General features: G+C 37.1%; 3 pseudogenes across 3 annotated transcripts; 1 reads left to right on the top strand and 2 right to left on the bottom strand.

The window, feature by feature from the left end:
• The first annotated feature begins 17,223 nt into the window (after positions 1 to 17,223).
• Positions 17,224 to 17,907, top strand: LOC308657961 (protein FAM3C-like; annotated as a pseudogene). Its single transcript has one exon. The product of its transcript is annotated as a protein FAM3C-like (transcript).
• Positions 17,908 to 31,764: 13,857 nt separating this feature from the next.
• LOC308659018 lies at positions 31,765 to 41,336 on the bottom strand (annotated as a pseudogene). Its single transcript has 4 exons — positions 41,149 to 41,336; positions 33,459 to 33,583; positions 32,641 to 32,970; positions 31,765 to 32,138 (listed from the first exon to the last, which is right to left on the bottom strand). The product of its transcript is annotated as an uncharacterized misc_RNA (transcript).
• Positions 41,337 to 67,820: 26,484 nt separating this feature from the next.
• LOC308659017 (S-adenosylmethionine decarboxylase proenzyme-like) lies at positions 67,821 to 68,803 on the bottom strand (annotated as a pseudogene). The gene has a single exon. The product of its transcript is annotated as an S-adenosylmethionine decarboxylase proenzyme-like (transcript).
• Between the last annotated feature and the right edge of the window lie 3,286 nt (positions 68,804 to 72,089).

The raw sequence follows: 72,089 nt of genomic DNA, 5'->3' as shown, positions 1-72,089 counted from the left end.
CCTATTTGGCCAAATTTAAAAATAAAAAATCAGAAAAAGGAGGATGTAATGAAAATCAAAGGACCATGTTTGGTTTCTGGCTGTCTCAGGAATCTAAATTTTAATGTGAGTGATTCATAATTTTTTAAGATTATCATTGTCAAATTAGTTAATTATTTGATTATTTTCTAATATTTAAAAATAATTAATATGATTGAAAAAATAAAAACATATACTATTTATACTGTTACTATACTTACTGTTTTTCCCAAATTAACTACTAATTCACAATATCCTTGTTTAATTAAGCCCTAGAAGTTCATATAATTTATAAAAAAATTTTTAAAGCTATCTTTTTTGTTTATGCTTATCAAACAACAAGTTTTATATTTAATATTTCAAGTAATATTATAAGAAGTTATACTTTATTGCAATGGACTATGACATAATCTGACAATAATTACAAATTTTATATTACTGTTAATTAATATAGATTTTGCTTTTCATAAAATTCTGAAACTTGTATGATACAATTTTTTTAATTTTTAATTTTTTTAAGATGTAAATGGATCTTTTACTTTATTTATTTATATGTGGTGCTGAGGATTCAACCTAGGGCCTCACACATGCCAGGCAAGTGCTCTACCACTGAGTCACAACTCCAGCCCTGATAAGATTTTTAATAAAATTTTATTTTATTACTTAAATTATTTAAAATATTAATAAAATTTTATTATACAAGTTTCAGAATTTTATGAAAAGCAAAAGCTATATAAAATTTTATTAAAAATTTTATCTGCTTGCAAATTTACTTCACAGATGATGACCAATATCCAGGAAATAATCTTGGAAACCAACTACTAACTATGCTAAATATAATTAATAAAATTAAATGACTGAGTACATTTATTTAAATCTTAAGATTCCTAAACAACAAAAAATAATGCATTATTTGAGAAGATATTACATGTGCAAAGCAGTGTTTTCCAAAATTTCATCAAGGACATTGTTGGTTGGTTGCTTTGTAATATCAAAAATGTCTAGTCAGAAATACTTCCTGACTTTTCTTCCCTAGAATCATGTAAATTCATTTTAGTAATATGGATTCTGATTAGTACCAGCACAAAAAATTAAGGAAAACATGCTTAATCAAATTAATGGTTACAAAATTTTAATTTGGAAAATAGTACAACAAGCACACAGAACTCTGTTTTAAGTTGGAAACCAAAGTCACAGAGTGATCAATGTATATAACTGTGGAAGCTGAAGCCACTTTGGCTTATTTTTACTGACAGCAAACAACAAAATGCTTTGTGTGCATTGTTCTATTTCTCACAATAAGATACAACAAGTCCTACTTTATTCTAATGTCTCCAAAACTTTCTCTAAGGTGTGTAAGACATTTCCTCTTTCTTCTAACTTTGAGCAAAACAATTTTAAAGCAGGCACTCTTGGTAAGCCCCCAGAATGAGGGACAGGAAGGGAGGACCTGGTTCTGTAGGCAGTGTTCCCCTGGATGACTATGGACAATGTTTTTGGCCATGAAGAAGAGGAGAGAGAAAATATAGTAGCACAGATGTAGAACTTAAGGGACGCTTAAAAAAAAAAAAAAAACTTAGTAATTAAGGTGATAGTTGAATGTGATATTTTTAAGAAATCAAAATTAATTCAGAGAACTCTATTATAAGCAAATATCCATGACTTAAGCACTACATAACTTGCCTTCTTGCTTTGCCCTGATTTTGTGTCTGTCTGAATGAGCTCACAGAAGTGTAGGTACTTTGAGAAGTAAGTCCTTAGCAAGTTCTGATTTTAAAGTCAAAGGAACCAAAAGAAAGGGAAATGTTGGAGGTGCCTCAAGGATGAATACTAAGTCTCTTTTTGGGAATGAGATTTAAGACACATACAGGGAATTAGCTTTATATAGGCATGGAAATGGCCCATTTGTCATAGTGGGAAAGAAGCAGGGAATTCTGGTGAGAATACAAAGACTTTGTAGGGCCGGAGTCTGGGAAATTAGAAAGTTCCTGTCAGTAGCTTCTACTTTTTCCATAACATAGGAGATAAGATGTTTTGCTGAGGTTTCTGAAGAGAGTGCAGAAGTTTGGACATAAGTTAATCAAAACTCTTTCATATTTCTCTTTCTCCAAATTCCTTAACACCACTCCCTATGCATGACCAGCCCTGCATGCCTCTCTTGCCAATCCATTCCTGCAACTAGCCCCCTCACTTCACTCCAGCTACACTCCCTCTTACTCCCAGCATGCCGATATCTCTCTCTGGGATGCTCTCTCTCTCTCTCTTAATTCCTCTTTTTTAATTCCTTCTGGTCCCCTAAGCCTCAGTTTAAATGATGCTATCCCCAAGTCCTTGCTCTAAAGTCATCCTCATGGTCTATTTTAGTTTGCCTATTGTCTCTCCGTTGGATTCCATCATATCACCACGTCTCTCCCTGTATGGCACTATTACAAGGAGCGTAGGATTTTCCCCAGGTTTGTTCTTTTATATTTGCCTGAGTATCTCTTATGAGGAAGGAAAGAATGTTGTTTTGTGTAAGAAGTGATATTCCAGGGAATCTCTATGGTTAAAGGTGGGGTGAGGAAAAGATGTAAGCAATTGAGATCACTTACAGAAGAGCTGAGCTAACTATGGAAGAGCTGAAAATCTAGTGCTTTTCATTTTGCAATTAAAGTGATTTTCATATCAAATTTAAGCAAATAACAAAACTAAGCTTATGTGTTTGAGTGGGAGAAGTGTGTGCCCATGTGCGTATTAGTTATATGTAATTTGTAAAGCTAATCTTATGCAGAAATTGTCTACAAGTGTTCCCCCCCCCCCCCGGCAAGTTTGTGCCCATGTTGCATAATCTTTTAATGGTAGAATAAAATAAGTGTTATTATAACTCATAAGGTTCAGAGTAAGTAATTAATTTAGGTGCAAGAATACTTTTGCATTTTAATGATATATCTCTCCTTTTAGATATTGTCTGTGGGTGATGAAAGAGTTATTGGAAATATTTCAAAACTTTGCCCTGGATTTGTGAAAGGATTGCTATCAGATGCTGATTCATTTAAAATCCAGTTTCCATATGATCTTGATGTTAAAATCAAAGCATTGCTGCTTGGAGCAAGTTTGTTCATTGTGAGTCTATTTTTATTACATTGGCTGAAAATTACATTTTCTTATATTACTGTAACCTTTGTTAATATTTCTCCTCAAATCATTTGAATCAATTGCAAATTGTGCCTCTTTGGTCTAGTCATCAGTCTCCAAATCACACCAGAGATTCAATATTCACACAGCAAAGAAGCAAAAACCAGTGCTCTATAACCACAATAATTAAAGTCCTTTGTATTTATAAAAATTCACACTAAGTTATTGATAATAGGAACAAATTGGTTCATTCAATACGTATTATTATACTTACTTGTATTTCAGACGTTTGAAATTTTGCTGGTAAAATTTTTGTTTTATTTAAAAAGAAATGTTTTGTTCATTAGGAAAATATACATATTGTCTTAATCCATCATGACACTATAACAAAATACTTGAGACTGGGTAACAGTATCAATCTCAAGATATAGAGATAAATGCTAAAAAGTTAGAGACTGGCAAAACTATCATCATAAGGAGAACTTTATATACACCTCCAAATTGTTACTAGATATGAGACATAATCTTAGTTATCTACAAGATAAACAAAATTAAAAAACTGATATTATGCACTTATGTAGACCTCTTTATCCAATAATTATATAGCACACATTGTTCTCAAACATTGTTTACAAACATTGATTTTATAGAGATCCCAGAATCAAGTCTCAACAAACCTTAGGGGATCAGTATCATCAAGGTCTTGGTTGTCTGAGAAAATGAGAGTAAATTAGAACTAATGTTAAATACTTTTAAATGTATATGCAAGAAAAAATGTAAATAACTAAAGAATAAAAAGACATAATGGAAAATTAGAGCATCAATACATAATAAATCAATGCATATGAAAATTATTTATTCCTTCCAGCATTTAAAAAAAGGTGCATGATTATGAATACTTATTAAAGAAAAGGGGAAAATTAATGAGCCCAATCTCCATTAGTTAAAACTGACAAACCAATAAAAGAACAGATGAAACCCAAAGGAAGCCTAATGAAGGATATGTTGAATAATGGAGCAAACAAAGATAAAAGAACAAACAACACTCATATTTCAGTCTCTAAATTGAAAAGGTACCAATCAATAAATGGGCTAAGGAACTGAACAGGAGAAGAAACACAATCAATCAACAAACATATGAAAAAATGTTCATCATCTCTAGCAATTAGAGAAATGCAAATCAAAACTACTTTAAAATTTCATTTCACTCTCCAGTCAGAATGGCAATTGTCATGAATACAAGCAATAATAAGTGTTGGTGAGGATGTGGGGGAGAAGGCACACTCATACATTGCTGTTGGGAATGCAAATTGGTGCAACCACTCACTCTGGAAAGCAGTATGGAGATTTCTCACAAAACTTGGAACAAAACCACCATTTGACCCAGTGATCCCACTCCTTGGTTTATACCCAAGGACTTAAAATCAGCATACTACAGGGTTACAGCCACAACAATATTTATAGCAGCTCAATTCAAAATAGCTAAACTATGGAACCAATCTAGATGCCTTTGAACAAATGAATGGCTAAAGAAACTGTGGTACATATACACAATGGAATATTACTCAGTTTTAAAGAAGAATGAAATTATGGCATTTGCAGGTAAAAGGATAGAACTAGAGAATATTATGCTAAGAGAAATAAGCCAATCCCCCAAAACCAAAGGCCAAAGGTTTTCTCTGAGAGAAAGAATGGAGGAACTTTGGGTTCGGCAGAGGGGAATGAGGGAAGGGGAGGAGGTTGTGGGGATGGGAAGGACTGTGGAATGAGATGGACCTTATTACCCTCTATACATGTATGATTGCACAGCTGGTGTGACTCTGCACCATGCACAGCCAGAGGAATAAGAAGTTGTGCTCCATTTGCGTACAATGTGTCAAAATGCAGTCTACTGTCATGTGTAACTAATTAGAACAAATTTAAAAAACTTTAAAAAATTTAACAGGTTTTTCAAATCAGGGAAACCACAAAGTTATACACTGCTAAATTCCACTATCTGTAACTTCCATAACTCAAAACAAATCATAATGTTAAATGTTTAAAGGCAAATGAAGGTACGTATGTACAAACAAAGATCTGTATGTACTACAAATATTAATCAGAAATAATATTCTCATTTTAACAAAAGTACATATAAATGAGAAAAAAAAAACATCAGATTCCCAATGGTAATGCACACAGGCTATGAAAACAATTCATACAACCATCAAAGATGGGATACAAATAATCAATAAACAGAAGAAAACTTTTCAAAAACACAAATAGAAAGCAAAAATAAGTAAATAAACAAATGACAGAATGCCCCTTTTCATTGATGACACGGAAATGTTTTTGTTTCTAATGAAGAACTTTCAATGTCAATGAAGGTTGTAGAAACCAGATGCTCATGAGCTACAGGTACAACTTTTAGGGAATAAATTGCAAAGATTTATTAACATTTCGTATTCATATTCTCTCAGATGAAGACAAATAATTGTGCAAAATCTTTATATTAAGTCACAATATATTATCTATCTAGCAAGCATCACTCAAATAGCTAAAAGTTAACCCTCCCCCAAATTTAAAAGCATGAGATACCTCTAAATTATTATGCTAAGCAGATGTTAAAACAAACTAACAGAAGACACAAAATAAATATTCTCAAAGAATTTTAATGACATGATCCCCTTAGGTTATTTCATGCACTGAAACAATGGGTAGCGACAGCAGAGTTCTCCTATAGTCCCAGCCACTTGGGAAGCAGAGTCAGAAGCATCACAAGTTAAGGCCAGCCTGGATAACTTGGCAAGATGCTGTCTCGGTATAAAAAATTAAATAGGCTGGGATGTAACTCAGGGGTATACCACCCCTGGGTCAACCCCCAGTATCAGAAAAAGAAAAAAACAGAAAAGCTGAGTAGGATGTCAGCATATTATAATATCAATTATATGTGTCTAGAAGGAACTTGAACAAAAGTATTAATGATAGATTCTTAGAAGAGAATTATAACTTTTCCCTTCTCTTTTCTAATTTTCTACAAATATACATGAATAAAAATGTATATATTCATATTTTAGGGATGCAAAAAATGTGCATGATCTTTATAGTAACTAGAAATACAATTTTTATAATTCATGTACATGTGTATATATGTCTATATACATATAAAGCAAAATAGAACTAGTCACTGTTCTCTAAGGGGCTTTATACTCAAATTTGTCAATTTGGTGTTTTTAAGGGCAGTCAATAATTCTTATATTCTTAGAATGTGGTACCTCAAAGGTCTGATCCTGAAAATTCTGTTGCATAATATATTTTATAATCATAGTATTATAACAGAAGACCTAAAAAACATTCTCAGATCTAGCACCTCTAGCTCTTTCTACTATTAAGCCAACCTAATTGCATTTATTTTTCATGTTTTTTTCTAGGATTACATGTATTTTGAACTCTGTCCCTAAGAGTCATCCTGAAAGACTATAGCAGAGATTGCTATCATTAAGTTTTGCCAGCCAGCCCTCAGCAAAATTAAACAACTTGCCCTGAAAATATCTAAATAAAATTTATTTTGCAAAAACCATTTGTATACTTTTTTTACCTATATTAAACCATAATAAACTTTAGTAAGTTAAAATAATTATTGTATTTAGCTCAGGACTCTGATGCTGGACAAATACAAATTCTCCTGGCCAGAACCTGCTCCCTCACGTGCATACAGTCAATTAACTGATTGCCCAGGGACTGACTCATCCCAGAAGAAAGACTTCATTTGCCTATCTGGATGTTAGCTGGAGCAACAGGGACAGTGGACACATATCTTTGATCATCTGGGAGACCAGCCAAAGCTTTTACACAGGAGGACTGTTACTAAGGAATCTAGGAAGCAAGTTCAAATGTGCAAACTCATGTGAAGCCAAAGCAGGTCCTTTAGCTTAGCTTAAGAGTCAAGATGTAGACAAAGGGACTCAAAGGGGTTATTGTAAAATATTGTGCCCTTTCTCACACCAATCTATCACCATCTACCTGTGATCACAATTACTTAATTCTCTCCATATGCAAAATAGCCTCAGTCCTCTTAGGAGATTCCCAAAAGTTTATTTCAATTACAGCATCCAGCACAGGACCAGTATCATGTAATCAGCATTTTTGTGAATGCCAATGAGGATATAAGGTTCATACATGACTAAAGAGACCCACTCAACATTCAATAGCCCAAATCAAAATAACCACAACCAAAAAATGGAATCCATACAGCAGTCACTGGTCCATAGAACTCTAGAATTATGTCAATCAGTGGATGTGTAACCAATGTGATTCTGTAATCTGTATACAGGGTAAAAATGGGAGTTCATAACCCACTTGAATCAAAGTGTGAAATACGATATGTCAAGAACTATGTAATGTTTTGAACAACCAACAATAAAAATTTAAAGGAAAAAAAAAGATGGGCACAAGCTTCCAGTTCTCCTTTCCCTGGGAATAGAGAAAGCCCTGCTCCCCAGAAGGGGACATCTAATCCATTGTCTACTCTGCTCTCTGTGATTTTGGTTGTGCCTTTTGTGATGTTTGGTTTTTTTCTCATGTTTTGGGCAGATTTTTGCAGCCCTCTGTCTGCCTATTAAAAATTGGGAACCTATGTTTCTTTTCATTTTGAACTGTAACAAGTCTTTTTTAGTCTATGCTTGCACAACTCTCTTAAAAACTAAAACTGTATGGGGTTTTTATATATCAGGTTTGGTCAACTCAAATGAATGGAAAAGTCATATGACAGGTGGGCCAAAAGCAGCAAAAGAACATTCCTTTATGCACAAGCACTTCTCAAGCTTCTGTTTGCCTCATGCTTGCTAATGTCCCACTGGCCAAATCAAGTCACTCAGCTGAATTCACAGTCAGGAGATGTTAAAAGAGACCTTGCTTTTGATGGAAGGAACGGTCAAATACTATGGACACTTCTTCACAATCTAGCATACTATTCAACTGGTGATTTTTCATTATTTATACTACCTATGAAATAATATTTAAAATATGATCCTATTCAATTATATCTTATCATTTAACTAATATAAATATTTAAGATGATTCTTAGATATGGTTACTCTTAACGTGATTGTATCCAATAAACTGGTAATCCTACATCAGGACCACACAGACATCAACCTAAGGGAAGAAAGAGAGATAAGTACTCAGTGAAATAAAATACATGACACCTGAATATTTCCAGATGAAGGAGAATACTTGCCTCTTATTAAAAAAAAGTCAGAATAAAGCAGTGCTTGTCATCCAAGCATTACCATCTCATTCCTGAGTAATTCTCCTGGTGGTAGTAATTTCAGTCTGCAGAATAAGACATTGGATTTTTTTGTTTGCAAAAACTCAAAAGGCAATGGCCTAGAGATCATTCTAGAAATACATGGAATTAAAGATTTGAAGGTATCAGTACAGACCACCAAAAGCAAGAGGGGGTCTACAAGGCACCTGTAGCCAGGTACAGAGATCTCTCATCCCCCTCCTTTCTCACTTTTGCTCACGGGCCGTGAGGTGAAGGATTTTTTGCTCTGCCACACATTCCCATCATGATGTGCTTCCTTTCCAGAGGCCCAAAGCCATGGTGTCAATTCAACATGGACTGAAACCACCAAAACTGTGAAGCCAAATAAACTTTTTTTATTTGTAAGTTGGTTTATCTTACGTATTTATTACAGTCTTGGAAAGACCAACTAACATGTTTACAAACAAGCCATTCTCTGGAATTTATTTCCCATTTTTGCCACTCATTTAAAGCTCATCCTGTGCCCATCCCTTAAATGTAGACATTCCTCAAATTTGCCTTTTAGTCTCTCATCTAGATTATCTACCTTGTTACATAGCAGGAAAATTGGGGGTCACGTGAACTTTTAGAAAAATAACTTTTATTTATTTAAGTACAGCATGTGAATTTTCTAAAATACTAAACACTACTAAAAGACCCTTACCAAATCAATAACCTCTGGCTACTACCCTCTACCCCTTTTCTACAAAAACAAACAAAAGCATTGCTGGTATTTCTGTTTGGAGTTCTAATATATGTATCACTACATTAATTTTTGCACATTGGTTTGCATATTGTGACAATGCTAAATTCACTTATTAATACTTGCAATTTTTTTGCAAGTACTTTGGAATTTTTGTACATATAATTGTCATTTACAAGCAAAATAATTACACTCTATACTCTTTCCAAGCTTTGTAGATTTTCTTTTTTTTTTTTAAATTACATTTGGGCAGGACCTCCAGTATAATGATGAATGAAAGTATTGTCATAGGTATATTTGCTTTGCTCCACACTTAAGAAGAAAAATTTTGATAATTCACCTGTATTTATTATGTTACCACTAGGCTTTTGGTAGACGCTCTTAATTAAATTGAGAAAATTTAATTATATTCCTAAAATTAAATTTAATTTTAGGAATTAAAAGAGATTTTTACCAAACTAAATTTAATTAAATGACAATTTAAATAAAAATTAAATTTAATTAAATGTATAAAATGATTTTTATACATCAAAGTGAAAGGCTGTAAGCCCTCTCTGTTTATTCTGATAATCAAGTAAACAAGATTTATTGGTTTTGGATTGCTTAACTGTGAAATTTTAAAATATCATATATATTTCTATATCCCACTTGATCATAACATTTTGTTTGTTTTTAATGACTCATAACATAGCATTTATATTCATTTTGTTCTATAATTCTATTTTAATATCTTCATTGACTTGTAAAATCAGGATTACTCTGACCCAATGGTAATGTATGCTGGGATATGTTTAATTACTGACTAATAAAAAGGGTAATAAAATGCCTTGGTCTGACATGGTTGGCAATTACCTTGATATACACATCACCATGACTGAGTTCAGCCCACCAGTGGATTGAGGTGTTCCCATCTCAGTCTGTGAACCTGGTTCTGGCACACCCCTGTTCTGACCTAAAAAACAAGTAGGGAATTTTTCTTTTGTGCTTCTTACTGTGAAAAAAAAAGGTGTAATATTAGTATTATTACTTACTCTTTAAATTTGTTACATTCACAGAAGTTTAATTAATGAGTTTGAATTTTAGTCCAGTCAGTCTTAAAATTGCATATAGTTAGTTGTAAATCTATATGGTTACATGAATAATAAAATACACTATATTTTTATAATTATATCATAAATATGTAATTATACTCTATAATTATATATTATAATAATTATACATATATTATTGTATTAATGTATCATCTATTAAATTATTTTCATATTATATACACATAATTTCTTGATATGGAAAATTATTCCTCTTTTATAGAGAGGATGGCCTCAATCACAGTGTCTTTCAAGAGATACTCTTATTTAATATGTAAGTGCCATATTCCAGGAAAAATAAACTTAAATGAAGAAAAGGGAAAGAAAATGCCATCCAGGACCCTACTGCCTCACACATTTGAGTTGGCTAATTATCAGTGGTTATTATCAAAGGCTGTTCAAAAGCCTATAAAAGAGAGTTTTATGCTGATAGTAGTTCACTTTACCTTGTGCTAGGATATTAATTTAATAAGTCAGGGGACTAGAGTGTAGCTCAGTGGGAGAACACTGGCCTAACATACACAAGACCTACGGTTTGATCCACAATACCACAAAAGAGAAAAAGAGAGACCTACTTCCTCCTTAGCTCAAACATTAACTGAATCTCAATGGGAAAATAAAGCTCAGAGGCAGAAACTAACGAGAAACATTGCTTCACGGTAATGAAGCACTGATGTATCTGTTTGGGGGCTTCATTAAGTTTTAGTTTGGGAAGGTTTTATGTAACTTATCTGAAGAACTTGTAATTGTGGTTGAAATTTATAGTTGCCAAAGTCACTCAACAAAGGGGAAACTTCGACGTTTTACTTAATTTCTTTTCAATAAATGTTCCATTCAAATTTTAGGTGACAAAGAAATAAAAGACAGTCGAGGCTGCATTCGAATACTTCAGGAGCCTCCTGGGGAGGAGGAACACAATTAAACCAACAGCAGCTCTCGCAGGGACAAGGACTGTTGAAGACATTTCTAGCCAGCTAAAGAGGCCCCAGTGGGCATCTTTTTTGAGAACTCCCCAAAGCAGCCTAGTGGGTGGAAAGTACCTCAGCACCAAGTGAACACATGAAGTACCAGTCCTCCCAGGAAAGAGAAATTGGAGTCTGAGAGGGGAAGGTGTTTTACCAAAAATGAAAATAAGTGGATCAGTCCACTTATTGTGTGGGAACAACCTTAAGGACAGGTTGTATCACCTTCATTACATACATAAAGATTATAGAAAGGGGGGTTGAAGTACTTTCTAGAAGCAGCAGAGGTTGCATATCTTTCTGGGATCAGTGCAAACTAAAAATGCAGTACTCCTGTTTAAATTTTATTAAAACCTCAGAATGGCAACAGCAGCACACTAATCCAAGCCCCAGGCCCTTATGACTAACCAGCTTGCAAGCCCATGAAGTCAACCCTGGCCAGAGGGCAGGATCAGGTTTTGACTTTTCTAGTACCTTGTAGTTTTATACGGAGGCAAAAGGAAATTTGGTGATATCCCAAAGTCACCGTACTGTTATGGAGTGGAGAAGTGGGGAGTTCAAACCAAGATGGTCTGAGTTCCAAGTCCATGCTCTTACTTTCACTACTACTGAAAATTCCATGCTGGCTCAAGAGCACTTTCAGCTGCCCACCCATAGTGACCCCTGGGCCACATCAGCATTGATGAAGAGGACAAGAAGAATCTCCTTATCAGTGGTCAAGTTGTGGTATAGTCCCAAAATGCCAATATTAACAGGAAGAGAGCCCCAAATTCAGACCTGTTTTGCCAAACAGTTAGCCAACTATGAACATAAGGGAAAAGTTCTTTTTTTTAATATTTATTGTTTTAGTTGTAGTTGGACACAATACCTTTATTTATTTATATGTGGTGATGAGGAACGAACCCAGGGCCTCACACAAAAGTTCTTGAAGGAAATAAAAAGCTTCACTGAGCCCATGAATGAAAAGAAATCAAAACAGCATTATTGCTGATATGGAGAGAGTTTTTGTGATCTGGAGAGAAGGTCAAACCAGCCACAATGTTTCTTTAAGCCAAAGCCTAATTCAGAGCAAGAGTGAAGACTCTCTCTTCAGCTTGATGATGGCTGAGAGAGGTGAGAAAGGCATGAGGGAATTCTGAAGATCGCAGAGTGTGGTGAATGAGGTTTATGGGGAGAAGACTTCTTCATAACACAAAAAGTCAAACTGAAGCAATCAGTTCTAACATAGAAGCTGCAGCTTATCATCCAAAAGATCTAGCTCAGTTAATTTATGGAGGTGCACACATTAAACAAAAATTTTCAATGTAGTGGAAAGAGTCTCATTAGAAGAAGATGTCACCATAGCTAGAGAGGACAAGTTCATGACTACTTTCAAAAATTTGAAGGATAAGCTAACTCTGTTGTAAGGCACTAGTGCAGCCAGTGACTTGAAGTTAAAGCTAATGCTCATTTATAACTCTAAATGTCCTAGGGTCCCTCGGAGTTACACAAAATCTACTCTGCCTGTATTCCATGGACAGAACAATAAAAAAATATCAGTTTGCAACATAGTTGACCAAATATTTAAGTTCAATGTTGATACCTACTGCTCATAAAAGAAGAAAGAAAGGACCCTTTTTTTACACAAAATATTACCAGTCAATAACAAAGTAACTGGTGACCCAAAATCTCTAATGAAGATTAAGCTGTAATGAGATTAGTATATTTTTCATACCTGCTTGCCCAACAACTATTGTGAAGTCCATGGATCAAGGAATAATTTGAGCTTTCAAGTCTACATGATTTGAGAAATATGTTTTAAAAGTTGTGTGTGGCATAGATCAGTGATTTCACCATTGGATGTGAGCAAAGTCAATTGAAAATCTTCTGGAAAGGATTCACCATTCTGGGCAGCACCAAGAACATCCATGATTTGTGGGAGGACATCCAAATGTTAATATTAACAAAGAATTGGAAGACACTGATCTCAACTCTCATGGATAACTTTGAGGGGTTCAAGACTTCAGTGGAGGAAGTAATTGTAGGTATAGTAGAAATAGCAAGAGAACTAGAATTAGAAGTGGAACCTGAAAATGTGCATGTGTTCTTGCAACTGCATGATAACATTTTAAAGGATGAAGAATTTTTTCTTATCATTGAGCAAAGAAATTGGTTTCTTGTAATGGAAGACAAAGATTCTCTGAAAATCATTAGAATGACAACAAAGAATTTAGGATGTTGCATAAATTTAATTGATAAAGCAACAGCAGGGGTTAAGAGAACTGACTCCAATTTTGAAAGAAACTTTACATAAAAGGCTATTAAGCAGCAGTGCATGCTATAGAGGAAGTTTTTGTGAATGCAAGAGTCAAAGGATACAGAGAGTCAAATAATGCAGCACACTTACGTCATTATCTTATTTTAACAAATTGCCCACAGCCACTCTACCTTTCAACAACCACCACCCTAATCAGTTTGCTGCTATCAATATCAATGCAAGATCCTCCACCAGCAAAAAATATGTCATTGAAGACTGATGATCATTAACATTTTTAGCCATACAGTATTTTTAGGTGAGGTATATACATTGTGTGTGTATGTATATCTGTGTATGTTTATTTTAGACATAATGCTATTGCATACTTACCAGACGGCAGTGTAGTGTAAACACAACATTTATGTACATCAGTAAACCAAAAAGTTTGTGTAACTCACTGTATTTTCCTTATCATGGCGTCTCAAGCCCAACTCAAGCCTAACGTCTCTAAGGTATGTTGTAGTTAATAATCATACAAATCTTTTAAAATTCTTTTTTAAGTACATCACTTTTAATTCTTTTTTTATCTTCATGCCCATTTACCTTTAATTCTTATGAAGATCAAGTTACAGAAGGAAAAAAATAATTAATTAAACTGTAAGAGATTCTTTTTTATGCTTTTGAATGAATACATGAATGTTGCTGCAAGAGATTCAATCTAGATTTTCTGATTTTAAGTAAGTCCAATGCTTTTTAAATTATATCTTATGACCTTCATTAAAAAGAAGCAAATTAAATAGCACACTGAAAATTTTCTTGCAAAATAAATTGACATATATATAAACAACCAACTAGCTCCATGATCAGTAAGAGCTAGGAATCTCACATGCCAAGGAAATTTGTATCAACATAATTGATATTAGTAGATCATCACACAGCACTGTGGAAACACGGTTGGAAGGCCATATTCCGTTCTTGGAGTCTCATTTCATATTCAGCTGTAGACGATGAGAATATCTTAAATAAGAGCCATCAGCATGAGAGAGTATCTGGGCAGGGCTTCATTTGAAAAAGAGCTAAAGTTTGGGATACTTAAGACAGAGAAGTGAAGATTTAGGAAAGATAATGGATGGCAATATTGTCTTGAATATTTGAAGAACCACCTCTTAAAAGTGTCTTTGCATCTGAGTGCATTGAGCTAAAAAGAAGAAGTAGAATTTTTAGAAGAGGATATCTGATTTTCACTTGACTTAAGATATTGATTTCTAATCATTTTGTCTTCAGGATTTTTGAAGAACTAACATAACATAGTTCACTGGACAAGTACATTATACAGAGAATTTCAGACCTGAAGAGTCCCTGCCCAGCACTCAGCTGGGTTTAACCTGAGAAGAGATCACAGATGTTCCCTTCTTAGTACAGGGATGGCACATAATACTTTAAGCACTGGGTGAGGCTATCTACCAACATTGGTGGTGATGGCAATGTGGACGATAGTAAATTGCTCCCAACATAGTGTTTCCATATGTGAGAGATGGAAACAGTACATTCATTCGGTTGCTTTCTATCTTGTGAGAAATTCAAATAAATATAATAAAATTCACCATTTGAAAGTACTCAAGAAATGGAATGAAAATCAGAGGCAGAGTAAAGTGTTTTCTGTAAAGAAGCTGTATATTTAAGGGAGAGCCTGCTTTGGAGCTAAAAATGTAAATCTTGGCTTGCAGAATTCTTCTGGCAGAAGATAGAATAGAGAATGGTTCCTGCACTGCTCTGTTGAAAGCTGCATGATATTCAGTGGGCTGCTCTTCTCACCTTTCTAAACAGGCCAAATGGAGCTGAGAATTTTGTAACATAGTTTTATAAGTTTTTGCAAATGCTCTGTATCCATGAGGTTTGGATATTTCTAACTTTCTCTGTGACTTTATAAACATCAAATGTTAGGTCCCCTTGATTTGGAGTCCAGCAATACCATCTGAATGTGTGTGCCCTGTATATATCCTTCCCTGAAATAATAAAATATCAGTAATTCCTACAGCAGTAGGGTGTTATGAAGACTGAGATAACCCATACATATTTAAAAATTAGCAAAAGCATATAGCTAATATAAAATGTTGAAAAGATATTATCTATTTTTTATTATTTTTATGTTATAGTTTTAAACGCCCATGCCAGCTCTGAAAATAAACTAGAGTGTCTCTGTGCACAGCCATACCTTACTATTGTAAAAGCTGCATGCACTAAACTTAAGTTTAACATCATTTTAAATGGAGAAAAATTGAAAGCATTCCCTCTAAAAACTGGAACAAGACAGGGATGCCCTCTTTCACTATTTCTATTGAGCACAGTCCTTAAAACCCTAGCCAAAGATATTAGATGAAAGAAAGAAATTAAAGGGATATAAATAGGAAAATAAGAACTCAAACTATCCTTACTTGCCAATAGCATGTTTCTATATTTACTTAGAAGACCCCCCCCAAAAAAACTACACCAGAAAACTTCTAGAACTCATAAATGAATTCAGCAAAGTAGCAAGATATAAAATCAATACCTATAAATCCATTGTATTCCTATACACCATTAATCAGCTCAAAGAGAAATTGGGAAAAATATTTCATTCACAATAAGCTAAAAAAAACCCTTGGGAATCAATCTAACAAGAGGTGAAAGACCTTTATGGTGAAAACTATAAAACACTATAGAAAGAAATTGAATAAGACCTCAGAAAATGGAAAGATCTCCCATGTTATTGGATAAGCAGAATTAATACAGTTGAAATGGCCATACTACGAAAAGAGCTACACAAATTTAATGCAATTCCTATTAAAGTTCCAATGATGTTTTTCCTAAAAAATTGGAAATGCAGTCATGAAATTCATTTGGAAACATAAGAGACCCAGAATAGCCAAAGCAAATGTAGCAAGAAAATTGATGCAGAAGGCATGAAAAATGGCATGGTATTGGCACGCACGCGCACACACACACACACACACACACACACACACACACACAATAAAATAAACATGAAGACCAATGGAATAGAAGACACAAAGACAAACCCATATAAATATAGTCATCTCAGTCTAGACCTGGCACCATAAACATACATTGGAGAAAAAATAGTCTCTTCAACAACTGGTGCTAGGAAAAATGGAAATCCATATGTAGTAGTATGTAATTGAACCCCTATCTCCCACTCCACACAAAACTCAACTCAAAGTGGATCAAGGACTTAGGCGTTTGATCAGGAACCCTGCACCTACTAAAACAAAAATTAGGCCCAACTCTTCATAATGTTGGTTACAAACCCAATTCTTCAATAAGACTTCTAAAGCATAAGAAGTAAAATCAAGAATAAATAAATAAGATTGTATCAAAAGCTTTTTCACAGTAAAAAAAAATCAAGAATGTGAACAAAGAGCCTACAGAATGAGAAAAAAATTTTATCACCTGCACCTTAGATAGAGCATTAATCTCCAGGATATCAAAAGAACTCAAAAAACTTAATAATAATAACAACAACAACAACAACCCAATCAATAATTGGGCAAATCAACTGAACAGGCACTTCACAGAAGAAGAAATCAAATGACCAAAAATATATGAAAAAATGTTCAACATCTCTAATAATTAGAGAAATGTAAATGAAAATTGCACTGAGATTTCAGTCAGAATCACAATTATCAGGAATACAAATGACAATAAATGGAGGCGGTTCCCGTCGGCCTCCAGCGGGACTGAGCGTAAAGAGGCCGGAAGGCGGGCGCCCGGCGGGAGCATATTTAATGAAAAGTTTCATAGACTGAAAACTAAACATGAGGGTAGCAGGTGCTGCAAAGTTGATAGTAGCCGTGGCAGTGTTTTTACTGACATTTTATGTTATATCTCAAGTATTTGAAATAAAAATGGATACAAGTTTAGGAAATCTCTTTGCAAGGTCAGCATTGGACACAGCTGCACGTTCTACGAAGCCTTCCAGATATAAATGTGGTATCTCAAAAGCTTGCCCTGAGAAACATTTTGCTTTTAAAATGGCAAGTGGAGCAGCCAATGTGGTGGGACCCAAAATCTGCCTGGAAGACAATGTTTTGATGAGTGGTGTGAACAATAATGTTGGAAGAGGGATCAATGTTGCCTTGGCAAATGGAAAAACAGGAGAAGTGTTAGACACTAAGTATTTTGACATGTGGGAAGGAGATGTGGCACCATTTATTGAGTTTCTGAAGGCCATACAAGATGGAACAATAGTCTTGATGGGAACATATGACGATTGAGCAACTAAACTCAATGATGAGGCACGGCGGCTTATTTCTGAGTTGGGAAGCACGTCTATTAATACTCTTGGTTTTAGAGACAACTGGGTCTTCTGTGGTGGGAAGGGCATTAAGACAAAAAGTCCTTTCGAACAGCACATAAAGAACAATAAGGATACAAATAAATACGAAGGATGGCCTGAAGTTGTAGAAATGGAAGGATGCATCCCCCAGAAACAAGACTGAAGAAAATATGGAAAAACAGAAGGAAGCGCACTTTCAATATTAATGGGAGACTCATAAAGAAGAAACTACGTGTAAATATTTTAAGAGCATGCATCCATCTTGGTGTGTGCATGAGCATTATCTCTTTTGATATCAGGATTATAAATAGCTATCTTTGTAAATAGTCCTAATGGGCAAATCACTGTACCATTTTTAAGCACATTTCCTTAAAAGTACAAATGTTTAGACTGCTATGGTAACGACATACATCAATTCTAAAAGCATACTCAGTGGATTACTGATCAGATTGTGAAAAACATTGATATATAAGGTTGTGCCGCAGTCTTGGCTGGGCACAGAATCACGAGCCACCACACAGCTTTGTAGATTCAAACAGCAATTCTTTATTCCCGAACTCACACCGACCTCCACACACGTTCTGGGGCAATCCCAGTTCTCCTGCCACCCAATTCACCTACCCACGAGGCTTTCTTTCCCAAAAATGCTCTCTGAGTCTCACGAGAGCTCAATGGGAGCTCAGGCAGCAGGAACGCCCTAATCCCAGCAGCAATAATCTTCAACCTCCAACTTCCCTAAAACCCTTGTCTTAAACCAGGAACGACCTAAACCCAAGGACCGGGATACTTCCTCAAACCTGGATCAGCTCTAAACCCGGATCCGCCTTGGTCTTTGAGCAAGGTCACCTTACATGCAATGTCAACAGTGAAATCATTAACATGGGGTACGCTAGCAAGGAAATTTTGATGCGTCATTTCTACTTGGTAATGGCCCTCAGCAAGGTTGCTGTGAAAATCAGTCATGTAATAATATGGCTTTTATGGAGGAGATTTTGTTTATAAATATATGTATAGATATATATCTGGCCTTGTGATGACATTATCTTTTAAAGTCAAAAGATATTTAGCTAGTCATATGTGTAATGTCACCTTATAATCCATTTCTCCTGATGTACCTCTTTTCTTTATTTTCCCTTCCAAAGAAACCAAGAAATAAAATGTTGGATACAAAAACTTATCTCAGATTTGTGAAAAGCACAACAAATTCTTTAATGCACACAGCAAAAAGTCAATATATAAATGTAGGTGTCCTTTAGGACTACAGCTTCTGAATTATGTGGTAGTGGTGTCAATAATTTGATCTTGTATAAGCTATTTAGAATGAAGCTGGAGGTGGAAACTCCACAGAGTTGGAGAACCAGGCCAAGTCCCCTCCCAGACCTAATCAGGTCATTTAGGACAACTAAAAACAGTATATTTAGAGCAATACAGGTATATATTTTCCTTATTTGTTATTGGCATTGACTAAGTGATTTGAAAAGAGCTATGCTTTAATATCATGACACTTGATTTATAAGCTGATAAATTAATTTTCTATTTACTTCATCTAACTTCTTAATGGCAATTATTGCCCCAAAGCTTTAGTGACATATTTAGAAAAGTCCAATTACTGAGTAGACTAATAACATTTTTTAAATAATTTTATTTGACCCAAAATGACTTCATTCCCAATTCTATATAGAAAATAAGAGATCTAACTTTTTCCTTAACTTAAGATGTTTACAAAATTACTTAGTTTTGTTTTATTTTGCTTTAGTTTTTCTAGGACATTAAATTCCTGTTATATATGAAGTATCTTAAGCTGGAACATAAACAAATTTAATAATCCAAACTGCCTTTCACAGTATAAGTCAGCCCTAAATTTTTGAACCTAAATGGCTTGTATAAAAATAACCTATAAACAGTATTTGTTATTTTGCTGTAAGTTGGATGCCTTTCAGATATTTCGTAAATATTAATAACCTTTGGGGTATAGTTTCTTCCCTTAAACTGAATGTAATTCATAAGTAAATGCACCTTATATGTTTAAACAATTTTTGTAAACTTTTTAGATTTTTGGTGCTTATATATTCAGTCACATGCAGCATGTATATTTTGACATTTAAAATACTTCCCTTGATTCTGTAAATTAAAAGAATAGCTATTTTACAGTTCCAGGGATTGTACAATAAATGTTACATTTTTTTAAATAATGAAAATAAATACATCTTGTTTTACACATGAATTTTTTATTATCTGAAAAAGTAATATACTATGAGACTTCAATTGAGATTTTTTAAGTATTTATTGTACTGTTTAACATGCAAATAAAACAGTGCTGTGGTTAAAAAGCAGAGGATATATCATAACATATATAGAATTTATATATCTAGATGCCAGGACACCCCTTTGATTTTAAAGATTGTAGAAGGATGGCGTTTGCATTGAGATGTCGAGAGATGGGGTTAGGATTAGTTATGTAACTAACTGCTTTGGTGCAGTATGTTTTTGTTTGAATTCTATCTTGTATAGATTGTGCCAACTTAACTTTGGAAGCAATAATTTTACTATACTTTATTTCCAGATCTCTTTAAAGTCAGCATTATAAGTGAAACAATACTCATTTAATATTAATAATTTTCTTTATTAAAGTAGAAATTTGATGTTGACATTCCAGTAGTTTACGTGGTATTTAAGGGCTTGTGGATGCATATTTTTTATTTGTAACCACAGATGCTTTCCTAGAACAAATGTATTATTATATGAATGTTAAAATAGAGTTAAAAAAGTAGAAAATAAGTAATATTTGGAAAATTAAAGAAAAATCGAGCTAGTAAAAAAAAATGACAATAAACGTTGGCGAGGATGTTGGGGAAGAGACACACTCATACATTGCTGGTAGGACTGCAAATTGGAAAGCAGTATGGAGATTCCTTTACAAACTTGGAATGGAACCACTATTTGACCCAGTTATCCTATTTCTCTGTTTATATTTAAACGACTTAAAATCTGCACACTGCAGTGACACAGTGACATCAATGTTTATAGCAGATCAATTCACAATAGCCAAGCTATGGAACCAACTTTGGTGCCTTTCAACAGATGGATTAATTAAAAAAAATGTGATATATACACATGATGAAATATTACTCAGCCATAAAGAAGAATGAAATTATGGTGTTTGCTGGTAAATGTATAGAACTGAAGAATATTATGCTAAGTGGAATAAGCCAGTCCTCAAAAAACAAAAGCTGAATATTCTCTCTGATATGTGGATGTTAACTCTCAACAAGGAAGTGTGGGGAGGGGAAGAGGAGAAGTCCACTGGATTAGACAAAGGGGAATGAAGGAAAGGTGGGGGCAGATAGGAAAGTCAGTAGAATGAATTGGATGTAACTTTGCTATGCTCATATATGAATACAAGAGCAGAGTAACTCCACATCATGTACACTCACAAGAATAGGATCCCAGTTAGAATGTTGTAGTCCATGTATGTCAAAATATTCTCTACTACCATGTATATCTAAAAAGAATTAAAAAGAGAAAGAAAGAAAAAGAAAAGAAAGTAAGAAAATCTTTTGAGATGAATTCTGAAAAATGCAAAACCATAAAATTTCACTAATAAATAATAATAGAAAACAACAAAAAATAAATAGCATAATTTGTTGCACAAAGTTCATTATGCTAAAATCCAATAACACCTGAAATACATGCTTTGTGTTGGAATTTGAAAGTAGTTTACATTTATTTGTGACTTTTACATTACCTCCTCTGAGATATGGAAAGGTGGAAATGAAAAAGAAATTTGCGGAAATGACAGAGATTGTGGAGTGGGTGGAAGGCTGTGAAAGACTGCAGGACCACTTCCTAACCCCCATACCAACTCCTGTGTGTCCTTCTCTCTCCTTCTGAGTCCCTGTGCACTCCGTCCTGAGATGCTGAGACCCACAGGTATCTGTGTGCATGTGAGGTAATATGTTCTTGTGGTCTTGCTGCCATTCATGCAGAGCCATGCACACTTGGGTTTGATGATTCCTGCAGTCTAGGTCTCTCAGTGCAGAGACAAGAACCTCACCTTCATGCTCCTCTATCTGGGAGATCCCTAATAAATTTGAGTTTTGAAAGTCTTCCTCCAGCTGCCTTCAAAAGAGTCAGGCAAGTTGATTGCCTTTACCCCACCAGTCCATTCAGTATATATATCAACATCTTCAAAATGCCTGCACAGTTTCTCCACACAGACTCTTTTCTCTCTTCTCTCTTCTCTCTTCTCTCTTCTCTCTCTCTCTCTCTCTCTCTCTCTCTCTCTCTCTCTCTTGCATTTTCTCTAAACATAGAGTTTTTTTTTGTTTTGTTTTATTGATGACTGAGCCCTGCTCACATCTCGGGATCTTTGTACCTGCTATGTGCTCTGACTGGAATACTTGCCCCAGAAAGACACAGGGTTTGTTCTCTGACCCCTTCAAATCATCCCATAAGTGTGAAGTTTTCCCTAATTATATTTAAAATTTAAGTCCCACTATATACTTTCTATCCCAGTTCCCTGATTTATCTACAAAATACCTATTTATAAAAAATATGTACATGTTATTTTATTGAATTCTTCTTGTTTGAAATTAATGTTTATTAAAATTATGTTTACCTTTACCAAGGAGTATAAGATTCAAAAATTCTATGAAAGTAGATATTTTGAAAAATATTTGAGCAATAGAGAAAGTTTGAGGATTTAGGAACAAATTTAAAAAGGAAATTGCTCATGTATAAGATGATAAAATTTTAGTGAATGTTGGGAATATAAGAAATTTTAACTAATAGTTTTGGATAGGATGATTAAAGATAAAAAGGACAATTCATTTTAAAGGAATGTATTTTGTGTATTAAATTATACCTCAAAATCTAAACATCTCAAAAAATTATCTATTATGTAAAAATATGGGAAAAAATGACCCAAAGCAGGCAAAAAAATATGAGAACTATAATTGAAATGATAGTTTGAGTTAAAAAATATTTTTCACAATAATGACTGCACCAGAAATTATTTTTCTAATTCATCTCCATGATATTAAAAGCATAACTTGCCAGTTTTCTATATTTACAAGTATATGGCATTTGAAAAAAGTTTTGAGAGTCTATTTTATAATAATCTGTTTTTAAACTTCAGCAGTGTCTATCTTTACCATATTTATACAGTGACATATTTCCAATTTCAGAAACAATACAAATTTTAATTTTAGAAATTGTTTATAGGCTCTTGAAATAAGGAATAAAAATTAACTGAATACTTTTAAAGATCTGTGATTATTCCCAGTGAAGTGTAAAATGATTCATTTCAGTTTTTAGACATTTTGTTTAGACTTAGCATATGTTACTGTGGGCTCAGTGCCTTCTCTGGGCTACTATTGCAAAGAAACTCTGTCTATATCCTGTTCATTTAACTTAGTCACAATTTCCTTCAGCTTTCCTAGCCCACTGATTCTAGTTCTGCTCATAATGTATATTAGGGCTCTCCAAACAAGCAGAAACAATAGGAAGGTGGATGGACGCATGGGTAGAGCGATAGGTGGTAGACCATCTATCTTGTCAGCTTCCACAATCATGTGAGCCAAATCCATAAATAAATCTGACATCATCTATCTATCTTCTTTCTTTCTTTCTTTCTTTCTTTCTTTCTTTCTTTCTTTCTTTCTTTCTTTCTTATCTATCATCTATCTCTCTATATAAATTTAAGGAATTGGCTCAGCTCACATAATAATGAATTATGCTAAGTCCAAAATCTTCAGGACAGGTGGGCAGGCTGGAAACCTGGAAGAGAGTTGGTGCTGCAGTGAGAATCAAAGTCTGTCAGCAGAATTCCCTCTTGAGAGAGGTGGGTCTTCTATGAAGGCCTTCTACTGATCATTCACTCAGTTGAATTAATATAATTTGGTTGTTTATTTGCAGCAACCTCTTCCCTAAGCAAGCTATCCTATTCTTCCCACTTGGATTCTTCATTCTATAAATTATTTAATTCTTGAGAAACACAGATACTATATTTGGCTTCATTCTAGCTTCCAAAACATGAAAGAACCAGCACACAATGTCTGGAACAAAATGCTTTATTTGATATACATTTTATATTCTGAAAATATGCTAAAACCAATTGCATTATACTCTTTAAATGGGTGAGTTATACCTCACTAAATTTGATAAAATACATAAGGACTAGAAAGAATTCCTCCATTCCTAGTAATATGAGGTTGATCATTTATTTTATTGTATGTTCTTATAAACTTATCAGATTAGAATAGTACATATTAAACTATCATACCTTATCTATCTAACTCCATTATTCTCTTTCTCTCTCAATTCTCCTCTAAATATACCTAAATTAACACAAGAGCTCTGGAGAAAAACTAATTTCCAAACTATAACAGGAGAAATGACTCAAATTATTCTGTAAGAAAACATACAAATGTTCTTTAATGAAAAACACTGTTATATATTGGTGTCAATCATTCTTTCTAAGTAGTAGGACATTACGATTTGGCATTAAAAATAAATCAGAAAGCATCCAAGGACAAAAACAATTCCAATGCTGAATAACCACCTAAGGGTTGTATTAGAAGTTAACATAATTGTGCTTAAGAACTTGAAGATAAATGTGGTTATAACAAACAAGCACACAGGGAATTTTGGCAGAGACTTAGAAGTGCAATAAAGAACCAAATAGGAATACTATGAGTGAAAAATATACTACTCAAAATGGAAAAATTATCAGACAGGCTTACCTCCAAATCAAAATAAAGGTCAGTAAATGAAAAAAGATTCATAGACATTATCCAATATCAAGAAAAGTATTAAATCATTAAAAAATAAATCCTCAGTGACCTATGGGACAATATGTACAGTTCTTTTAGTAAAAAGTAGTAACTGCAATTACAAAAGATGTAGCTAAAAAGCACAAAAGCAAATAAAATTAGATACAAAAAGAAAAAAGGAATACAGCTGTTATGATTTGAAATACTCAAGATTGGAACATCCTGACATCTTGACAGATGACTTATAGAAAGACGTTTGAACTGCTATATCTCTGTTAGTTTTTTCGTTGTTTTATACTTTAATAGCTATTTATCAACTTGAGAAAATCCTTTGAAATTTCTAATAAAAAATACATTATTTTTTAAATCAAAATTCTTGAGACCAAGAATCGTCTGTCAAACTACAATGCAACCAGAGTCCTCAGCTAGAGGCCTAATTCTACAGGGTCCTAATGAATCAGGTGTAGCTGTTTCCTCCAGAAACCAAATGGAAAAAGTGAAAAGCAGAAATTCATTCCCTATAGCTCTATCAGAAGGCAAAGCAGAATCAAGCATCCTCATCCCTGTCTTCAAGAATGCTGATGTGGGCTCCCAGATGATATAAGGAAGGAACAGGAGTATATGAAGTCAAATAGTCTTGGAAAAACTGGTTGATCATTATCTCAAGATCAGCCGTGTGGAGTCTTGTGGGCATCAATAAGAAAGTTACGGCTGCCTGGGCTGTCGTTTCCACTCATCACAAGAAGTTCACTGATTAAACCTGCTGTTCCTGAAATTGAATGGCTCTATGTTAACTGTAGGAAAGAATGATTCAGAAAGGACAAGGCAGAAATCAGTATGACATTATTAGTTCCTTCAGGTTCAGGGCAATGACCACAGACTTTTAGGCACTACTCGGTGGTCTGAAATAAGAGGTTGTAAAAGCTGGCGGTTGACCATCTGTTGCTTGTGAAGTCCCTGCCAATCCCCAAAATATCTTACTCTGATCTTGGTAACTTTTGCCTTGAAGGGGAAGAATAGCCAGCTTTATCCAAGACTTAGGGTAGCAAAGGAGAAAGATGCAAAAAGAGAGGATGTCAAACTTTCATCCAGCTTTTAGTTACCCATTGGACATCTGCAGGCTTAAGTGGAGAGTCAGTGCTTTTCCCAAAAGCAGCCTCTAGGACCCTGTTATAGTAACAGGTATTAGCCAGACATAAAGGATTAGTCCTGGGACAAGTTCCTCAGCCACCAAAAACAAAGCAAGGTAACACTTGGAAAAATATCCACCAGATCTAAAAATCCATAGAATTTTATAATGAAAATTTAGAAAAGCAAGTCACAAGCATTGAGCATACAGCAGCTATACGTAAAAGGGACAGGATGACAGGAAGCAAGAGAAGCACTTAAATAGATGGAATGTCTATCAGGAGAAGTTACTGTTGCTTGTGGGTTGGTTGAGCTGCAAGCCAGGATGCGTGGTACCCAGGGGTTCTGGATAGTATTTGAGCTAAGATTTTAATGTACATTTAAGAATGCAAAACAGTCTGTGGTTCTTTTAGGCCTGAGCAACCCCTCACCATTGCTTCTCCCTTCCATCCTCAGGCCCTTTGAAATTAAATTTAGGATATTTCAAAGCTTTTTCCTCTTATCGCTTAAAAAACTAATTTCATCCACAAACAGCATGCATTCAAAAGAAGATGGAAAATTCTAGAATTGCACTCCCACATGTCATCTCCAACCCACACTTCTCCCAAGATAGAGCAGTGGTAAATGCTCTTCTGAGCTTAATCAAATTTTCTTCTGTCCAGCTGTGATTCCTTATGAGCTCAGATGAAATCTGTGTTCTTCCCCTTCCTGACAGTGTGTTGTGGTCTCCCCATGAACCACCACAGACCTGAATCCTAATTAGTTGGAAAGAAGACTCTGTGTCTAATAACAGTAATTAACAAATGGCATTTGCTTCTCTCCTGTCAGGAAACACCAGCAATGCTGCTTGTATTCCCCCTCTTTGCTGGTGTCCCTCTCTTCCTCCCTCTCAGATCAAATTGGTTTCCTCCAATTCTGTGGAAAAGAAAACAGAACTCCCAGGGGCTCCATTGCTTCCAGCCAGCCCTGCATTCCCAAGGTCAAGGGTAGGAGTAAATGCAGTTGTAAGACACTCTTGCAAAAGAGAGCTTTTTCTTTTCCTCCATTAGCAAAACTCTTTCTCCCAGGCTGAGAACCTGCCTCTCCTTATCAGAGGCCATCATAGGGCTGGCACCTACATTCTTTTTCACCTTCTATGAGAGCCATGACTGATAGTGAACAGACAGATAGGAATAGTGGAAACATGAGGCCAAGGGAAGAGCCCACTGTGCTGACCTCTATATGCTTTCCTTCAAAAAAATAAAAAAGAGGAAGAAATTTATCTGCACCCTGCCTAGTGAACATCCATAGGCTATATGTCACATTCCTCAGCAGACAATCTGTTATTTGCAGGACAAATGCAGGTCAAAATGCTGATAAGGCTGGGTGCAGTGGCACATGTCTATAATCCCAGCTGCTCAGGACCCTGAGGCAGGAGAATCCAGAGTTTAAAACCAGCCTGAGCAAAATAGAGGCACTAAGCAACTCAGTGAGACCGTGTCTCTAAATAAAATATGAAATAGCCTGGGGAAGTGGCTCAGTGGTCAAGTGCCCTGAGTTCAATCCCTAGTGTAAATAAAATAAAATAAAATAAATGCTGATAAGAACACAAGTTACCCTGAAGGGGAGACATTCTGTGACTTTTTCATAGATCATATTCTAGGACTCAGGGAGATAAGGGTAATTGCTCCTAACCATGAAATCTATAAGAATAGGTTCCAATTAGAACCTGTCAACATGGGCTAAAGTGGACTAGAATTGTCATGCTCAATGGGAACTTGAAAGTCTAATGTCATTCTGTTGCAAGTAAAAAGAGGTGGACCTGGGTGGGACTTTCTGGAAACTTCCCTGGGACCCCCAATAAAACTGAATAGGGGGAGGAGGAGCGCATTATCCTTCTCCTGTGAGAGACCCACTCTCTCCCTTGAGAGTGTCCCCCCTTTCCCCTTTCCTATCCCTTCTGATAAACTCATGTCTGTTACTCTGCGTGACATCTCTAAAATTTTTTTGGCTTGATTACAAGAATCATGGTCAAGAATGAGCCCCCATGGCTGCCTCAGCTTCACAGCAAGCCTGTGACACATAGTGTTTCCCCAGGTCATCATGATTTACCATGATTATTTTTTGCTTACTTTTTCCATTCAGTCTTTCTGGGTCCTTTTTTTCTCCACCTCATAATCTTGTTGATTAGAGGAAAAAATCCTGAGGTAAACAATAGTTCTTCGGGTAAGCATATTCTAATAAGGACCAAAAAAGTCTCTTGATTGAAATTCAGTCATTAAGGAAAAGAATTGATGCTTTTATTGTTCATCTTTTAGGGAGATAAATCTTAACCACAGCAACTGAAAAACTGGTGAGGGCAACACCTTTGTAGAATCTGAAGGCCAGTGATCATGAGATTTTTTTGAACCTCAACACCTGCTAAAGAGACTTCTTTTATTTTTTTTTTCCTTTTACCCTTTCATCTTTATTTTTGAACCAAAAGAATATCACAGGCCTCACTCAATGCTCAAATCAGCGGTACCTGCTCCCCTCATCCCCCATCTCTTTGGATCAGGATGCTAATTCTAATGGCCTTTTTTTGCTCATGCTCTAAAAATCAGTTTTCTTTACTCCTTAGATGTCTGCCTGATATTTATCCCTCTGAGATTTGCATCTAGAATGTATGCTACATAAGCAACTGCACAAACTGGTTCAAGACCAGAGGGGGGAAAAATGTGTCTGTTACTTTTCAACTCAAGCTACTGTGTAACCTAAGTAGCTGTTTTGCTTTTCTTGTATGCAGGGATTCTGTTCTCTCAATAAGTTTCTCCCTAAATGCTAGAGAAAGGGGGTGACAGAGGGATAGATGATCTGTAAAGCCAAACTGCACCAGACCTCAAACATTTTGAGGATGCTCAAAAGATCTATATTCTGTTTTGGGAACAATTCAGGCATTACCCCAAACCACAAGGACTTGGCTCTGCAAGAAGGGAAGCTGACATTGCAAGCCCTGGAGTTTCAGGGGATTTCCTGCTTCCTACAAGATTTTCTCTTCTCTCCATATGTGAAACAATAGCACAGGGAAGGAAAACAAGTTTTGTTTTTCTTGAGAATCTTTTCCTGAGTTCCATCCTCTCCCTGGACCTTATGGGCTCCCACATTCTTTAAATATCTAGACTGGCTCTAATCTGAACCCAAAGTGCACTTGAGTCTCAAAAGATGTACATGGGTAATTATGGCTATGTCCAGAAAAAAAGAAAAGAGAGAAACTCCATCATTTTAAAAATTCACTTTTTAAAAATTTCAATTTGTTATATATGACAGTAGAATACATTACAGTTCATATTACACATATAGAGCACAATTTTTCAATATCTCTGGTTGTACACAAGGTAGAACACACAATTCATGTCTTCATGGGTGTACTTAGGGTAGTGATGTCCATCTAATTTTACCGTCTTTCCTACCCCCATACTCCCTCTGTTCCCCTCCCTCCTCTTTGCCCTATCTAGAGTTCATCTAATTCTCCCATGCCCCCCAACCAATTATGAATCAGCATTCTTAAATCAGAGAAAATATTCTGCATTTGTTTTTTGGGGATTAGCTAACTTCACTTAACATTATATTCTCCAACTCTATCCATTTACCTGCAAATGCCATGATTTTATTTTCTTATAATGCTGAGTAATATTCCATTGTGTGTGTGTGTGTGTGTGTGTGTGTGTGTGTGTGTATATATATATATTTTTTTTATTTTATTTATCTGTTCATCCACTGAAGGGCATCTAGGTTGGTTCCCACAATTTAGCTATTGAGAATTGTGTTACTGTAAACATTGATGTGGCTGTGTTCCTGTAGTATACTGTTTTTAAGTTCTTTGGGTATAGACCTAGGAGGGGATAGCTGGATTAAATGGTGGTTCCATTCCCAGTTTTCCAAGGATTCTCCATACTGCTTTCCATATTGGCTACATCAATTTGCAGTCCCACTAGCAATGTATGAGTGTGGGAAGCCATTCTCATACGTGATTGGGCACCTCCCTGACTGGGTGTGAGGCCATCCAGCCAAGCTGTGTCAGAACTTATCCCCACCCTTTATAGGTGTGAGAACCCATCCGTGTGGGGGTGTGACTGACCATTAATTCCTGAGACCAATCACTGACCCTGACCTTGGAATGCTGTCCCCCTCGACCTTCATTGGATGGAATTTTCCCCTGAATTTCTTTTTCCCCAATAAAAGGCCACTCTCTGGCGTGCCCTCTCTCTCTCCTGCTGGTCTCTTCTGTAAACCTCGCTACCCCACCAGGTGGCTCGAGGCAGGAGCCGGGGAGGGCTGTCTCTGACCTGGTCAAGAAAAAGGTAAATTGAGTTTATGTTTCTTTATTTTTGATCTCACTAGTTAACTTCTATGCTTAGGACCTCCAGGATAAAGCTAGCATGCTGGTCGCACAGCAGATATGAGTGTACCTTTTTCCCCACATCCTCACCAACACTTATTGTGATAGCTGCCATTCTGACTGGAGTGAGATGAAATCTTAGAGTAGTTTTGATTTGCATTATTTTAAAACCAAGTATTTATTAGAAATTGTTCCATAAAAAGAACTAATTTCAGTAGTTAGAAGTATAAAATACACTTCATGATATGTCATCATAGTTGTATTCTATTGCTAATGTCTTAAATTGTCATGCTACCATGAAGTTTTTCTCTGTTACACCTGGGGAAAGGCCAAGGAGATTAACTTAAACTGCTCTAGATCTTATAACCAATTAATGGCAGAACTAAGACCAAACGTCTGAGTTTTTAAGCCTTTTACTTAGCTTATAAAATGACAATAAGGAAGAAAATGACAATAGGCCACCTTTTCTCCCAGAATGAAAAATTCACCTGTGTTCTGTCAGCGTTCTTTCAGTGATATTTTGGTTTCTGAAGAAATAACATAGTAGGGATCACAGTATGGCAAAATAGATAATGTGGTCTCTACTTGGTGCTTTAACTCAAAGGCAGACTTAGAAGAAGTAGATATGTCCCTGAGAAGCCTGTTTCATTTTGGAACTGTTTCAACTTAGTTTCAGGGATCATCTAAAACTTATTACTAGAATTAGAAATGAACAAGGAAGATAAAGGGCTGGGAGTACAGCTCAGTGGTAGAGTGCTTGTCTAGCATGCACAAGACCTTGGGAATGATCCCCAGACTGGGGGTGGGGGGAGGAAGATGACATCTAGACATTTAGATGGTTATTGCTAACTTGAATCCCTTTCAGAACATTATTAGGATAACTAATTCCAAATTCTTCCCCATTTGGTAGATATTATGATAATTAAATAAATAATTTTGTTTTTTTTAAAAAGGGGGGGAGAGAATTTTTTAATGTTTATTTTTTAGTTTTCGGCGGACACAACATCTTTGTTTGTACATGGTGCTGAGGATTGAACCCTGGCTGCGCGCATGCCAGGCGAGCGCGCTACCGCTTGAGCCACATCCCCAGCCCAAAAGAAATAATTTTGAACACAAGTCTGTTCAGGCCATATATACATCAATGGAAAACCATTTACTATCCAGTTACCATGTGTTAGGGGTATACCAAGTAAGTCTAGCTATAGATCCTGTCCAGCAGGGATATTTGACTAAGAAAACTCTAGATTCTTTTTTAACAACAGTTGTCTTTGGATCTTAACATAAAACAGTTTGTTCTTCACCCCATTTTTTTCTTTAAATAAACCAGACCACATATGTGGGGTCACAAAACCCAAGGATCAAAGCACTAAGGCTGAAGACAAATCAGTTAGGATACCTACTATACAAACAGAATATAGTGTTTGCTTTGTCAAACCATTCTACTTAACATGGCTTTCCAATCAATCCCTCTGGATCTCAGTCGTCAATTTTCCCAACTTCAACATTCCAATGTACCCAGGACATTACTGGATTCAGCTTTCTGGGTTTTAAAATTTGCTATATATGTCTTCTATACTAAAAGTGATTAATTGAAAAAAAATGTTCTCTTCAAGAAACCTTCATAACAAAATACCAGATTCCCTATTAACAAGAAAAAGGAATCAAGTTTTTAACATTAAGGCCAAAACAGACGACAAGAGTCTGTCAAAACATATAGACGGCACAAGACAGCTCTGACCTCAGATGCCCTCTGCTGAAGGAGTCACTGGCAAAATTCCAAGGTGTAGTAGATTTGTCTTTCTTCACTCTCTTCAAGACTGCTGGATGCTGAAATCATCTGACTGGGAAGGGTCACTTTCTGCCCCTACAAATAAAGCAGATCTTTTTAAGAGACTTTTTTTCTAGATTTTTTGTTCTTCTGCTTATGTAGATGTATTCTTTTCCTGGTACTAGAAGCCCTGGATTATTTTGAGTACTCCCTTGAGGAATCTGCTATTGTATCTGTGGCTTCCTTCTTGCATTTCTTCTGATTTTGTGTGTGTGTGTGTGTATGTGTGTGTGTGTATGTGTGTGTGTGTGATCTTTTGTGAGATTTGCTTCTTTTTGTGAGATTTCTTTGACTTCTTTGCCGGGTTTCTGTTCTTGCGACTAAAAGGCTCAGGGGTCACTCCAGATAAACTGGGCTGACTCAGCTGCATGAAATAACCACACAAGAGACACAAATACCTTTTTCTTTGGGGTCGCTGTGACGGCTCCTCTGACCTTAAGGGTCTGCAGAAAGAGAGAGAGCGCGAGAGCACGCACTGACCCCTTTTATTGAGGAGAAGCTATTCAAATGAGGCAAGGGGTCAGGTTTCAGGGGGCTGAGTCTATCTTCATGGTGTCCACTGTCAGCAGGTTGACTGACACCTGGGTAGGCCACACCCAAGGGCACAGTAAGAGAAGGGGACACACACAGGCACTTCCATGGAAGATTCTATCCTAAACAGGGCAAGAGGTTATATTACAAAGGAACAGGTGAACATAGCTTTACCCATGGGGCTGTAGCAAGACACACCCATGCACGAGACATTTCTGTGACTGCGCCTCAGCACCCAGCTGGGGAGTGTGACCCAGTCACAAGGTTGGTCTCCCACACTTCTTATGTTTGCAGGGTTTGTAAGTAGATGATTTTACCTGGGGAGATGTTTCTTTTCCCAATGGTAATATCTTGCTGATCACTGTCGGTTTCAAACTCTTCAGGGTACAACTCTTTAGAACCACTGTGACCCCATCTGTCTGGCATGTTAGCTTCATAATACTATAGCTTCTTGTTCCAGGATTTAGCCTTCAGAAAATCATCTTCCGGTGTCCCAGCAATTTGATTCTTTGGCCTCCAGTAGTCTCTGACTTTCTTCATCAAAACCATCACGATACATCCAACTTGAACTTCTGGGTGACATTTTCCTTTTCGTCCCCTGGTAAGCTGCTGAGAGCCATAGCCAAGTAGGAATGACGCATGGCAATTTCCTTGTCAGCCTACCCAATCTTGCTTAGAGGGAGGACTCTCCATTGTGGAAATGGGCTTGCCTTGGACCCAGGTCATTTGCAGTGACATTGCATGAATGTTTGAGAGTTTTGGTTTGAAAGGTGACCTTACTCAGGGATTAGGGCGGCTCTGGGTTTAGGATGGATCCTGCTGGATTAGGGTGGCTCCAGGTTTAGGGTGGATCCTGCTGGGAATAGGGCGTATCCTGCTGCCTCAGGCACCCACTCCTTGAGATCCTGTGGAGTTCTCTCGGGGTTCTGAGAGTATTTGGTATGCAGAGCCCAGTGGAGGGAGTGTATTTTTCCCAGAATGTGCATGCGTGTAGAGTGCCGGTGAGAGTTCGGAAATAAAGAGTTGATATTGGAATCTACAAGGCTTTTGTGGTGGCTCGGTTATTTTGTGCCCAGCCAGACTGCAGCAGTAAGCATTCTCCATCTGTCTTTCTAGTTCTCTTATTTCCCACTTACCTGACTCCTCCTGAATCTTATTGTGAACATCTGTAGGCTAGATGACATTCCTCAGGAGGACTTCCCCCAGTGGAACCCAGGATATTCTTCACTCCCTCAATCCTGAGGAAATCAGGAATCTTGTTAGTGTGAGAAAAAGAATCACTCCATTACAAGATCTGCTCTGACCCAGGGAACCAAGGAGTCAGGGATCAAAGGCACCGATATAGTTTCACCAGAGTCAGTGCAGCCTTGTGTGGCAGGGATTGGGGGAGGAAGGTGAAACTCCATCTTTTTTGAGCTCACGAGTCTTCTGGTGAATTCATCTTTGGTTCTGTGCATTTAAATTAATATATTTTTGTTCTGGATTGTTTTGTCTAACTGAAGTTATTTTTTAGCTATCTTTTTGTTTTTGTCTTGCTGTCCTTCTATAGACACTGATTATTTTTGCATTAATGCTCAACACGCTGAAAACTAAAAGACATCTTCTCTTTTGGAGAGTCCTGAGGAGAAAAATAAATAGTGGTGATGGTGGAAGTAAATCTGCCCCCATGTAGAATGAATGACCAGCTGGACCTTTGCTTTCAGCATCCAACATGGCTGAACAGATGTTAAACTCCAAATACCTCCCAATGGCTCTTCCCATGTCTGAGTCATACTGCAAAAATATCTGATAGGTGCTATTTTAATTTTAAAGGGTTAATTATGACAGCGTATGTGATAAACATCTGTAACTCTTTTGTCTCCTACCCGTGGGGATCTATTATCTGGTAATAGGGTATAAAATATTTGTTTCCGGTCTGTATTTACATATACTTGCTCATGCTTGTGTATTCTATATTGTGTCTACATACATGTTCCTGTCTATATATCATGTACATGGTACCAAAACTGGCTTATAGGAAACTGAGCACTCATTTAAAAAAAAATGGATCCAAATTGTCTTTTAGTTCATATGATTTAAATTGGTGTAAAAAATGATAAGAGTAAAAATGTCTTTAAAATTACTATTCCATACCTATTTCTAGATGGTCAACTGAAAGAGTATCATCTTCAATAAAAATGTTAAAATATAATGTGAATTTCATATTCAAATTTTATATTTTTATAAAAATAGTTTTATATTTTCATAAAAATATTTTATATTTTTCTTCCACTGAAAAAAGATGGTTTAAAATGTTAACTAGGCTTCTCTGATATCTAGGTTTGTATGGGTAACCTAAAGTAAACTGTTACAAATGGGTAAATTATGTTTAACATAAATGGGATTAATCTTCATTTATATGGTTATTTGAGGAGACATTTGAATAATTTACAATATTAAAATACTAAAATATCAACTGCTAAATATAAATTCAAGTACTCTTGGCTTGAATTTGAGTTCTATAAGACATTAAGTGTGCTTTATGAATTGGTGATAAATGTAAGAATGTTTTAAGATTGTTTTGTTTCTGGATATCACTAAAAGCAAAGTTATTAAGAGTTAAAGTTCTAACAGATGTAATTCTATATGGAAAAAATACAAAGGACTGAATCTCTGGAATAGGAAAAATTATAAAAGTAAAGTATTTCATCAAAATAAAAAGAAATAATATATAAAAATTCATAATAGATTCATATATTATGATTCATATGTGTATATTTAATAATGATATATATTTAATAATGATACCCCATCTTGGAGATCAGGAACAGGTCCTTATTCCCCAGTGTTGAAGATTAAACACCCAAGTAATACTGAGGCAAGTGTAGAAAGCAAGTTTTATTTAAGAAAGTGATAGAGACTGATTTCTCCAAAGAGAAGGGGCCCCAGAGCTGGATATCCATAGGATAGGGTACATCTTGTTTTTTTATAGACCCAGAACCCTTCTTTTTAATCAATGTTTTCTCTTTCTTCTCCATTTATGTGCCTGGGAGCAGGGACCTGGAGGTAAATTGTTAGCAACACAGAGTGCCTAGGAGCATGATTGCAGAGACTAACAGCCCATTATCCTCTGGTAACCAGCCCTCATCCTCTGTTGACCCCCATCATTTATTACACTGACTGCCTCAGTGTGCTGAGGACTATGACATATCTTGACCACTTAGGCCAGGCGGCTCAGCAGGCAGATTACTTTCTGGCAAAAAAAGCATGTGAGGGGGGGGTCAGTACAGTGGGTCCATTTTATAGTATTATTTTCTTAACCTTTTGTTTCCACTACTCTCATCTGTCTGACCCCTTAAAATACACACACACACACACACACACACACACACACACACTTTCGCGATATGCAGGGGGAGAAATAAAGAATTCCATGCACCTCTGCCTTTGTGGATGCTTTATTCTCTCAAATAACTCAATAGAATTTCACTCTATAGATTCTTAATCAAGAAAATGACAATCCTTAATGCTAGGCACTGCAATAGAAATGATCAATTCACAGCAAACAATTCTAGATTAATTAATTCACAGCAAACAATTCTAGATTAATTCTAAGCATTACAAACACACTTAATCATGACAGGCTCATGACAGACATTCCTTCTGCATGCTAAGTCAAGTGTCAGATCAAAAGTCTCAAGCCTTAGGCTTTAATTCCCTAGATGCACACTTACTCAGACCACAGTGATCAGATCAGGAACCAAGGCAGGCTTCTCCTGGAGTGGAGCTGATGGATGGTTGAGGAGAGGGTCATAGGGAGAAGTTGTGGCTCTCACCTGGGTCAAGATGTGGCTGTAGAGTTTGAGAGCAGTGAGGAAGATGCAGAAGATCAGGCAAATGAGAAGAGCTGGGATGTCAGCCAAGGTCCTCATCAGGCTCTCCAGCATGAGGGCATCAGTGTCAGCTGGCTGAATATCTGTTAATTTGCCCCATCATTTATACTAAATTTGGGGGCTTTTGACCACCCTTTCAATACTTATCAGCTGCCATTGGGTCTCTCAGTGATGTAATTTACCCTGGGTTTAAAGAATCTGGTCTGGTGGTCCCCACCCTGGTTTTCTTGCCTTTCTCCCTTATTGGGGTGAGGACAACATGCCAGAGACTTCACTCTGAGCTTGTCGGGGTGGGGAGAAGTGACTTGTTTGTGTCTGAGGGACATATTGGAGGGCTCCATAGGTGTGCCCAGTGAGACTGCAGGTTTCAAACTGAAGTTTTAAAATGGAGTTGCTTAGGCTCAGCCTAAGGCCAGCCTTACACCTCTCTCTCTCTCTCTCTCTCTCTCTCTCTCTCTCTCTCTCTCTCACACACACACACACACACACACACACACACACACATAAAATCTATTATTTCTGAAATGGGGATTTTAAAGTATTTCTGGAAAGGGAAACCTAATTTATTTAAAGGTTGACAATGAGGAAGATAAAAACATTTTGCTACTTTTTCCACAAAAAGAAACTTAGGAGTACTCTTACCCTTTCTGTTTAATGCATGTTTCAAATGTAATGTTGAATAATGTTAACTGACATTCAGACAGACTCAGTGTTATGGCTTAGAAATTAGAGGTCACCCAAAAGCTCATGTATGAGACAATGCAAGAAAGTTTCTTAACCCAATAGGTGCATTAATCCCCATAGGCAGGTGGGGTGTGGGTGGAGGAGTTGGGTAGATAAGGACATGCCCTTGGGGTATATATTTTGTCCTTGAAGGAATCTGTCTCTCTGCTTCCTGGTACCATGTTCCCAGACGCTTTCCTCAGCCATACTCTTCTGTTATTATGTTCTACCACACCTTAAAACCTGAGGAATGGACCTGGCTGCCTATGGACTGAGACCTCTGAAACCAGCTTTTTTTTTTTTTTTAATGTGTCCCCATTTCTTCTTTTTGAAATGGAAATGATTACTATGTGTCTTTATATTCTTTTGATATTAGAGAGGCCCTTGCTAGATTTTGTCTTGAGTCTCAGAGGAAACTTTGGACATGAACTTTTAGGCAATCATGGAAGTGTTAAGATTATGAGAACTCTTGGAAATGGATTAAATGTATTTTGTATTATGAGATGAACACAAGCTTTTGAGGACCAAGGGGAAAAAAATGATACAGTTTAGAAATTAGATTCTCCCCAAAAGCTCATGTGAGACAATGCAAGAAAGTTTAGAGGTGAACTGATCAGATTATGAGAGCCTTAACCTAATCAGTGCATTAATCCCCACCCCCATAGGGTTTAACTGGGTGGTGACTGTAGGAATGTGGGGTGTGGCTGGATGAGGGGGTGTCTGCACAGGAAACCAGGGAGCTGAAACTACAAACCTGGCTCTCGTGTTCCAATAAAAGAAAATTTAAAGTCAAACACCAACAGCCATGCAAGATAACTTTATTATAAGTGACAGTAGAGTGGAAGTGAGGAAAAAATGAAGAGAATGCAAAGTGAGGCTCAAGCAGAGAGCACTCTCCAGACAGCTTGGGCCACCTCCAAGCAGAGAATGACAAAGATACAATGCTGTCACCAAGTTTATTCCTGTTTCATGATTGGCTTGAAAATGGGTGTCCTCCTTCAGCAACCTTCATCAGTCAGGTATTCAACTCCTCCTTTATGTTGGGTGGTGAAGGTATGGACCTTAGTTGGTCCTCTCCAGAACTGTCATGGTATCCATTATTGAGGCGGGGCTTCATCTACCAGTCAATCATTGTTCATGTGGGCATTGGGGTTAGTGGCCAGTCAGAGGCTACCTTACTGCACCTGCACCACTAAAGAATCCTCCCCCACTTCTGAGTTGGTAAGAGATACTGGGGCTCCGGAGATACTTTGGCTCAGGCCTAAGACCTGATCCCACCCTGTCCCAAGCAAGAACACTAAGCAGGACTCACACTGGGCTGATGCTCTGCCTCAGCACAGTCCTAAGGGCACCTGACCATGGAGCCAACCTCCTGTCCACAGGCTGCATCCATTCTGAGAAACACAGGGCAGAGAAGGACACCACAAATGGATATGTGCCCTACTTTGCACCTGGCACAATGAGACTTTGAGGCAATTGCCCTTGGTGGGAGATACTGAAGGAACTCAGATGCTGGAGGTATTCACAGTCCTCACTCATGCAGGTCCAACAGGTGTCCTCAATCTTAATTTCCTGTTTTATTTTGACCCCCTAAGTTCTTCTTTCTTGAGGTATTCCCCTCATTATCTCTTCTATTTTCAATTGTTTATCCTCAAGGTTTATGTACTAATGTTTTTCCATAGGTTAGCTGCTAAAATTATTTACTCATATTCTTTGGCAGTAACTTAAAAAAAATGTTAAGAGTAACTCCAAGTAAACCTGTGACCTTGCTATGCATTTTACAGTTCATCACTAACTGCTACCAAACAGGTAAGTCAATGGGAGCATGCTCTTGGGGGATATAGTTTGTTCCTGAGGAAAGCTTTCTCCTTCTCTGGTTTCTGGTGCCATGTCCCCAGCTGCTTTTCTCAGCCACACTCTTCCATCATGATGTCCAGTCTTACCTGGAGCTCCAAGGAATGGAGTCGGCTGTCTATGGACGGAAACCTCTGAAATTATGAGCCCGAAAATGAACTTTTCCTCTTCTAATTGTTCTTATCAGAACAATTTTTTTGGCTGTTTTTAATCACAGCCAGAAAAAAAAAAACTGTCAAAAACACTCAGGAAACAAAAGATGAAAAGTTTGTAGAATTATATATATATATATATATATATATATATATATATATATATATATATATATATATTTTAAAGGCAAAAGTCAGCTTAAGAAATAAAACACTATAACAATGGTGTGTTAAGAGGCAAGACTCACTTGAGATAAGGCTCCTCCTCTCATTCTACTTTATCTTAGGATGGCTTCAAAGTAGGGTAAAATTAAGGTCATTTCAACTTATGTTCAAAAGAAAGTTTATTGTGACCTCAAAATAAAAAGATAAAAACTTTATTTAGTTTTGGGTAAATAATCAAATATATTTAAAGGTTGCAATTTAAGAGTTGCAAAAGAGTAAAATATGTGATTGACTTGCTTAACTTATGGGACTTTTTAGAGGCAAAGTAGATATCAAAAACTCATAAGTGTTATAAGAGTTGTGTTTCTTGGTTCAAAGTTATTATATGAACCAAATGTTTTTGCTCTTGTTAATTTCATTTTGAATTTCCTTCCCTTGTAAAACTTTACTACTGTTGCCTGTGTTTGTTGAAAGTAACTACTTCTAACAGAACAATCTGAGGTAATTAGCCATTATCCCTAGGACAGACAGGATATGACTCCCAGTACTAATACTGACCCCCAATTAAATGGAAGGGTTGACATACACAGCAATATTATAAAAATTAAAATTAAAACCCATTAATACCACTTTATGGCTGATGAAACTAGCCTGCTAGATATTTAAAATCAAAACTTGGAGAACAAAGCCAAGAAAATAAAGATCTAAGAAAAAAGCAGCCAACATTTTAGCCCTTGCCCTCTGAGGTCAGCCAAGGCCCAGGGAATGATGTCAGGGCCCTTCTGAGGGGCATGGGACTCTAGTGAGTCACCCGACCTCCTGACCATGAGGATCATGAAGATCCTAGAGAACAGGAAGCCAACCAATGCACATTCTACAAAGAGGAGGGTCATTGGAGATGGCAATGTCCCTGCTGCCTCTAAGACAAGCCACATGTGGTTAGCAAGACCATGACTCATCCTGGCAGATGGCACAACTGGTAGAAGAAAGTTAAAGAAGCTAAGAGGCTGCTCACAAGTTCTCAAGAGAGACCCTGAGGAATCTCAGCTGACCTTAACAGTACATAGGAAATGGTTAATTTTTGACCAACTTGGTCTTACACACTTGGCAAGAAAGTATGCTCGAAGAACAGCCATACATGAACATAAGGAAAATGGCTGTTTTACTGTAAGTTGAGACGTTCATTTGTGTCAGCCCCGCCAAAAGGAAATTAAATAAAGCCAGGTGGCTATAAAGAAAGTGTTCTTATACAGAAATACTTATCACAGAGGACTTTGCTGGAGTCTCTGGTTTATCCTGAGTCAATGTGAGCCTGGACTCATAGACCTACAAACCTTCCTAACCTCCTACATTGGCGGACTTTAACTGTTTTTCACTTGTGGGATAATCTGGCCCCAATAATCATCTCTCAGATTGGTCTAAAAGACATAATGTGGTATTTGAAAGCCCTAACTAATATAACTGAGAAAGCCCGAAATTGTGCAGATAAGTGGATCCCTCTACTAAACACAGAAGAAATGCTAATGGGAAAAAAAAAGCCTATTTTATGAAAATCAAATGGCACTAGATATTTTAACTGTAGCCGAAGGGGGGGCACTTTTGCCATTATAACAATTAAATATTATATATTTCTAACAACTTCGCTAATGTTTCTAAAGCATTCGTTGGCCTACATTCACAAATTAATGCCATGTTGGACCCCCACCACAGGCAGGGACCTAGAAGAAGCTGTCCTGGTGTGTCCAAGCCTCCACTAGCTATAATTAATTACATCCTCTTAAGAAAAATTACCTTTTCTGGACCATGTCTTCATTATATCTTGCAACTATGTCTCCAGAACCCTCCCTTTTCACCAAAACTGTGTCACAACCCCTAGTCGCCCTGGTGGCCGAATATCAAGACCTCAGAAAGAAAACTTGATGGCCGTTCAAAGAACATGAGCAGGTTAAGAACACAGGGAATTGCAGCAAAACCCAGGAGGACTAATTTTCTCGAAAAATCTGACTCTGTGAGCACCGTACCCTCCGCTTCTCGGAAGTACTTGGAGTTGCCTCGCCGTGTCACCTCCCCTCTCTACTAAACTTTTGCCTGAAACTCTTGAGTCGCTGGATTTTTCCCCTGGGAATCGCAGGAAGCGACACCGCAGGGCTGCAGCGGGGCAGGTCCCCACCCTGAAGCAGGACAACTTGCTTCCTTCTTCATTTCCCATCCGCCTGGTACCCGAGTTGGAGCCCACTGCAGAGAACCCCTTCTCCGAGGGGAAGCACCCCGGGGCCGGCTCCTATCCTGGGCCGCGCACCTGAGCATCTCGGCGACCCTGGCGGCCCCTGGGTTCTTATTCGATTTTATTCCCAAATCATCCCCTTCAGCCTCCCTTCTCTGCCTCCTGGTCTTTCTTTCTCCTTGCAGGGCCGATCAGATGGCCCGCGACCTCGCGGTGCCTAGCGGTCTGCGAGCGGGCGGTGAGGGGGACAGGGACGCTGGAGCCAGAGCAGAGGTGACGCGGGGACAGAGTCAGGCTGCAGGGCTTTGCGGGGCGGGCGGCGCTGAGTCCCGGCTGCGGTTTGGCAGATGTTCAGCCACTGCACCGGCAGGTGGGTGCCAAGTGTGGTTTCTGTGGTGCAGACACCGCAGGCTGAATGACAGTGACATACAGCCCTGGGGCGGTGGTGCCCGAGCGCCCCCGGAGGTCCCCACGCCTGGATCTCCGCGTGGGGCAGCCGCCCTGGTGGAGGCTATCTGTTGAAGGGACTCACTCCACCCGAGGGACACGCGCTCTCCAGGGGTCGCGGCACTCCACCCGGCCTCTCTTTGGTGTGCGACAGGTCCCGCGTGCGGGGGTCTTCGGGTGGCTCTCAGAGGTGATGCCTGGCTGCAATCCCCCTACCTCCATCCCACTTGGGCCAGCCACTCGCTAGTAAAAGGGTTTAGAGTCACTTCTTGATGTGGCTGCCAGGAAGGAGGATAAGGGAAATACCCTGTCACACTGCCATTCAGACAAGGCTGGAAGATGTAATTTATTTGGAGTTGTGTTTCCATTCTTTCTACAAAATAAATAATTTATATTTCTGGACTTCCATTCTTGTGTAATCTGTACTCTGCCCCCACCACACATACTTTATTAAGATTCGGTATTGTTTGTGCTTTTCGGTGTTTTAATTATTTTTTATTGGTGCATTACCTTTATACATAATAGTGGGATTCCTTGGTATGTATTTATGCATACACATAGTACAATAATATGATTTGGTCAATTTCACTCCCCAGTACTTCCCCCTTCCCACTCTTCCTCCCCAGACCCACTTCCTGGACTCTATTGTTCAGCAATAGTTTTTAATTTTATATCGAATAATCAAAGTTGGAGCCACCAAAGCAGATTCAGGTGAAGAAAATACTGGGTATGGTTGATTTCCCACTCACTAAAAGGGACATAAAGTCAATATTTCAGATTGCATGTGTCTCTAGTAGACATAGGCAATCTTCTATCTACTTGACATCATGTTTAATAATGAATCATCAGCACCATTTCCATTAAATTTGAAAAAAAAATAGGAATGTTCATTTCACCATCAATGTGACATTATGCATTTCAGTGCCTAGGAAATCAGGTAGACCATCTACATTATTCTAAACAGAAAAAGAAGACAGAAAAGTGCCACTGTTACTCACATATGTGGTTGTATTCTTTGTGAATGTTGCTGATACACAGACAAAACCATTCTTATCAGACCCAGACAAAACTGAAATAGGAAAACAAGGAAGAGAGATGACTCCTGCCTTCTTCTCTAAGATAAGTACTTTTTCAAGGACCTTCTAAAAGGCTCACAAGAGATTATGTCTTCCAAAAATCTCCATGTTTTGCAAGGCGTCATTTACCTAGTGTTTTCTGTAACAAAGTTTAAATTTTACATTCTTTAAGACTGATCTAGTGCAGACAAGATGCTTTCCCCAGAACATTTGCCCAGCAAGGCTCATCCTTCTGTGAGCTGATGCCAACCTCAGCCTGGTCTTCAAAACCAAGGGACTGTGTCTATAAGTACCTTTTTAACACATTTCTCCCTTTTTGCCTTTGAGAACTTGCCTTTGTAATCTCCCTGAAGAGGTCCATAGTTGACTGTGGGATTCATATTCCCATGGCGATGCTCTGTTGTTCCCCAATAAACAGCATTATTCTTGGAGATTCTCTCTCTGATTACTATTTAGGTCGATCCTTACACATCAAAAGAAACAAAGCTATTTGGAAAAGTAAGAAATTTAGCAAGCTGACCAACAACATTTAATTTTAGCCTGTATTTCTTAAAAAATATTTATTTTCTAGGTGTAGATGGACACAAAACAATGCCTTTTTTATTTTTATTTTTTAATGTGGTGCTGAGGATCGAACCTGGGTCCCAACTGTGCTAGGTGAGCGCGCTACCTCTCTCTGAGCCATGATCCCAGCTCTAGCCTGTATTTTTAAAACCCTTGTCAGGTTATAAACAAATATTCAAATATGCAGGACCTATTTTTAAAAGATATGAAACTCTATCTACCAGGAAGGGGAATTCTTTTAACAGTATTATAAAAATTTGGAAAAAGTATGGATGAAAATATATTTATAACTCTTTGTGAAGATTTCATCTCTCTCTAAAACAATCTATAAATTTAATATAGTATTAACAGAATATATTTTTATGATTTCACTGTTTGATTCATATGGAAAATGAACACTTGAGAGTAAATAGGAAGATTTTTAAAAACAAATTAGGTGTAGGATTTTCCATATATTAGAAAATTTTATAAATCTCTAAAGACAATGGAGTAGACCTAAGGCCAGCTAGGTCAATGAAACTGAAGAGTCTGAGACCCAAGAATAAATGGAAATCTGACACTTAAAAGCCAAAGGTAAAGCTGGGGAAGAAATTCTTAATAGCTCATGCTTTGACAGAAAGGTATTTATCTTGAAAAAATATAATATAGTTCTGTTTTTTGTTGTCTTAACTTCCATAGAGAGTCTAGGTGATTTACTAATTTAAATATGTTGTGTGTAAATGTAAAAGTAACCAGCACCCTGACCAACTACATTTAATCTTAGTCTATAGAAAATGTTAAATTGACTCTAGATGCCTAGAAAAAAATTTAAAACCCCATTCAGGTTACAAATAAATAATAAAATATACAGGATTTGCAGGTCTCTGAAAATTTGTGCACAATGCAATTGAGAATGCATTTTAAATCATGATTTAAAAACCAAACTTCATTAAGTAATAAATATTTGAAACATTTGCATTCATTGCAAAGGGAGCACGTAATTAATAAAATATGCTAACATTTCTACAACTCTAACAAGTGATTTTCAAAATCAACAATTTAGTTTGAAGATAAAGGCTAAAAGCCAATTCCCATAAAGATAAATGCAAAACATTAAGCACAGTTAAATGCTCAGCCATGCTAATTAACAGGGAAAGGCAAATTTAAATAAAATATTTTATGAACTGTATTAATTTTAAAAGTACTACAATACTATGTGTTGCTAAATTTTGTGAAATTATATTCTGGGTTCCATGGTTTGAATATGTCTCCTACAGTTCATGGAAAATCTAGCTGCTCTGAGAATTCTGTTAATACTCAAGATAACTTGCAAGACATAATATTATATATAGCACAATAGCTTCCAATGTCCACCATGCAAAGAAAAGTCTGGGATGCCCATTGTCTGATTTGTACATTGACACACTATAGTTAAGGTGGTGATCAGGTGGCCACTTCCTGCAGTTACAGCTTGTTTACAAGAGAAAGCTCAAAATGGAGTTAGTGATGTTAAAGCATGTCACATTGATTTTAATTGAACACCCACTTATTTAGGTTTACAAGAAGCTTAACCTGGCAAACACATATCCAAATACCCTTACTTTGCAAATTGAACAGAAGTCACTACACAGTATCTGACAATGTTTTAGGTATTGACAACTTGGAAAGATAAACTCCAAACCACCCTGGGGGAATCTTGCCTATGGTCACAGGTATTAAATCTGTCTTACCTGGATTTATAGACCAGGAGGTGGTCACCTTTTCTCCACAATGGATGACTGTGGTCATCAGACAATACAGATTGCCAAGGTGTCACAAAGAAATAGGAAAGACTATTCTGGGGATGCAATGTAGAAGTCATATGGGTCATGGAGAATGACAGTGGCTTACAGAGAATTTAGTGGTGACTCCCATATCTGCTGCTGTGCAGAACATGACTTCTTTGCTTGAGAAATTAGCATCTTTCTGGGAACTACTATACAGTTCTGAATTTAGCTAACACCTTTGTTAGTATTTCCCCAGTCATGGACTCCAGAATCAAAATTCTCTCATGTGGAAAAGACAACAGTGGACCGTTCAGGTGTCTCCACAATGACATACATAAACATACAATCTGCCATGGAATGGGGTCCTAGAACATGACCCTCTTTTCTACCTATCAACTTGTAGTGATCTGCTATTTTCTTTGTTCTGTCTTACCCTTTGCATATAGAAGATAATTCTTGGCTCAGGCAGGGATATTTCCAATTAAAATTTGACCAAGAAAATATATCCTAACACATTCCAAGTGGAAACATGAATTAGTAAAACTGTTTTATGGAAACAGCTGGTAACATTTTATAGTGTTCATTTAGTTATTGGAATTTATCCTGCAACACATGGTCCCAACTGTTCAAATGAAAATCTGCTGTTGTTTACAGTATGATTGTTTGTAATCCAGGAAATTGGAAACAATTCTAAGTCTATTCATAAGGATTTAGTCATATAATCTATGGTATGTGATCATATAACAAGTTAAATTTTATATAATTAAGAGTATTAGGTTGCCCTAAATGTTCTGACATAGACACATGTCCATAGCACATTATAAACTAAAACAGAAAGAAAATAACAAGATGGAAATATACTTTTTACTTGAATTACACTTTAACTTGCTCTTCTGTTTCTGTTCTCTAATTTATAGTATATGCAGTTTCTGTATGGATACAGGACAGATAGTTTTTGTTTTAGCATATACATATGTGTGTATCTGTGCATGTATATGTATGTATGCATATAGTATGATGTGATTTTTGTAAATAAGTCCTAACAATATAGAAACAAACCACTATAGGAATATAGACCAAATTATAATTGTTCATGTTCTGTTACATAATTCTATATGCATACATGTTTCTAAAGAAAACGTGTTATCATTGCAAGAAAAAAAGGATTTTCTTTAACTATGTATACAGAATATTTCTGTTTTAATCCCTGTTCTCTTGCTAATGACATAGTACAAGCCACAAAGAAAAATAGTTTATTTTGGCTGCTTGGTTCTGTAGACACAAGTCAAGGGGTCACACCTGGCTTGGCCCCTTGCTGGCACCGTTCCCAGGATGGTGCTGTTGGGGGAAGTAGAACCTCTGGGAGGTGGGGGCCTAGTGGGAGGCCCATAGGTCATTGGAAGCCTGCCCTCAAAGGGGATCATGGGATCCTGGTCTCTTCCTTTTCCTCTTTTCTCCTGTCCATGAGATGAGTGTTTTTGGTCTTTTCTTCCTCCATCAAAACAATGGGGCCAACTGATCACTGACCAGAATTTCTAAAACTGGAAGACAATATAAGTCTTTTCTTGTTATAAAGTGATAAAAACAGGTATTTTGTTATAATAAAGGAAAGCTGACTAACAGATAATATCTATCCACATAAATTCTGCTTCTAGGAATATATCCCATAGATATAAATGCACAGTTGCACAATAAATACATTTTTTTCTTATTGTTTGTAATAGCAGAAATTTTGAAGAAATTTAAATTTTCATAAGTTGATTGTTAATTGTTAAATTGTTAAAAAAATATGGAGCAGCCATTCAAAAGATAAAGTTTATATGAACTTAAAGGCAATCAATCAGAAGATTTCTAACAAGGAAAAATGGATGCATGAATATACACATAGGTAATATTCTCATTTTATTATATATACACATATTATCTTGTGTATGCTTAGAATGTTTTCTGGAAGAAACAAATATCTGATATCAGTTGTTGTCTATGAAAGATAAGAAATGGGATTGGCATTGAAAGGATCCATCCAACTGAGAGAAATAATCAGTAGGTAACTGCTCCAACCTTCTTTAACAATTCCTTATAAACATTCTTTAAACACCTCAAAAGTATTCTAATCTTTTTATATCATAATATAATTTTTCTTTTTCTTCTTTGCAGTTAGCTTTATATTGATATTTAATGACAGTTATCTATTTGAGAATAGGTGAATAGTCTCAATATGCCTGCCATACCCATTATTTCTAGTTCTTTGGTTATTATAAAGAATTTAGAAGCTACTATTCTATATAGCAGGATCATGGAGTAAGTGCTGGTATATGTTTAAGAGAGTTAGAAGTTTAGCTTTATGATTTGACAGAGAAATATTATAAAGGAATGCAATAGTAGTATGTGTGTGTGTGTATATGTATGTATATATATATATATATATATATATATATATATATATATATAAAAAATTCAATGAAGTATCTCCCACCTGAATTAATAAACAATCTAAAAGCAATTAAGTAAAGGAGATTTTACAATATGCACATCCAGTTTTGGATGAAGATGAGACACACAACTTGCATAAATTCTGTTTTATTTTGATTCCAGATCTGCACAAAATTATTTTTAGAGGGAACATACATCCACCCCAGAGGCATAGAAGTATCATGAGGGTATTTGTGTCAGTTTCCTAAGGAATGTATTAAAGGGTTTTACATAATACATCACACCAACACTTCACTTAGTATGTATTGATTGATTACCAAGCATGTGTTGTTACTACTCCATGCAGTGAGAATGCAGGCATGGAAAAAAGCTAAAAGTCTCTTCCCCCAGGAGTTTACATTCTGGTGGGAATTTCTACCAAAATTTAATCCTCTTTAAAGCTCTTTCCTCCTTGAAAAATTCTACCTGCTAACTGCCGCTGCATTTCTCTCTCCTTTCTCCCCCATGAAGTTTCCTTACCAGAAGCCTGCATGCTCTACTTCCCCTTCCCTCCTCCAATGCTCTGGGACCACACGACATCACTTCCCCACTAGAGAGGGACACACGTGTTTCCTTTTCAGCCCATGGTTTTGTTGGGCAATAGTAGCTTGCACAGACCACAGCTCTCCTTTCTATAAACACGATGCTCATAAAAAAAAAAAGATCTTCAAGAGCTCTATTTATCTCATGAGACATCTAATGACAGAATATTTTGTGAAATGAATTCTTCCTCTATTCATTACACTCACTAAAATATCTAACTCCCTTGCAACTAATGTTTTTATTACCCATGGCAAGGTCACATATGAATCTCCATTCATAATCCACAAAACTTTGGATGAGCCAAAATATACAAATAAAACATATCCCCATCTCAAAACCCAGGGACTCAGTTTTGAAATAATTTTATGTTAAAAAAACATACTAAAATATCCATTTGTGCCTTTTGATTTTACCAAACCTACCACCATAACTACTTTTTTTCATAAACAAGAAAGCATTGTCTCATGAATTTTTTTTTTCTGTCCTCTTTCTCCACTCCCCTACCCTTCCTCACAGGTCAATATTGCAGAACTTTGATATGATCCAAAGGCAGGAAGCCACAGTGGTTAAAGCACAGAGGGAACTGTATGCTTGAGGAAACCAGTCTACTTGAGGTCAAGTTCCAGTGGCACATCTCACTAGTCATTGGAACCTAGCAATGGGCATATATTTATTTTCTCTGCACCTCAGTTTCTAATTCTGTTATAGTACCTGCCCTACGGATCTTTTTATGTAATTAAATGGATTTATCTCTCTCTCTAAGCTCTATGTTGTGGAAGTAACAATTTAAGGACAGGGATGGTGAGTAATGGAACGGTCAAGTTCTGATACAACATATCGGTCATAAAAATGATTTCTTTGGGTGTCTTGGCCTCTCAACTTTCTTCATGTTTCTGTGAAGACTTAAGAACTTTTTTAAAAAGTAAACAAAGGAATACTTAACAAGTCTACTGAAGTTCTGTCCCAAGAATCTAGTTGCACCCTGTTATGGTTTGGATGTAAGGTGTCCCCCAAAAGCTCATGTGTGAGACAACTGTGGGAAGGTTCAGAGGGGAAATGATGGGAGGTGAGAGCCATAACCCAGTGAATCAGTCCCCTGATGGGATTAACTCAGTGGTAGCTGAAGGCAGGAAGGGTGTGGGCGGGGGGGGGGGTCACTGAGGGTGCGTTTGAGGCGTATATGTTATATTTGGCAAGTGGAGTCTCTTCTGTTTCCTGATCATCATGTGGGCAGCTTCATCCACCACACTCTTCTACCATGATATTCTGCCTCACCTTAAGCTCTGAGGAATGGAGCCTACTGTTCATGGACTGAGACCTCTGAAACCCCGAGGCCCCAAATAAATTTTTCCTCCTCTAAAATTGCTCCTGTTGGGTCTTTCTGTCACAGCAATGAAAAAGCTGACTAGGAAACACCCTAAAACTATAAGATTAGGGAAGAAGTAAGGTCGATATTCCAGAGCAACCCTGCCAATTCTGATTTGAATTATTTTTTCACCGCAGCAACTTCACTGATCCTGCACTGAACATTTGTGTCAATATTGATTTCTTCTCTTACAGAGCTCTAGTGAGCCGGCTATGTTAATACTCCTTTGAGAGTCCTCAGGCAAGCTCAACGGAAACACACTGCATCGGTGACTTTTAAATTTTCAGTTTGGAGGAATGTTGGCCTAGTGATCTGTCATATTTCCAACTGTCTTTACTTTGCCTCATTGGAAGAAATGAATAAAAAGCAGCAAGTTTTTAAATTAGCAATAGATTACTTAAAGGGTCTTTTACAAAAGGAAGGATGTGATCCTTCTGAATGTGATGTAAAATTACATGCTCCTGCTATTCTGTAGTATTTTTTTTAAATTAGGAATTCTTTTAAGTTAATTTAAGTTCAATATTCAGTTTCAAGTAACACATAGTTACTTATACTTAGGGAATAACTATGTGTGTATTCAACGGTTTATACACAGGAACATTTTAGAATTCATGATTCACAAAAAAAGGTAAAATAATTATGATCTGGATATGAAATGTCCCCAAAAGCCACGTATTAAGGTTTTGGCTATGAGCCTGTGGCATTATTAGGAGGTGGTGTGACCTTTGGAGGAGGGTCCTAGGTGGAGCAGGTAGATCACTGGAGTCAGGCCTCTAGAGGTTGTATTTTGTCCCTAGCCCCTTCCTTTCACTCTCTGTGCCACAAGGTGAGCACCTTTGCTCTGCTCTTCCCACCCCACCTTGAGGTTCTGCCTCAGCACAAGTGCACAGTGATGGGGCCAAGTGATCATGGACTGAAACCTGTAAGATCACAAGCTCAAATAACCTTTCTTCTTTTAAGCTGTTCTTCTCATGTATTTTGCAACAGCAGCAGAAATCTGACTAAAGCTATAATAATAATAGTACAACAGTTTGAATAAGCGAAAGTATGTCTAGTCTTTGTAAGCTATAGCCATTTCTTTGTCAGCACTGAATTATGGCTTCAAAAATATTGATTATAACCAAAGTATTTTAATATCATGACAATATTATAGTACCTATAATAAAGACCCTAATTTTTTGTAATAACCCCCTCCCATGAATACACACAGAGACCTATATGCACACAAAAGCATTATTTCAACATATTAAGACTGGTTACTTTAGAAAAAACAAGGATATAATTTATTTCTTATCTATATTTGCTTGCATTTCTCATTTTTATATAGATAAAATTTTTTTGATAATAAAATATATTATTGTATATATGTTTATGTAATGATCTTCTAAATTTTTGACATTTTTATTTATTTGTAACAACTATAGTACACTAGCCAATATTTTCTGTGGATATAAAAAATAATAATATATTAGCCTTTTACTGCAAAGGCAAATCAATGTTTCATGTTTAGGTACAGCATATCTTCTTATTTAGAACCATTAGCATCATCAAACAAAAATAAAATCAGCTTGGTTAAGAACAAAGATAGTCACATTTATTTGAAACAAACTAGGTTTGCCACCTGGGAGACATAAATTCAAGTAGCCTTACATTGTGTTCCCAGGTTAAAAGAAAGTGGCAGCTGTTTTTAAAATCTGAAACTGCAAGAAGTAGTTACCACTTTTGTTGGAGATTATGATTGACACCAGCAAAAGTGAAGTGGAAGTTATCTTGTAAAAAAGGGATGGATACCCCTGAGTCTCTGTGCAGTTGGGAAAAGAGGTTCATCATACATAAGGCCAGTGAAGGTTAACAATGTTTCAGGAAACTGTGGTTTGGTCCAGTCCAAAAGTCACCTCACATGGTGAAGGACACATCTGTATTGCAGTTCAAAAGCAGTCTTCATAGGGATGCACCTGAAACGTGATCCAACCATGGCCTCCCAGCTCCATTTCAAGTGCAATCTATTTTTTGACAGAATATCAAATTGTATGCATTCAGCTGAATTCCCTATGGTGAAAAATAAGGTTTATGAGATCTGAAAATTATCAACATTTACAATTACCAATAGCTTCATCAAAGCATTTTCATAAGCAAATATGTTATCTTTTATATGATTAAATCCTAAAGTAATAGGAAGTAAAAAATATTTAATTTTTCACATTGCAATTATCAACCAAAAAAGAACCAGGCTATAATATAAACAAAGAAAGTGTTTATTCAGGAACAGTAATCATGATTCAGTTATCCAACTAAAAGGGATAAGGTGTGCTCAGACAAAGGACAGGGAAAGGGGAGCTTTTAAGGAATCCAGCAGAAAGATGCTCTGATCTTGATTGCAAGATTGAAATCTTTATGATTGGTTGGTAGGGACTGCAGGTAGAAGGTTTCATAGTAGGATTGTTGCAGGCAATGAGCAGACTGTCTTGTGAGCTGTCAGCTCTGGAGAAGGAGGGGGCTGCCTAGTCAATCACCCACAGCCAATTCATACTTCAAAGAGGCAGATTCAAGATGGAGTTTGTCTGGCTTTAAGCAAATTCCATAAAGGTTTATAAAACAAAAATCACCCTCAACAGTTGTATGTTAAAGAATATTACGCTATAAGCATGTATGACTACATGACCTGTGTGATTCCAAATCATGTACAACCAGAAGAATGAGAAGTTATTCTCCATTTATGTAGGATGTGTCAAAGTGCATTCTACTGTCATGTATAGCCAATTAGAACAAATTAAAAAAGAATATCATTAACTGTACATAGTAGGATTATAATGAATACTATTTTCCTAATTTTCTGAGAATGTTTTTAACCCTATTTTTTATTACCTGTTTTCTAAAAAGTCGAATACTAGAGTTGGATGTGGTGTCCTACACCTGTAGTCTCAACAACTCAGGAAGCTGAGGCAGGACGATGGCAAGTTTGAGGCCAGCCTGGGGACCTTAGTGAAGCCCTAAGAAACTTAATGAGACCCTGTCTCAAAATAAAAAATAAAAAGGGCTGGAGATACGGTCCAGGGGTCAAGCACCCCTGAGTTCAATCCCCAGTACCAAAGAGGGAAAAAAAAGAGTTTAATATTCGAAAAGTCCCTTCATCTGAATGATAGAACATGGTGTTCCGGTCCTAAGTAAAAGCAGATGAAGTATTCTAGCTCATTGCCTTTCATTTAGTTAGAAATAGAAAAGGCCATTCAGCAACGTCTCCATTTTCTTTCTTACAGTTCTTTCTCTCCATCTTAAATCTAGTAGGTACAGTGCTCATAAAATCTTTTTTGCCAGAACCGTAGAGTGGAGGTGAAAAGGAGGAAGTTAGTGGTGTCATAGTCTTACTCATGAATGTTCGGAAATACACGTTAAATGGCAGGTTTTAGGTCACTGGGGTCAGGTCTAGAGGCTGTGGCAGCTTTGTGGAGTGAGCCTGGTGTCCAGGACAATGACTCCTGCACTGTTCTAAAGCTTCCTCCACCTACTTCAGCTTAGTGACCTTCCACTTCCCTTGAACCACACAAACAACCGCAATCTAGACTGCAATAAACAGGGATAGAGTGGAAAGGACAGGGGTCACAGATGCAGAAGGATGTGATTTTAGTGTGCTTGACACTCACTTTCTCTGAGCTCATTTCCTCATCTATTAAAGAGGAATAACAGTAGGTATCTTAGAGTAAGGCTGTTATTAGAGATTATATGTAAGCTGACACTCGGTGTGCATTCTGGAAATGATAGTCTTAGTTGATATTGTTCTTATTACTTATCATCACCCAGAATTCAGAAATATGTAAATCATGAAATAATTTAGTTTCTCTGATAATAGCTTTTTTGAAAAATATTTTCTATTTGAATCCAAGGAATTCTAGCCCATCTCATCCCTTCTTCTAAATCTCATTTCAACTTCCCGTTCCCTTCTTTGAGTTATTCTTATAATATTTGCATACCTATTTTCAATTTAAGTGTTCAATTTGGCTGGTCACAGTGGTGCACACCTGTGATTCCAGTGGCTCAGGAGGCTAGAGGATCACAAGTGCCAGGCCAGCCTCAGCAACTTAGCAAGGTCCTAAGCAACTTAGTGAGGCCCTAAGCAACTTAGCAAGACTCTGTCTCAAAATTTCAAAAAAAGTAAATAAAAAGGGCTGGGGATGTGGCTCAGTAGCTAAGCATCCCTGGGTTCAATCCCTGGTACCAAAAATAAATAAAAAAACATTCAATTGGTCTTGCTTTGGCCCCTTCTTCTGTATAACATACCTCAGCCTGAACTGTTGAGTCCTGCTTTCCAGTCCTTCCATTTATCCCACCACCTTCCCTGTAGTTAAAGTCATCACCACCCACTGTTTCCATGGCCTGAAAACTGATACTCCTTTGTGCCCTCTCTTTTCCTTGATCTATCAGGGACTCCTGTGGGTTCTCTGTCCAACCCATGTCCTCCCTCTGTCTGTCCCTCCCCAGGGCCAGCCTGCACCGGCCACCTCAGCCAGCAGCAGCTCTCATCTGCACTGCAGTGGCCCCCTCCCTGCTTCTGCTCCCACTTCTCAGTATCCAGCCTAACCCAGATCTGCCCACCCCACAGGTTAAAATCCTCCAGTTGTCATGATTACCACTTCCAGACCCCTCACCACGGCCTTCAGGTGTGAGCCGACCTCTGTCTTCATCTCTCAACTGGGTTCTCTTCCTTCTCTGTGGCCCTGTCACCGACCTCTTTCTCTTTCTGTCCCTTGAGCACCCCAAGCTCACTGCCACCTCTGGGCCTCTGTGCGAACTCCCTGTCTTCCTGGAACTCTCCCCACAATTTTATTGTGCTGTTTCCTTCTCAGGGACCAGGAAGCTCAGAGGCCCCTCCTGAGAGAGGCTTTCCCTGACCTTCTGGAACCTCTGCTCCATGATCTTCTTCAATCTTCAGTTTTATTCATAGTGGTGCTTTGTAAGTTTAAATTTAAATACCTGTTATCATGTTTTTAAACCTTGAACCACTAAAATGCAAGCACCAGCAGGGTGGACAAGTTCACTGTCTGATTGTTACTGTATTTTCACCCTCTGGAGCCTGGTTTGGTAAATATTTGTTGGGTTAGTGAAGGAATGCAGGAAAGGGAAGTACAGATGGAAGTGTGGGAGGATGGAAAGTCTCATGTCCAAATTCTGGTGATTCTTTAAAATTTTCACCATCCTTGTGACAAGCTAAGTTATCTTTGCTTCTCTCAGGGTTGGAGAGGGACCTTGTCCCCTTAACCAGAGGTTTTTTTCCCACTGGAACAGGAAGAAGAGGATGAGACAAAAATGGTATCACTACTACTTTTAAGAGAAATTTGATTAAAAAAAATCTGAAGTCAGATATTATTGATGCCCTATACTAATTCATGACTGAGTGCTTCTCTTTTTAAACTGTGGTGTGTTTTTAAAGAAGACTGCTTTCTCTGACTGGGATCTTATTTACTTCGACAAAGTTAACATTTAACTGATCCCCAGTTGGAGGTAAGGACAGTGGGAGAGCCAGACGATGAGGGTACCAACTAGTGACTGAGGTCAGAGCCAACAGGGCAGAGTCATATTTACCACATTGAAGTTAAAACCTGACTTCAAATCCCCATATTTTACCTTTTATCTACATGAACTTGAACAGCAACAATAGAGAACACAAGTCTGCATCATCCTGGTTTTAAGCCAGTTTAAGCCCTGGGTCTGCTGTGTAAGCACTTTATGAGACAGGCAGGGATCCACAATTACTTCATCTTGTCTCTTCGTTTTTGTACTCGTGAAAAGGGCATACATACTTCATAAAGCATAAAAGGATTAAATGAATCAATAATCTAGAAATCTCCCCACTATGATTTTCGAGCATGGCATGTCTTGTTCTGTGAAAATGCAGCCTCATTACTTTTAAGAAGCTGTCATGTGGCCATGTCACTTCCAAGTGAGAAGACCATGCCAACTTCCAGTATATTGAAGTGCTCATGATGTAAGATGCCTGCATTTGTTTTTGAACCCAGGACCCTCTGGACCAGCTGTCCGTCCACCTGCAGATTACCCAGGAGGCTTGCCTATGGGATAGTACAGTCCACAGCTGCCCAGCACCTTCTTCTTGTTCCAGCCAACTTGGTAGTACCCATCCTGTCCAGTATCAGTTTGCATGTATCCTCTGTTGAATCAGCTCACTCCCATTCCGTGGGTGCCACGACCATCTCCCATGCATGGAAGACTTAGCTCAGTTACTCCACACAAATATGAATTATTTTCACATGAAGAGTGACCACGGGGCTCCAGTAAAATATAAAAGACTGGATATTGTGAATAAAGGAGGCAATCAGAGACACCAGAGCCCAGCTTCTGGGATGAGGAATGGTGGCGCTCATTGAAGAGGGACATTGAATATGAGAGGCTTTGGTGAATATTGTCTTTATAAAGGACTTGGGTTGACTTTTAAGATGGTCCAGATATCATCTGGAAGGAAAATAGAAAAAAAAACAGGAGTAAAGAAAAGCTCTTGGTTGCTAGCTCAGTTACCTCGTTCCTGGCAGTAGTGGTGGCTGTCAGAGCAGGCAACAAAGAAGGCCACTAACAGCTTAGTCATAGAGGGCTTCCACCTGTGATTTCCTTCTCCATTGCAAGTTTCATCAGCTACTTCACTCCCTTAAACACCTGTTTTCCAAATACAAACAGGTGTATCCCAAGCAATTGTAGCTGCCCACCATGTTTCCATACAAATATTATGGAGCCATGCTGACACCTAGATCAGAAATGAGAGGAACAGGCAGATTCGGTGAACCAAATGCTATAAACTCCAAGAATTTACTGGAGACAAAACTTGTATTAAATTACTCTCTTTATAAAATAACTATAAAGCACACATAGAGACATTAAAATGCTAGAGCAAACCTCTTTACTGTGTCAAAATTTAGGAATTTTATTCTTAATAGATTTGTTAGATCTTTTTCATACTTGTAGGTAAATATAGGAATTTGTCCTTGCAAATCTGACATCTCCTAGACCATTTCTCTTTCTTTTAAAATGGTAGTTTTTAAATTGCTCAAGTTAAAAAAAATAGTTGTTCCCATTCTTCTATTACCCTGACAGAAGTTAAATAAAAGATAAAATGTTTTCACTTTTCTCTTCTTATATGTGTTTTGAGTTTAAAAAAAAAATAACAAGAAGAATGAAATAAAAATGATATAAGCTTTGGAGTCAATGTGTTTTCAACTCTGGCTCTATCTTAGTAGTTCTGCAACCATGAACATATTTCTTAACCTGTTGGTGCTTCAATTTATCACAAATAAGATAGTGCTACCTATCCCTACCTTGTTGGGCAGCTGTAAGAACTGATGATGTGTAATACAATGCTAGCACATGGTACTGAATGGGTGACGGCTAGATTGAATGTTACCTAGTTGAAATGCCTCTTTGGTTGTAAGTGACAGGTGAATGCCCAGTAATTTTCCTCTATCTTCCCCAGACATCTGAGATCTCATGTATGGATTCTTAGGATTCCTTAGGGGAACTCTGTTCAATATAGCAGAATCGTTTCTAAGTGTTGGCTTTGCCAATTAGTCTACTAACTTGTCAAAAGACTGCTTCTTAACCATCATATTTGGATAGAAATTGCCTATATTAAAGGGCTTTGGTTATCAGGATATTTTGTTCATCAAAGGACATTTTAATCAGCAGTAAATGTTTTTACTTTTTAGACTTAGGACTTTAAAATCCTCAAAACTTTTTAAAAAGATACTAAACCATTTTAGTGGCCACTTTTAAAAAATGTTTTTATTAATACACAATAGTTACACATAATGTTGGGGTCCATTTTGACTTAATCATAAATGCACGGAATATAATTTGCTCCAATTCAGTTCCCAATGTTTCCACTTGCCTCCCCTTCTCCTGCCCCTATTCCCCATCCTCTACTCCATAACCTTCCTTCTATTTATTTATTGTTTTTTTAATTGGTGCTCTGTAGATACACATAAAGGTGGCATTCACTGTGGCATATTCAGATATGCACATAGTGACCACTTTTGAAAAGATTTAAGATATGTTTATATCCCCTCCCCTGACTGTGTTTTCATACACAGAAAAGTCTTCCTTAGTCAGGCACAGACTGCATTCTCTCTACCTCCTGTAATCAAATATGTGATGGGAATGTCATGCCGAGAAAAGTCACTTGCAGTTTTATTTATTTTAATATCTATTTTTTCAACAAGTTATTTCATTTTCTCATTAACTTGTTCAAAAAAATATTTAAGGAAATAAAATATTTTGGTAAATTTTACCTGCCCAAGAATTAGTAGTGACATAAAATTGTAGAAGACCTAATCAATCTGTCTTCTAGTAGGTTTTGTATCTTCTCTTCCATTAAAACGTTCTCAAGTATGACAGATAAAGGGCCATCAAATTTCCATCTTGGGAGTGATGACCAGACAAAAGTTAGACAAAAATTTCCTCTAATGGTACTCCCAACCTCCCTTCCATGTTCCCCATCCAGAATGCTTCCATTCCTTTTCCCTAATCCCATTCACATGTTCCTGTCCTCTTAGACTCTCCCCTTATGAAAGACCCTGGAATTATTAGCTTGAGTGAATTAAATTAGAATGGTCATCTCTCAGAGCTACATGTGAAATAACATAAAATTGTCCAACATTGTAGGAGGCCTTCCCTGGTGGATTTACCTTCCTTAAACCATTGAGAAAAATTATAATCTCTACAGTTGGTCCATGTGCAGACATCCTGGACTTCCAAATTGTGTTTGTTAATTTACTCTACCTGAGATAACCAACTGACAAGAGAAAAGTGAAGTTAAAACTCAGAGTTTTGGAGGTTTCATTTTATGATCATTTGTTCCCATTTCTTTGGGCCTATGTGGAGGCAGCATATCATGGCGGAAGAGCAGGGTAGAATAGCATGCACACCTCATGGCTAGGAAACAAAAGGGAAGAGGAGGAGAAAAGTAGGATTTTATGATCCTCTTCCAGTTACCTAGAGACCTCCTAGTAGGTCCTGCCTTTTAAATTTTCTAGCACTCCCTAGTAATGTCAAGGTGGGGATCAAGATTTTAACATATAGACCTTTGGGAACATTTCAGGTCCAAAGCAACTCCAGTCTACTGGTGGCATATCAGAGACCAGTGAGGCCCACCAAGGTAGGAACAGCCCACGTAAACAGCTACTTCAAGATACTGACACTGGCCGGGTGTGGTGGCACACACTTGTAATCCCAGCAGCTTGGGAGGCTGAGACAGGAGGATCTCGAGTTCAAAGTCAGCCTCAGGAATAGTGAGAGTGTAAAGCAACTCAGTGAGAACCTGTCTCTAAATAAAATACAGGGCTGGGGATGTGGCTTAGTGGTTGTGTGCCCCTGAGTTCAATTCCTGGTAACAAACAAACAACAAATAACCTGACACTGTAGCAAGCTGATGTTTCTGATATTTTAGACAAATGTATTGGTTTCTTACAGTGGATCTAGAGGAAACATTCTTATTGGACAATTCTTTTCATATCCCTCAGATCAAATAAAGATAAGCTAATTTCAGTTAATAAAATACATTTTTAGAATTTAATTTGTTATAAAACTTTTATCATCAATTTCTTTTCTAAGGCTAACCTGTTTTAATTCTGTCATTACTCTCTCTTAATTGCTTGTTATCTGCCAATAGTTGTTCCAGAATTTTGAGATTCTGCAAAGTATATACAATTCTGCAGTGGTCAGCAATATTTTAGTCAGGTGGAAATTTACATTATTGAATACCCAGTTCTTTTTTTATATTGATCTCTTTCTGGTGATATAAGAGAAAAGACTGTCCTCCAGAAATTAATGTGGGGAGTTATTATATTTAGTTTTATATATTTATAAGTCTTATAATCATTAGCTTTAGTCTGAAAAGAATTTTGTACATTATATGGGCAATCCCTCGGGTACGCTTAATCTATCTACCCATAATTTACCTTTCACAGATAAAGAAAAGAAGGAGCAGAAAAATGAAGTGAATTACTAGGTTTACTGAAATCCAGTCCAATGTCTTTTCTTTCAAAGTAGGAAGGCATGAATTTGGACACATGAATTCTACCCTGTGCTCATCAATGAAGTTTTGCTTGAAGCTGTAGCTCTACAAACTCATTCCTCCACAACACAAGGCCTTCAAATCTTCTTGGTTCCTTTTTCTATGTTAATTAGTAATGACCCTGATCATCTTAACAAATCAACAACTTATCACACAGTGTATAATTTCATTAAAATAGCTTTGTAATTAAAGTTCTGAATAGAAGTAATAAATAAGATCTGCTTTATACAAGACACATTTAATCTTTTATGAAAAATATTATCTTGCTTTGAGATTAAAATAAATATTTTCAATATTAAAGGATATTAATACTTAAATGAGATTAAAACGAATGTCTTCAATATTAAACCACATCAATACTTAAATGAGATTTAAACAAATATTTTCAACCCTAAATGATATTAATATTCATAAGGTAATGGAATATTTTGATGTTGCAATCAGTCGTGTGTGTTTCAACTGAATTTTAATTTTTTTTTTTAGTTGTAGATGGACACAATCTCTTTATTTATTCATTTATTTTTATGTGGTACCGAGAATTGAACCCAGCGCCTTGCACGTGTGAGGCGAATGCTCTACCACTGAGTTAGAGCCCCAGCCCCCTCAAATGAAATTTTTAAAAAAATATTTTTCTTTTTCCATACACCCTGAAAAATGATTCAGTAAGCCTCATTGAGGCCAGTTTTAACAGCTAATTATTTAAGATAGTTTTCTCATTTTATCTCACAGTGATGACAAAGTTTGAAAATAATAACAGATATGATATTAAAAACAGTGCAGACCAGATGGTTTACATGGTAAATGAAGACACCGATGACTTCACCAGGAATGCTTATTGGACGCTAAGGCCCTTCGTCCTCAGGGTCATTGACTTCATGGGACAAGAGATCATGACGATGCAGAGACCTTTCCGATGCACCTGCTGCTACTTCTGCTGCTCCTCAGCCAGGCAAGAGGTAGAGAAGAGCAGTCTCAGCCATTGTCTCTTCCTGATCCAGCCTCCACCATGTGGTGTGGTCCTTCCAGGGCTCCACGGGAGGGATTCTCCCTGGCTCTGCTCATCAAAGGAAAGAAGATGGCAGGAGAAGGAAGCCACATCCTCTCACTTGTGAAGAATTACACAGGGATTTTTCTTGCAGTTCCTTCTCTTCAAGTGCTTGTTGGTGGCTTAAGCTCAAATAAAGGCTATATGGGCCATGACTCCATTTCTGTCAGTTGTGTCTACTGAATTAGAAGTCTGTGCAGATCAACAGCAGTCACACGTATATTGAAATGCACCCACATATTCCTGGGCAAGATGATACTAACCATAGTCATAATTGGAAAAGACTTAAGACGTGGAATTAGAATGCAAATGTGCTGAGTTAAATTTGCTGATTTTTCTATTACCTGTCAGTTCTAGAAAAGTTATTTGCTACAGGAAAAAGGAAAGCAGTTTTAGTGAGCAGCCAATCAGAGTCTGAATTGTGAATACACCCCTTGCATAAATTTGTCCTATTTACTTAACATCTTTGGGCTTCAGTGAACTTGTACACAAAGGTGCATAGAAATACTTTACAGAATTCCTGGGATATTTAAAATGCATGTTATGCTAAGTATCAGCATTTACTAAATGTTAATTAATTCAGTCCTCCTTGTGCTTTGACTTCTTCAGTTATAAAATGGAGATGTGAGTACTATTACTTAGGATTGTTTTAAGAATTCAATAAAAAATAAATATTAACTGCTCAGAACAGCACCTGGCTGTTCAAGAATGTTAGTAATCGTTCCTAGATGTTTTGCTCCCTTCTTACCACCGACTTGTAATACCAGCTTTATATTTGAGATGGATCTTCACTACTGTCCTTGATTCTTTTAAATATACTAGAAATTTTCTTCATATTCATTACCTGAGTTTTCTTCTCGTATCTTATATGTGTAACTTTACAACATTACAGGAAGCCGTGAGGTTGTAAGCTAACCAAAATTGCAAACTTGGGGATGAGGCTGTAGCTCAGTGGTACAGTATGTGCTTAGCATAAGCCAGGCCCTGAGTTCAATGCCCAGATCCACAAAAAGAAATTACAAACTTTCCAAAATTATGGAAAACTTATCCCACAGTACTATCTGGATCTCATTCTGATTTCTATAGCTTAACTTGTATTCATGCATGTCTGTGTGTATTTAAGTCTCTTCAGTCTTATCAGCTGCATGGATTCCTGCATCCATCACCATAATGCAGATATTGGTAGCTCTGTGTCTCGACAATCTCCTTCTATAATCACAGGTACCAGAATACTGAAAAGTCAGTTGACTACTTTTAGCAAATAATAAACAGGCCTGTTTTGTATTTGAGGGGAAATATGACCTCTTTCCTGCAGGTTCCTCCCTGTGGGGATAACCACGGAGAAATGGCTGAGTAAAGTGTGGCCAGGACCTTGACTTTCAGCACATGCAGCAAGACGTTCAGTAGAGCAAGACACACATGCAGTGCTACCTCTCCAAATGGTAATTTCCCTGATCCTTAAATGAGTAAGAACACAGAGATTTTGTGAAGTGCGTATGTGGCATCCAACTTCTTCCGCTGTTTCATTTGTAGTTGGATATACAGTGTCCTCTTGGTGTCACTCTTGGCTTTTGGGCAGAATACTGGAATCTGTGCAGGGCTTCTTATAGCATCCACAAATAAGGAGCAAGAGAATGCGTACGCCCAACCTGTGGCTGTGGCTGGGGCTCTGCTTCTCAGTGAAACCAGCACCCACATAATACTCAGCATTTTCTGTAAATGGATTGACCAACTAAATCATGCTATGCAGTGGGCAGGTTTATAGTATCACTTATAAAATGCTTATTGTAATGGAGAAGTTAACTAACTAGCTGTCGTAAGATAACTTGCAAACAATTGCTGGTACATGGTATTTTTCCAAAAACGTGAGCTCCTTTTTCAGATTGACAAAAAGAGTAAGACAACACTAAAAATATTAAACCTCTGAGAGACATATCCAACCTAATGTTTTTATTTACATCTGACTGTATGTAATTCACCATGCCAAAGATTTCCAGGGTGGGAATGTAGGTCCTGGATAATCAAATGGCCTAATACTTTATCACAGATAAAGAGCACTCATAAGACGGGGGTAGAAGTCTGTTTAGGTACACAACAATAAAACTGTAAAATTCATAATGGGTTACATTATAGATTTTTCTTTGCTTAAAAAGTATTTCATTGTTACCTCAGTTGCTATGGATAATTCCTTATTTCTCCACAAATGTAACAAAATACATTCCCAGAAATGTCTGCTGGATTTCTTAAAATTCCTCTCTGAATGCCTTACAATACATCATAACTCACTATATATATTCATTAAACTGATTATTTCTCATTTCATTTCATTATGCCACCAAATATTGCTTATGTAATAAAAACTTTATTGTAGGCAACAGAGTGTGTAGGTGAGTCTTGTTCTGGGGAGGAGGAAGTACATTATCCCCATGACCAATTGACATTATGATACTTGTCCTAAGCAAGTGGTAGGGTCCTATTTGAGATACAGAAGTCTTTTGGTGTCTTCAGATAACCTAAAGGGGACACAGTCTATTTAGTCCACAAAATCTTATGTGATCCTATGGATTTCACGAAATGCACAGTAATTTGTGTTCATACTTCTCCACGAGTCTTCCTAAAAAAAAAAAAAAAAAAAAAAGAGACTCTCTGATCCTAAACTTTTACCACACTGAGAAAAATTTAGAAATTAATTCAAATCATACTTTTTGCAGTGAGCTCCTCCTAGTGCCTCATTTGAGAATGAACAAGGAACCCCGGCATAAGAACTGTAAGATATGCCCTAGCTTAGCTACTAACAGGTTGCAACCTGCTTAAACCTTCTTGGCCATAATTCCCTCATTTGAAATTATGTTATCACTGCATTCTTTTCTGGCATTGCAATTATGCCATCTCAGTGTAAGCTTCTAATTTGAAGAAGAAAACATTTACTTTCACAACTTCTAAGCCTAGTCAAGTCACATTTTCACCTTCTAGATCAAAGCCCTTGATGGTGTAGCTCAAGGGCATATCAGCAGTATTGTCTGGAGTTCAATGGCTGCTGTGAGCAATGGCCAATGCCAGCCACCTTGATGTCCATCTCCCACTGGACCTGGGTGAAGAGAGGAAAGCCATGATTTCAGACCTTGCTTTCTTATTATGAGCCTGTCATTTTTGAGTTATCCTACGATTATTTTTCTCATAAGAACCAGTATATAAGTGGGATATGATAGCACATGCCTGTAATCCCAGCTACCTGGGAGGCTGAGTAAGGAGAATAGAAAGTTCCAGGCCACTCCCAGCAACTTAGCAAGGCGCTATTTCAAAAAATAAAAAAATTAAAAGGACTGGGGGTGTGGCTTAGTGGCAGAGCACCTTAGGTTCAATCCTCCCTACCAAAAAAAAAAAAAAAGTCAGTACAGCATATAGTGAAAATAGTACACTTGGGAACTAGTATACCTCCTGATTGGTTCCCATGACTTGTTCACTTACTAGTTACATGACTTGTTAATCAGGTTTATTGAAAAGTCGAGTGTGTAAATTTTAGTTGTGTATTCACCTCCACCTAAGTCAAAACCAATATCTGAAACTTCAAGATAGTCAATGAACATTCATGGAATGAATAAATGACTAAATGAATGAAAAGTCCCAGTACTTGTAAGATACTGTGCTAGGTATTTAATGAGACAAGAAGATGAATGGGATAAGACTCTATCCTTCACCAAGTATAGAGCAAGTAAATATATACTTACAGCACATAGCTGAACAAAAATCACTCACTAGAATAAATTTAAATTAATCAGCTGCACATCAATATCACTTGGTTCTCAAAACCACAAGGTAGGGTAGGTGGTAGTGGTAGGGCTGGGGTGACTTTGACACGTGATCCTGAGGTAAAAACTGTATTCAACCATGTTTACATCTTAAAATATATACCCAGGTGATGTTTTCTGAATTCTGAAGAGTTAAAATATGTGTACACCAAGATAGACACATGGTATTTATAAAGAAAATAATTTTTACTGAAAACATACATGAGTATAGCTTAAAAATAAACAAAAAGTAAATAGCAAATCCCAGATACACATCTTGAAATTATTAAGTATAATAGTTTTCCTTCAATTTTCTCATAGTTCTTAGTTCTGCTGCTTCTCAAGAGAGAAGCCAACTATGTGAAATGACCTATTTCTGAGATTGCTAGGTTTAAATCAAGATTTGATTCCAGGCCAGATAGATATGTATCTGGCATATTTGGAGAAAACACAACATAAAATAAAATAGGTGGAGTAATATGAACAATTGCCTGTAATACAATAATGATAATGGTGATGCTGATATTGGTATGAACACCTACTCCTTTACTCCTTTTTAGTGTTTCACAGATATATATATATATATATATATATATATATATATATATATATATATATGTATAGGTGTAGTTATGATTCTAGCTACATTCCATATATACATGCATTTTACTTTTATAAAAAGCCTATGAGATAGATTAGCATGATAACCCCCATCGTAGTGATGAGAAAGTATTCTGCACAAGCTCATCAGTTCCTTATATGTCCATGAACTCATTGTTTGATACTGGCTGCACCCTAAACCTTCATACCCTGTACTTCTCTTATCTCTGTGTGATTTGGGTTACTTTGTGTGCTAATAAAGAAACACAGAGGAAAGGAGAAGATGGTGGGGGCAATCACCACATGTGTTTTGAAGTTCAGGGTGATGGCTGGGAGCATGTGAGGTGTAAAGGAGGTCCTGTCTACAATGAGCTCTCTCCAAATAAGTTTGCCCTTGTTTCTAGGGTGCCCCAGCAGTACTGATAACTAAAACCCACTTTTTTTAAGTAAGCAATTTTTATTGAAGTTTAAATTGTAATATAGAAATACATTTCAACACCAACGAAGAGAAACTTTATGGCACCAAATTTTTTTTCTATTATACCGGGACATCTTGTTACTCAATGTATAATTTTCATTTTTCTAGGCTTTGTTTCACATAAATTTCTGCAAGTTTCCAGTGTTAGAAGCCTGAAGTATTTTAGGAGAAAAGAAAAAAATAAATCAGTCCTCCAGCCATGAATGTCAGCAATCTACTGGGATATTATTCCAAAACAAAATCCACCTTGAGACTAAGTCTTCCATAGCAATTCAAAACATTAGGTGCTGTGGTCAGTGAAGACTCAAACAGATCAGGCTGATTGAAAGTTTCCTCAATGAAACAATCAATCAAAAGCATGCTTGAGATACAAGTCAAAATAGTGTTCCAACCATTTGATTTAAAACCAAGTAGATTTTATGTTTATAAACAGTTTTTTTTTAGTTTTGCTCATGTTTTGTTTATAATTACAGAAGGAACAAAGCATTATCACTGCTCAATTCAGAAATTATTAAGAAAATATTGTAAGTACAAGAAGTATAAAGTCTAGCCCGGCTTGGTGGTGTACACCTGTTATCCCAGCAGCTCAGGAGGCTGAGGTAGGAGGATTACAGGTTCAAAGCCAGCCTCAGCAACTTAGCAAGGACCCAAGCAACCTAGTGAGACCCTGTCTCAAAACAAAAAAATGAAAAGAGCTAGGGAGGTGGCTTGGTGATTCAGCACCATTGGGTGCAATCCCTGGTAAAAGAAAGAAAGAAGGAAAGAAGGAAAGAAAGAAAGAAAGAAAGAAAGAGAGAGAGGGAAGGAAGGAAGGAAGGAAGGAAGGAAGGAAGGAAGGAAGGAAGGAAGGAAGGAAGGAAGGATCTAAGTAATTTTGCTGTGTATCTAAAAAATTCCAACTCTTGAAAGCCTATATTGCTAGTCATTTCCTGCTGAATACTTTTGGAATTTTTAGTTTTATTTATCTATCCTTACATTCTGCTACATGTTAATATAAGAATATCCTGGGCAGTTTCCCTTCTGGGCGGTCATTATGTTGGTCCTATGAAGGTCATGGTGAAAGGAAGATGACACAGGAATAGTCGAAGTCATAGCGCCCACTTGACAGAATGTGTCAGTCTTCAGATGGAACAGCCCTGATTATGCTTTGAACCAAAGTTCACAGTATACTATGAGTGAAAATTAGTGGCAATAGCTATTTAAAGCAAAAGTTAAAGTGGATGATCCAAGTTGACAGGACTTAATGAGTCCAGGACAACCTAGATGCTAAATCTCCCTACTTATCTACTTAGTGATAAAAATCCTTTTATATCACTACTTAGCAAAGTTAGTAAAGGCATGGTTCTCCATTATAAGCTAATCTCACCTATTAAAGAACAGAGTATAGCATACAGTATACAGTTCAGTCAGTGCATCTCAATCTGTAACTCTCTATGGGCCCTTCCTGATAGTCAACATTCAAGATGCTTAAGTTTTCTTTGTTGAAAACTTTTAATGTTGTCACTTGCCTTCCAGAAGTTTCCATGCCAATAAAAAAGAGACCAAATTAGCATGCCCTTAAACCAAGAGCGCTTCTTTCACTTTCCACCTGGGGTATAAGGTTGGTCCCAAAGCCCACAGTTTAAGTGTGTTGCTTCATTTGTGGGGCTGGGAGGAAGACACAATGTTGAGGGAAGAAATCAATTAAAGGACTACAAATGCAAAAACACTAATTAAAATTAATACCCCAAATGAGTAACTGGAATCATTGTCTTAAAGACTTAACCTGTGAATGAAAAATTTAATTGCTTCTGAAAAAAAAAAACTGTATGAATTAGAAACTGGTTTCCTTAACAGTGGAGGTAACTGGGTATATGTTTCTGACAGCAATTTAATAGAACAGTCCCAAATGATTAGGCTGAGGCCAATACCTAGTAAGGACAAAAGCCTCTTCTGTGGGGAATTTTGAATAATACTTGCAGAAATATTATGACATGCATAAACTGAACTGAATTGTTTTCACAAATGTGGTGATGTTTTACATAGTAAAATGTTTTTTTCTGCATGTACTTCAATTTCACAGCAAGAGTGGCATAGAACACCTAAACACAGAACATTCATGCAAGAGAGCTAACTCCTTGATGTAATAATGCATACACTTCAAAATGATTATGCTGTCCTTCATCTACCGCTTTCTGCATCTACAAGGTGGTGGTTAGGGAAAGCATGGCCCCCAGTATCAATATCTAGAAAGCAGCCACCACTTATGTGTGTTCTCTTTTAGTATTTTTTCTTCATCAAATCTTCTGTTGTTGCTGCTTCTTAGCAAAAATAGCTAAAAACAAAATTGTAACCATTGAACACAGCACTCTGGCAACCAAGATATTTAAAACCTTCAGTCTTCTGGGGTGAGAGAGGAAAGCCCTATGCGGCATTTAAAACTCTGATGGACCAAAAGTGGTCACAAATTTTTGTGGCTTGAGGTTTTCCCAACCTTCTTGATAAGGTCACTGTAAGAGGTCTGACTTAAGTTTGTTTCAAAGCTCACATAAGAAAATTCTGGTTCTGGAGCAATATGAATAGTCCAATAAACTCTGTCCGATTTCATTCCCTTCACTGAAAACCCATGAGGATTGAATCGTGTGGTGTCAATGACAAACCTGTTATGAGGTCACAAATTCCACTCTCACAGGGATATCCTTTGCAGTAATGCTATCTTTCATGTAAAACTGGTCTATAACTTCTGGGTCAAACACACTCATCAAGATTTCCAGGGTTTGGTCTGGTTGCCTTGTTACCCAGACGGGTAATCCCATGTATACAAGTACCAATGATCAGAATTCATATGTCCCAGAAAATATGTGGCACCATTTGGGAAAATTGCATTAAGAAGCCCTATTTCTTCCTGGAAATCCCAGGATGGGTGTCCTTGGTAAGGAGGCTTCATAAAATTCTTCCAAGAATTAAATAAACTTTCAACTAAGTCAAAACCACTGTAATCCCTAGCAAGCTTCCACAGGGGACCAATGCTTTCAGCAAGAGAGTGGTATCACATATCTTCAAAATGAAAGAGCTCTTGGACACAACCATGCTACTCTCTGAGTACATAAGCTTCCTGCTTGACTTAGGACTGTCATTGCACACCTTTCAAAAGTACATCCCATTCAGATCCTGGAAGAGTGACAAGATCCCCCAGACCCTCGGTTTGCAGCAGGGTGCTGCCAGGAGAAGCAAACCTCCACCAGCTTCTTGGTCCCTTGAATAAATGTACAGCTTCCATTACTGTGAGAAGGTGACCAACCAACAACCACAGAAAATCAACTAAGTTAAACCTCTTCTCCTGCCACTGCCGGGGATTGTTCCAGCTGTACTAAAGTTTAGTTTCCTCTTTTTTTGCTATAATTTTATGTAAATTTTTTAAAAATGTTTTTTAAAATTTTGTGTGCACTTGCACATGCGTGTGAGCAAACGTTGAACTCAAGTCTATTGGAAAGAGAGGCAGATACAGTTTAGTCGCTCTCTCTCTTTTTTTTTAATATATGGCAGCAGAATGCATTACAATTCTTATTACACATATAGAGCACAATTTTTCATATCTTTGGTTGTATACAAAGTATATTAACACCAATTAGTGTCTTCATACCTGTACTTTGGATAATAATGATCATCACATTCCACCATCATTAATAACCCCATGCCCCCTCCCTTCCCATCTAACCCCTCTGCCCTGTCTAGAGTTTATCTATTCCTCCAATGCTCCCTATCCCTATCCCACTATGAATCAGCCTCCTTATATCAAAGAAAACATTTGGCATTTGGTTTGGGGGGATTGGCTAACTTCACTTAGCATTATCTTCTCTAACTCCAAACTCCATCCATTTACCTGCAAATGCCATGATTTTATTCTCTTTTATTGCGAGTAATATTCCATTGTGTATATATGCCACATTTTTTTATCCTTTCCTCTACTGAAGAGCATCTAGGTTAGTTTCACAGTTTAGCTATTGTAAATTGTGCTGCTATAAACATTGATGTGGCCATGTCCCTATAGTATGCTGTTTTTAATTCCTTTGGGTATAGACCGAGGAGAGGGATAGCTAGGTCAAATTTGGTTCCATTCCCAATTTTCCAAGAAATCTCCAAACTGCTTTCCATATTGGCTGCACCAATTTAAAGTCTCACCAGCAGTGTATGAGTGTGCCTTTCCCCCCACATTCTCGGCAACACTTATTGTTGTTTGTAGTCATAGTAGCTGGCATTGTGACTGGAGTGAAATGGAATTTTAGAGTGGTTTTGATTTGCATTTCTCTAATTGCTGGTGATGATGAACATTTTTTCATATATTATTGATTGATTGCATATTATCTTCTGAGAAGTGTCTGTACAGGTACTTTGCCCATTTTTTGATTGGGTTATTTGTTTCTTGGTGCTTAGCTTTTTGAGTTATTTATATACCCTAGAAATTAGTGCTCTATCTGATGTGTGAGGGGTAAAGATTTGCTTCCAAGATGTAGGCTCTCTATTCACCTCACAGATTGTTTCTTTTGCTGAGAAGAAACTTTAGTTTGAGTCCATCCCATTTATTGATTCTTGATTTTAATTCTTGTGCCACAGGAGTCTTATTTAGGAAGTTGGGGCCTAATACCACATGATGGAGACTAGGGCCTATTTTTTCTTCTGTTAGAAGCAGGGTCTCTGGATTTATTCCTAAGTCCTTGATCCATTTTGAGTTGAGTCTTGTGCATGGTGAGAGATAGGGGTTTAATTTCATTTTGCTGCACATAGATTTCCAGTTTTCCTAGCACCATTTGTTGAAGAGGCTATCTTTTCTCCAATGCATGTTTTGGGCACCTTTGTCTAATATAAGAGAATTGTAGTTTTGTGGGTTAGTCTCTGTGTCCTCTATTCTGTACCATTGGTCTACAAGTCTGTTTTGGTGCCAATACCTAGTTCAGTCTCTTGTAGGCTGCTGCTTTCCAGTGCTAGCTAATGTCACTGGCCATACTGTGTGGGCCCTGAAGCCAACTTTTTATGTTATACCCTCAGTTTGCTGTTTTCTGAGACAAGAATGCATTTTAAATGTGAACCCCTCCACAATGGCGATATGTCATTCTTAATTCATAGTGGGTAATTCTTTTCCTTACCTCCAGCACAGGAGGAAACAATCAAGCTTCCTCTTCTTTGCTGGTGGATGAATGTTTCCTAGCCCACCTTTACACTGGGTGTATCACTTTAAATGATCTCATTTTATTCAGGGCCTCTGTTATAATATTCCCCTTGTTCTGGCCTAAGACCCCACTCACCATTGCTTGCCCATGATAAGTGAGATCAAGAGCTCTAGTTAAAGGAAAATTAGCAACTTGCAGTAGCCAAAGAAAGTATCAATGTATTTGTGCATATCAGAGTATTCCTTAGTTTTTGGCCCCACAGATTTCTCTAACTTTCCTCAGAGCTTAGCTTTGCACTCGATTTTAATTACACATAACTGGGCATTTCTAATTCTTCACATGATCTTCTTTGCGGCTGTGCCACAAAGGGACCTGGTGTGATTGTTAAAATCTCATGCAGGTTTTTGCACAAAGAACATAGGAGAGGATATTATGACATCATCATAAAACTAAAATAATTTTCTGCTTTAGAATTTTTATTATTGACAGTAATTTAAAAGATGCCCCCTTTTTTCCTTCTGGAGATGACAATAGATGGTGTCTCTGTCGTAATGTAATTTATGGAATTTCAGATCCTTTGAACTTGTTTGTTTCCATTACCATTTTATTAGATAATAAACCATCCAATTAATATAGTAGTGACTGTTTTACACCCAGGCACAAAAATATTTATCTTGAGATAATTATTAAAAGCATGATTTTTTTTGAAAGTTTCCAAAGCATATTTTCTCAGTTGTCTTAGCTAATAGTCATTGAACATTATTTATTTGTTCTGTTGTTGTTGAAATCTAGATCTAAGCCAAACAGATTCAGAAAATAGACCATGTTAGGAAATATTGGCTATACAAGCAAGGCACTTGAGAGATGAGGGACAGAATTAATTAGAAGAACAAATATGTACTTTGTGAGATTATTATTACTGCAGCCTTTTACCTCCACCCAGTCATAAAACTTTATAAAACAATTGATAACAGGAAACAGCACTAGCTCATAGTTTCCTGTATTAAATATGATCTTTTTCTTAGCCAAATGATGCTGGTGCTATAATATGTGACTAGAACCAAAATACTTTAGAGTTTAAAAAAAATACTAAATACCTGCTCTATAGTGTAATGTACAAATGAATGAAAGCAGCGCAAGGTCTAGGTCTAGCATCCAAAGTTACACTAGGCACTAATAATAAAAACAGAATGACGACGACAGTTTCCCCCTTTTATGCCCACTATTCTTGCAACCACAGCAAAGGTTTAAAAGACTTAAAGCACTCCAATGCACCATCTTTCATATTATAATGAACAAAATGTTGAAATCTGTTCTTTAAAATTGTTCTACCTTATTTTTAGGCACACGTAACAGAGTGCATCTCAGTAATTCAAACCAATTTCACAGCAATCTTCT

The sequence above is a fragment of the Spermophilus citellus genome, assembly GCF_964194105.1.
Source record: "Spermophilus citellus genome assembly, chromosome: 10".
Lineage (NCBI taxonomy): Eukaryota > Metazoa > Chordata > Mammalia > Rodentia > Sciuridae > Spermophilus > Spermophilus citellus.
Note: the sequence above shows the minus strand (reverse complement) of the source record. Positions and strands in the feature narration are given on the sequence as shown.